This window comes from Aedes albopictus, chromosome 2 (assembly GCF_035046485.1).
Source record: "Aedes albopictus strain Foshan chromosome 2, AalbF5, whole genome shotgun sequence".
NCBI classification, from domain to species: Eukaryota; Metazoa; Arthropoda; class Insecta; order Diptera; family Culicidae; genus Aedes; species Aedes albopictus.
The window spans coordinates 286,302,813-286,357,598 of NC_085137.1; the positions used below are offsets into that span (position 1 = coordinate 286,302,813).

At 40.1% G+C, this 54,786-nt stretch overlaps 2 protein-coding genes across 2 annotated transcripts; one reads left to right on the forward strand and one right to left on the reverse strand.

Moving 5' to 3' along the window:
* Positions 1-948: 948 nt before the first annotated feature.
* On the reverse strand, positions 949-23,524 carry LOC109411157 (kinesin light chain-like). Its single transcript, XM_029872935.2, has 7 exons — positions 23,242-23,524; positions 11,945-12,155; positions 11,340-11,879; positions 10,887-11,138; positions 10,503-10,730; positions 10,232-10,435; positions 949-3,276 (listed from the first exon to the last, which is right to left on the reverse strand). Exons 2-7 carry the CDS (start codon positions 12,131-12,133, stop codon positions 3,163-3,165), a joined length of 1,527 nt encoding a protein of 508 aa, XP_029728795.2. The 5' UTR covers positions 12,134-12,155; positions 23,242-23,524; the 3' UTR covers positions 949-3,162.
* A 3,706-nt stretch (positions 23,525-27,230) lies between these two features.
* Positions 27,231-53,616, forward strand: LOC109408217 (uncharacterized). The gene is made up of 5 exons (XM_029872934.2): positions 27,231-27,671; positions 27,749-27,897; positions 28,347-28,672; positions 28,733-28,875; positions 52,042-53,616. The coding sequence occupies exons 1-5, from the start codon at positions 27,471-27,473 to the stop codon at positions 53,596-53,598; spliced, it is 2,376 nt and encodes a 791-aa protein (XP_029728794.2). The 5' UTR covers positions 27,231-27,470; the 3' UTR covers positions 53,599-53,616.
* The last annotated feature ends 1,170 nt before the right edge of the window (positions 53,617-54,786 follow it).

Sequence of the window (54,786 nt, forward strand, 5' to 3'; positions counted from 1 at the left end):
TTTTCCCCCACACTTTGAATGCAAACCACTTGGCGGTTAATGATCTAATGATCATACCATCCATCATCATTTCTTCCATTCACACCACCACCATTCGCCGCATGCTATGCGGTGCTTCATTCATCACCCACACCAGAATATTCGGTTTTCTTTCACTATCACTGTTCGCCCCGTTCGATGCTCGTTTTTTTTTCTTCTGCGGGTGCGTCCTCCCAGCATGATGAAAAAAATGGCTGCCGCGAGTCGTATGCACATTCTCAAAATTTTCATCCCCATCACCGTGCACTTTTCTGCCAGGGCATTTTTCCTCTTTCATTCATCACTAGTTTCCTCCACCAATTTCTGTGATCACATTAACCTTCCCATAATTTCACTGTTCACCATCCAAAATTCTTTTTCACTCCCATCGGCGTGGGTTGCAAATTTTTCATTTGTAGAGCACCCTTTCACTCGCGTCACGTTTCAAATTTATCAATGGCAGACTACGGCGCGATGTGTTTTCTAATTTTGAATGATATTTCTCATCGCGGATTTAATTTTCAATTCATTACCTGCTGTTAATACAAACTTTAACACTTAATTCACTTTGAAAAGAATTCAACGCGTTTCTCCGATTTATCTCGTCGCCACGTGTGATGTCGTCCGATCTAGTCAGGCCTGCACGATAGAATGACGAGTGGTGCCGGCTATTCGTGGTTGAATCGTTCGTTCGCTAGTGCAGCTAGTTCAACACATAGACCACATGGTTTCATTCACAATATAGATCACCACACAAGGAAAAAATAATAAAAGCAGAAAATTAAAACGAGCTCACCAACTTACCTCATTCGAGCGCTTGTGTAAATAAACACAGCCAACTAAGTCGTAGTTGTGCGCCTGCGCGTCATTCGGTTTCTCACACCAAGAACCAAAGGATTGTTGTGACATACAATTAAAATGAGCAGAATGTTCAGCGCATTAGATTTCAGCTTTTATTTATGTCTCTTTCGTAAGGCGGCCTGAATGTTCTTTTGTGTTCAATTTGGATGTTACTGTCCGAGCGTTGTTGGTTGATTACGTGTGTGTGTGTGTGTATTTCTTCTTCAAACAATTTAAAAGCAGAGAGAGATAGTTAAATAATAGTTTCTGGTTCTTCGTTAATATTGCACCAAAATGTGCCTCTAAATACTTCTTCGTAAATCTAATTTTGAGAATGTTTACTTCTTTTTTTTTGCTCAAATTTTCACAAACGCAGTGAAAGGCCCTAAGTAGATGTTAGTGTAAATGGTGTTTGAAATCAATAATTGAAAGTGCAGTTTTTGTCATGTCTTCAATGTACAATGATTCGTAAACATTTGCAAACACCTTTTATGCGAACTCGTACTTTTCCATCACATTATGGATCAGTTTTACATTCCCTGATTTGTGTATAGTATTCTAGTAGTAACAATTTTAGATACAATACCTTGTATTAGTGGGTAGATACAGCGCTTTGTCCCAGCATCAAAAAGCATTTTTTTATTGACAAAAACAACCAGTGTAATGAACGATGGGAGAATCGTTACACTTATTCTCTCATTCCGCGGCAAAGTATTTAATGTTTTAAGAGTTTCGATTGATGAATTTAGAACTTTGGTATAATTGGGAATTCCATCTTTCAGTTATACTTAATGCTTCATTCGATTGGGCATTCAAATAGTTTAAATTAAAGCTGCAAAAATTGGTAATGTTAACATGTTTGCGTATGTTATGACCAGGACTTGGACTTGGATCAAACATTGCAAACTGTTCCGATTTTATAAGGATTATGACCATATGTTGCGTTTTCTAAACACTAGCTGGAGTTGCGCCAAAACTCTCTGTCTACAAACATGTACGGTATCTACACCAACTCAGTGCAACCAAAAACGACAGTTGGCAGACGAAGGTGAGCTTACTAGAGCCTCTACTGAGGACAACACAGCTGGTATACAGTAATAGGAGCAATGCTGAAGCGAAATACATCAAGTCAAGCAGATTTAAACTCATATAAACTCAATAACAATTAATGATTTTCAGCGCTTTAGCATTGAAAAAATGTGAAACCCATGTCCTGAATGTTGTAAAACTGATTGAATGCGTGATTTTCTAGCATGAACATCAATATGATATTACCTCCGATTGTGAACAACTTTTGGTGTTCGTTCTTTTCTATGAAAGCAGTAAGACCTCACTTCTTAGCTGAATTCTCTTCCACCTTTCTTGTAATATCTGCAGCAGCTTGCATCAACTCAGCCAAATTAATGAAAAAGTCTGCAGTCCCTCTGACAATATTTAATCATCGGAAAGCATGAGTTGGTACTTGCAGCTATTTGTCTAAGACAGATTATAATCATTAGCATTATTAATTACAAATAAATTAATATAAATAATATTCCTATTGTGTATGTGTGACAATCACATTATTTCACTAAATAGGCCACCTTGCTAGAACTTTACCCACTTGCATTATAACATTAGGCAAGATGTGCATTTGTTGTTCCAATGTTGTCTTATCAAGTAAAAGTTTTAAGTAACTTTTCTCACAAACAAAATACCTAAAATACCTTGTTACCAAGTTTTTTTTTCATTATAAACCAAATATCTTGACCAATTTTGAATTTCCAAGATCAAAATAAATTAACCAATCAAAATATTATCGGTATTGCGTGTAGGGTCATAATATGATTAATATACCTACTTATTAAATGTTTAATGCTTACTAGGAAAGACAATATTGTGCACGTGAGTGATATCTATTATGTTAAGATGCGTTCTTTTCTTAACATCAATACCCATCAAAAGCCATATCCAAAATGAAACAAAGCTTAACCTTCAGTAGGAATACCACATCGAGTCATGAGATAAGTAGGGCAATCACAAACGCACGAATGCTTCAAAAGCTAGCATCATTGCTGTAATTGCCACAATGGAATGAAGTAAGTAGGACGAAACACTTTTTTATATTTTCAAAGCCATGGATAAAAATAAATCGAAAGATGTTGAACACAATATAAGCAAAACAAAAAAATCGACCTTAAAAACCTAGAGTCACAACTTTCATACAGCCTAAAACAAACGAACAAACAAAAAATGCCAATACTGACGTTTGTGAAAACTTGCGTGCTGGTAGTAGTAAAAGTAGTAGTACGTAAAACCATCAATCTACTTTTGAGATCGCTTTCCATAGCTATCACTGTCCTTCATCCTTTGACGTCGGTTTTCGTCGGACACACCGAGGATTTTCGCAACCTTTGACTGCTTCACTAGATCCAGCGCCTGGAAGAAATAGAAACAAATTCCAAAGTTATTGTTTTGACTAACATGTAAAAAAAACTTCAAATAAAATGTATCAATTAGGGCCTTATAGAAAACCATTTTATAAAAGCTAGCAGCACTGCAGAAAATCGAAAGACACTGCGCAGCTCCGAATAAAGCCGGAGCTATTCATGAATGTGTGTGCTAACACCACAACACATTTACTGCATGTTTGAGACTTGGATGCGAAAATCTCCACCGGATTCTCAAGCTCCCGAATATGATTCAGTTAGCGGTTGTCGTTGACCACGTGATCACTTGCTCCGGAATCAGCGACAAATCGTACGATTTTGAACGACTATTGCGAATATTTTGTATAGTTTTTCTTTCGTTGCGCAATTTGCGCGCCGGGCAGTTACGCGCAGCTCCACTCCAGTTGCGCGCAGCCAATCAGGAGCAAGGAAGCAGACGACGTCGTTGCGCGCCAAAGCTACTCGCAGCACGTTTCTATTGTCTGTGACCAAAACAAACATCGACGCTCGCCCACCGGCTGATTGTTGTTGTTGATAACTTGCGTGGAAAGGTAAGTTAACTCATTATGGTCCCTTTCAAGATTGTTTTAATGAAATGGAAATAAAACAATATTTTCTGGAATTGTTACTAATTCAATTGGTTGTGCCATTATTTGTTGCATTCAGTCTTGTACTGATCGAACGCGGTTGATACCGGTGTGGTATGTTTTAAGTAATGCAAATATGGATACTGCCCATGATATAAGATTCACCCACAGACAAACAGACGTAACACTTCGAACATTTTTCGATTCAAATCATAGTCACGGAAACATATTCGCCCAATGCTAAATGACTATGTTTGGCTGACCACCAACTAGGTGGCGGTAGTGAGCAAACGTCAAACTCGAACAAAAACGATGCGAGCGCTACGGTTGGGCAGTTGGCCAACTATCCAATTTCGAAAAAGACCGTTAAATCGGTGTACGATGGGAATTATCAGAGTGTTACGTCTGTTTGTCTGTGATTCACCCTTGCGCACAACTGACTGACAGATCGGTAAAAGTGTGAAACTAAAATTTTTCTTGCTAAGCGCAATATTAACCCTAAAAGGGATACCTGGGGTCCATTGGACCCCAGGCGCCTTTCACAGCTCGTCTTTGATGGAACACACTCAGCGAGGTGACGAAACTGAGGCCATGAAGGTATCCCTTTTAGGGTTAATATACCGAGAAAGCGTTTCCAAATGAAGTGCTTGATCAAGAGTTGTTCCAAATTAAATTAATTTTGCTAAATTAACGAAAAAGTTTTTAGTTGTTAATCAATAGTTTTTTATATTGTTTATCAATAGTTCCACTATTGAAACAAGTAGTTGGTAGTTGGGTTTATCTAATGAGATTACAATCATATTCTTAACACTATTGCATCATGTCCATCTCGTTCTGTTTCTATCCAACTCGTCGAATATCGATGGTGCTCTATAGAGCATCATGCTCTCTACACAATATTGCATGCAAGATCCAAGTTGAATGTCGCTTTTTAAGCTGTATGCTCCTTATGGTCGATTTCTTCACCTCGGCTTAACCGGTAAGCCAGGCTTACCCGTATATAGTTAAACCTGGTTTAACCCTTTAAGCGGGCTGTTTGCAGATCAGAAGAAATTTCCCAGCCTATCTTGATGCATGGGAAATTCCTTGCCTGAATTACTCAAGAAACCGGTTTTTCTTCGATCGCTGTACGCAGTTGCGAAGAAATGACAGTTTAAATGACAGTTATTGACGGTTTCCCCCCTTATCGAACGCGACGATTTAAATCCGCCGCGGATGAAACCGTCGCCACAGTCGTCGCAGCCAATCAGCAGGCGGGAGTCTGACGTTTCTCCGATCTCACTAACACAAACAGCAGCAGAGGTGGTTCTTGATTCGTTGCGATGATTCAGAAATGCCGACTGGAGGTGGCAGCGCGTTTTGTTATGAAAGCAACATACAATACCGTATACAATTTCTGCCAGGAATTGGTCAAAAAGTTTCTTGAGCGATTCCTGTTCTGTAATTCTGTAATCTCAACGCACCCTCTGGTCCCGATCTGGCCGATCTGCGCTTTAACTCCCGCTGAGCGATACGTCTACCGGACGGAGTACGACGATGTTACAAACTCTGGACTTAATAAAAAGTGAGTTTCTAATACCGTTGGTCTAGCCTTCTAGAACCTACAGCTACGGCACAAATGTACGATCCTTAACCCTTTCGGGACGGTTGGGTCATTTGCACCTCGCTGACGCGTTACAGCGGCGAGGTTGGTGAAAAAACTCGTCCAGAAGGGGTTAAGGGAGGGGGCGTTGTGTACTCCGTTGATAAAACGATTGATCAATTACGTACTGCTGTTTCTACATCAGTGGCGTTCTGCAATGTTATAATTATTCGAGAATCTCTATCATAACTTGTTCAGATAACCTAGTTATGACAAGTCGAACATTCGGCACTGAAAAGTCATAGATTGACAATCTATCAAAAGATGAGCTGGAACTAATAGAACTAATATCGTTTTCTAGTTTGAAGCTTTTGTGATCTTTAAGATCAGTTTACTAGTACTTATCATCTTATTCTGCTAAACCGAACGTTTGCGAACTTATTATTGTCAAAAACGAATTTAATTAAGTGTGACGTAGTTAATAATTGCCAGACTAGAAACAGTCGACAAGAAGTCATCCACTAATCAATTGTGTGAAACTATGAGGCGGACACGATATTTGAATTCTTGCAATTATTAACCCTAAAAGGGATACCTGGGGTCCATTGGACCCCAGGCGCCTTTCAGAGCTCGTCTTTGATGGAACACACTCAGCGAGGTGACGAAACTGAGGCCATGAAGGTATCCCTTTTAGGGTTAATATTACTACCGATGGAGGGAGGAAGTAAGAATTAAGGGAACTAGTTCGATTAGTTCGATCGTGGATGATCTCTGCGGCTGTAAAAGAATGCTGAATTATATTAGTTGGGTTGACCCATGCCTTCCCACGACTTGTATGATTTCCAATTGTCTGAGCACACGTTACTACTCTTGGTCTAAATTTAAATTCAATTGGTTTTAAAGCAGATTAATTGATATCTAAACTAGTTGAATTGTTCATCAATAGATTTGCACTAAGATTACCTTTCTTAACAATTTGAACATTTGAATATGAATATTACTATTAATACGTTTCATTCAATCATCTCCACCTTTTATTTAATGATAAAAAAATGTCTTGTTTTAGAGAAACAATGTGACTACGAAGCTGCCGTGGGAAAGAGAGGTTCATTAAAATGATTACTATACATACCAGAAAGATACTGGATAACCGTTGTTTGGGGGCGATTGCTTGGCGCTTGCCATCGCCATGACCTCCTTCATTTGCTCATTGAAATTTCGCAACCTCTGGATTTGCCTCCCCTAATAAACCAGCACCATACACGGACCGTAATGTAGACTGTTCAACAATACCGCATACTGTTTGAACTGTATCCCGAATGGGTGGTTAAGCACATCTTATGGTTATCGTTTATGCGGGTCTGCTGCGATGTCCCCCCCCCCCCCCCTGGTATGGGTTTCAGTCTCACATTTGCTTGCAGTTGTCGCTTTCGCCTTTGCGTGGAGTGTGACCGATCCACCTCCACTTTTGCTCTCGAATGACCCTATCGGCTTTTGTTGACATCGGCGATGGAGCTTCTTGATATTACGTACATATATCGGTTTCACGTTTGTGGTTACGATCGCTAAGCTTTTACACGCACAATGTTATGGAGCGAGGGTCTGATTAGTTTCTCTCTCTCTTGCAACCCCTGATGCGTGCTCCGTGTGCTCGTTATAGTGTTAAGTTTTGCTTAGTCTGTATTGCCGGTGTCCGTGTCATTTTAAGACTCCATTTTTCCTTCTTCCTTGTGTGGTAGCACCATTTTGTCTTGTTGTAGATTATTCTTTTGGCCAAGACTGGACTTGAATCCAACAGATGAAGTTCCTGCTTCGAAATGACGTCTGCAGGTAGCTATTTCTTCATAACTAACTCAGTTCTAAAATGGTAGAAGAGATAATAGCCCACCTAACTCCATAAATAGGCGGCCGCATAGTTTAGTATTATATTTGTAACAATCACTGTTAAAATAAAAATATAGTTTGAAAAACACAATACTTTCCCAATCTGCATGATCTTGTACTCACCGAATTTGTCACATCTGATCTGTATGTTTGTTCTTTCAAATTATACTTCGCGCTTAATCTCACTTTATTATTCAACAAACGCTGACTATCACGATAATCACAAAGATCGTGACCAGACCGGAGGAAGAACCAACCATGCCCACCAAGTTTCTTGAGCGATTCCTGTTGACCTCGAAACTGGGCTGAAGAAATCAGCCCTTAGACAAACATTATCCGATCTGATGCATCTTCGACAGAATGAATAATCGAAATTTATTACATCTGGTGATAATTGAACTAATCATCAATCCGAAATGTTTTTTTTCTCAAAAGTTTATACAGGAGTGCCACTCTTAGTTCAACAGAAAGCCCTGCCATCGGCGACTGTTGGATAGGGTTCTGTGATAGGGTGGTCAACGATCTGGTATCAATAGTTCGGCTCCAGAGGCACGTTCTCCTCTATTTGTGAAATTTGTGCCATGAGGTCAACGTTGCATGGAAATACGGAAAAATACTTCTCCGATCACCACGTGTATAAAATGTTTCACAGTAGCTTATGGAAAACTTTTCTCAATCACAGTAACCCGCCCATATGAGCCATACTTTCATTCGTGTCAAATTTTTCAAGCTGTTCACACGCATTTTTCGCCAAAGTGAGAAACCCCAAATTTCCGAGAACAATGAGCCCATCGGAGAACCAACAGACGGCAACGGTTTCGGACATAGAACAGCCCGTTAATCCCAACCAGGAAGTGATAACCTCGGCGGAGCAGCAAGCCGTGTCGGTTCCCGAGACAAGGGCAGACCTCGACCAAGACGTACCCATTTCAAACGACCAGCAAGTCCAAGCACCATCGGTTCCCGATGAAGACGTTGTTATTGTGGGACCGGCACCCGAAGGAACAGAACCACAGGAACGCGGAGCTGGGATACCTAATGATGCTACTTCCCGAAGACCACGACGACGTAGTAATCGGAGGCGGTCTCGATCGCGGACCCGCCGATCTCGGTCGCGGCGTCGGAGCCGAAGCGGTCGCTATTAAAATTTTTAGTGTGAGTAGTCCCAAAATCAACGAAAACCGTGAATAAACTTTGATATTTATTTTTGAGATGAACGTTTTTTTTTCATTTCCATTAAGGACAAGGTATTTGGAGTACATTGCTCAAAATTTCTAGAGCACCGTTTTTTAGAACCGTTGAACGGATTTGGATGAAAATGCATCACGCTAATTGTTCAGTGGTTGTCAATAGCGTGATGCATTTTAATCCAAATCCGTTCAACGGTTCTAAAAAACGGTGCTCTAGAAATTTTGAGCAATGTACTCCAAATACCTTGTCCTTAAAGGAATGCCCAAAAATTACGTTATACTATGAGGGGGAAGAAAAATTTTTGCGTGGCGTTATTTATGGACGTTTCTAAGTGATGCGTGCATTTTGCTTCCGGGAATAGGGTGTCTCAATATCAAGCCTACTTTCCTTTACTTCGCTGTCAGATTAGTGAACTCGTGCAGGAACCAATGCACGTGCTCACTCGTTTGATTTTTCAGCGGAGCCGTGTTGGTGTTATTTATCTAGGTGGCCATGGAACCGAGTTGATTTTTCGTGAACACGGTACCGCCCAAACGTGAACATAATGAACTCATGTACAAAATGAACTCGTTTCCATGGCCACCTAGATAACACTGCACTGTTCAAAAATGAAAACGAGTGAATACGTGCATGTGTTCACTCATTTAACTTTTTAGCATAACCGTGTTATCCAAGGTAAGTAAATTTACCTTGGTGTTATCTGTTTAGGTGGCCATTGAGTTTTGTATGGACACCCTGATAAAAAAAATATAGAGATACAACAGAATGTATTGTTACAACACGCTGAAATGAATGATATTTACCATTAATTCAATTGTTCAAAACGATAGAGTAACAACAGAACCTATGGTTTTCCACCCCATAACATGTATTGTAAGGCCGTTCGCAATGCTGTTTTATTTTGTATGGCGAGTTTTAAAAATTTTAAAACTCGCCATACAAAATAAAACAGCATTGCGAACGGTCTAAATGGCACTTTTACAACAGAAAATGGGGGCTGTTTGCAGATCAGAAGGAATTTCTCAGCCTATCTTGATGCATGGGAAATTCCTTGCCTGAATTGCTCAAGCAACCGTTTTTTCTTCGTTCGCAGTAGGCAGTTGCGAAGAAATGACAGTTCAAATGGCAGTCACCGTAGAAAGTTTCTGCCAGGAATCGGTCAAGAAGTTTCTGTACGAGTTATGTACGACTCGTGCTGATAAACCCTTCATTTTGCAACTTGTTGCATAAATAACTGTAGTCAAAAATCAAACGAGTGAACACGTGCATTCTGGCGTTCGATTTGAATAGGTCGAATAGGGTCGAATCTGCATAGGAATCATAGCAAACATACGACCTATTCAAATCGAACACCAGCATTGATCCATTGTTTAAGGACAAGCTCGTTAGAATTCCAAGATGGCCGCCACAATGGCCGACTTTTGTACCTACATACTCAAGATTTTGAGCGCATAAAATTCATAAAAACCGAAAGTTCCAATGCGTTGAACTTCTTATTTAATGCATGTGTGTTTAAGTGAGCAAGAACAAAATAAACAAAGACCAAATTTTGATTTTGAAATAAGAAATAAAAGTTACACTATTGTTGGTTGTTCACATCTTGAGGTTTGTGCGTTTGTGCAATGCTGAACTGGGATTTCAAGACGTTTGTCCTTAAATGTGTTCGTACTATTTGTACCTACACAACAACCAGAAATTACCTCTTTTTTGCTGCGAAGGGCACAATCCTCCAACGTGTCAGCGGCCTCGTACTTTCCCTGCCGTCTGTAAAGAGCACCCAGATTCTTCAGCGTCGTCGTAACGGTAGGCGAGTCCACCTTGGCTGCTTTGTGCCAACCTCCGTACTCTCCGTAGGGTGTGTTTTCCCGATTCTTCAATTTGTTCTCTTCTCTTTCTTCGGCAACCTACAGGTAAGGACAAATTAACTGTTACAACTGGCGATAAAAAGGACAAACAGTAGTTTAACATTACCTGCCAGATTGGTTTATTTTCACCATTAATTGCGCCAAATTCCCTCTCGTGAGCACGAGTTAAAACCTGCTTGTACAAAATTTCCGCTTCCTTGTATTTGCCTTGCTTCAAGAAGCAGCTTGCCAAGTTGTTCTTGGTCTTGGCGACGTTTGGATCATCAGGTCCAAGCTTCATTTCGTATATTTCCAAGGCTCTTTGGTAATACATCTCTACTTCTTCATATTTTGTCTAGAAAGAGTTGCGAAATACGGAGTAGACCAAGTTAAATTCTGAAGATAACGAACTTTTGAATTTATAATATACGCCGTGCTTTATGTTCTATTGTATTGGAATTGTTTGACTTACGCAATATACCACATCCTTAAGACACGGCATCAAACTTACCTGGTTCTGGCATAAAAGTGCTAAATTGTTCAGTTGTTTCGCAACGTCCGGGTGATTTTTGCCGAGCACATTCTCGCGAATTTCCAAAGCTCGCTTGCAAAGCGGTTCCGCGTCCTTGTATTTGCCACGTTTGCCATAAAGCACAGCGAGATTGTTGAGAGTTGCAGCCACCGCCGGGTGATTTTCGCCAAGTGTTTTTTCGCGAATTGCCAGTGCATCGTTAAGCAAATTTGCAGCCTCCTTATATTTATTCTGAAACGAAAAATAGTAAAAAAAAATCGTGAGACCTAGCAAACAATTCAAGACTAATTTTGGCAAGCTAAAACTTCCCAAAATCACGAATTAACGCTAAACAAATCGTTATTGTAATCTACTCAAATAGAATTGATCAATTGGTATTTTCAACTCAACAGGAAAAAACGGTTTCAATCGAGTTGAGATTCAAACACATACCTGATCTCTATAAACTAAAGCCAGGATGTTCAACATGGTAGCCACGTCCGGATGGTCGTGACCGCTGGTCCTTTCCAAGTCCTCCAAAGCTTGTTTGCAAAGTGGAACTGCTACCTCATAACGACCTTGAGAGGCATACTGGATAACAAGGTTGTGCAATGTTCTGAGCCGAGCTGGGATTTCGTAGCCCGCGTTGGCGTGGTTTGCAAATTGATTTGGTGGTGTCGGAGACATGTTGTGTCTCTCTTCGGATTCATCTTCCGGGAAAAGTTCCACCACCGGATCTGAGCGTGACTTCTCCTGTTGTTCTTCATTTTCCTGGTTATCGTCGTATTTCTTCACGGATGCCATGAACTCCAGGTGTTTCTTTTCCTCTTCAAGCTGCGCAACCGTTTGCTCTGACGATTGAAGCTTCTGCTGTGTGTTAGCTAGCTCATCTCGTAGCCAAGCATTTTCCTGGCATAACCGTCGGACTTGAGTGCGTAGCTTTTGCTTTTCAGCTTCAATGTTTTGTAGATGAGATGCAAGCACGACAATCACCTAAAACAGTTATAACGCTCTTATTAATTTAAAACTCAACTTGACATAAATCCCGTTTGAATTACCTGTGCTTCTCCTAAGCCCAATTCGATGTTTTCAATATTTTTCATAACAATTTCCGACTTATCTGGGTCTTTTTTGCTGCCTTCGGTAAGGTTGGAAATCAGGGTTAGATGTTCTACCCTTAGTGCTTCCAACCCTTGAAGAACAGTTTTAGTGTTCGAGACTATTTCCTCTTGGCTCATTTGCGTCATTTTGGTCAAAATTAGATGTCAACTGTAAAGAAATATGGATTAGTAATATTAATCATCTGCGGTAAAAATGTATTGCGTATATTCAATGAGCATTAACCCGTTTAACCTCAAATTGGTAAAAAAAATCAACAGCCTAGTTTTGAAAATATTAGGATTAAGGACTACTGGACGGAGTAATGCCGGTAGTTCTATGGGTCACTGCACCTTCAAGCCTCACTCATAAACTAAATATTTCAATGGAAGCTTGCATATTTAGTTGCTAAATGAATGTTGGTATCGGTTCAAAGTTTAAAGTTTCCAAGATGCTCTTGGGAGTTCTTGAGATATTTAACACGTCTGTACTATCGAAGTCTACATTAATGTGTGATATTTACAAAAGATTTCAAACACGAGATGTAATTCGTGTCCTCAGACATCATTACAGCCATCCTCAGGACATCTGTTGCCTTTTTACCCGTCTTCATAATTCTTGGATATCTCGATAGATTGTTCGAATCCAACCTTACAGAACATGGGTGATAGAATTAATCCTCACAGACTATATTTTCTATTGTTTTCATCGCTCTTTTCTGGCACTAATACTTGATAAAGTGGACAATGTGCCAAGTGTAGCAAATAACACATTCAAAAGTAACTTTATTTCCATAAAATACACATAACTATTTTTGAATGAGTGTAATTAGTTGTGTACCTTTTAATTCCGCCCTAATTGCTTATCCATTAACAGATACGCGTATTTTCACTACCACTTGTAATCTTTCTCAGTGTTAGTTATCCACTGACACTGACACTGAGGAAGATTACACGTGGTAGTCGAAATACGCGTATCTGTCAAAGGATAAGCAATTAGGGCGGAATTAAAAGGTACACAACTGATTACACTCATTCGAAGAGGTTATTCTGCTTAGAGGATTCGAAAAGTCGGTACAAGACACATAACTATATAACAAGACACGAAAGTTACAAAACTTATAATCTAATGTCAGTGGCTGTGCGTATAACGACCAAAAGCATATTAAAATGCTATCGTCGAGCAAGCAGATGGTCGAGAGCAAGAGAGACTATCCAGTAATTCTCAACATCAAGAGCGGTGATGGTGGACATTGTTGCTAATGTTGATGGTCCGGTGGTTAGGTTCAGGTTGACGAAGACCAGAAAACCGGAGCTTGATCTTGATTCCACCACTGTACGCTCGTAAATGTCGCTGAACACTGAGGCACTCCGCTAGCAATGATGGCTCTCCGTAGTTGCATGTCCGAAAGATTGTGAAATTATTGAGAACTTGAGCTACAGGTCCTAAGCCCTGGTAAAGGAGGAAGGTTGCGATGGCTGTTATTCATGGCCATCGTGTAAAGAAAAAATGGATAAAACCCAATGCCAAAATGTCATGCGACCCATGCCAAGGGCTGAATGGTTGAGGGGGTTCTAAACATGCTCAACCGCGAACCAAGGCGAACACCCCAGTAAGCAGCCCTTACTGCACTACGGCGAGGCACTGGTGCAGCGGACATTTATTTCCCTAGCTACTCTTGGGACCAAAAATGAGTACAAATTCTACAAACAACCTTCAAGGTAACGACTGCCTCTCTCAGTCGTGTGAGAGCGAAGTGGAGAATACTCTGAGTCAGATTGGCTGTACCGAAGACCAGCTACTCGGTAGTTCGCAGGAGAAGATGGAAATATCCTGCCCCTAAACGCCTACCTCCCGGAGCAGCACATGTTTCGACAAAGCTGATCCAGATCTACAACCCCCTCATCGACCAACTCCAACCTGCTGGACATGGAAGATAACGAAGATGATGGTATAAGGATCGTCATCAACCCCCAAGAATCTTTAGCAAGTAGCAAAGGATCCGAAGATAACAAGGGTTCTACGGAAGACAAGGGGGCTCCGAGCAAGAAAATCCCCACACTCACACGCTTGCAGAGGAAGCAGCTTAGAACTCTCCGGGAAAAGGGAAAAGACCGGAATGAGGCCTTATCCATAATCCTAAATAAGGAGAGCGAGCCCACTTCCTCTAAACGCTCGAGAAACGACCTAGACAAATCCGCCACAGAGGACCCCAAACAAAAAAGGGCGAAACACCATCTAGATCCGAGAGAGCGCGCCCAACAGTCCTCAAACCGCGCGCCTCAGAAAAACGTGTCTGGACAACAAAACCCACCCATGAAGAAAACAGCTGGTATCAGCTACAGTGATATGGCCAAAAGCGTGAAGGTCGGGATAATACCAAAAGACTTTCACACCGTCCAACTCACTACAGCCCAGCTAGACCTTCTACAAGAAGCACTCCTGCTCAGAGTAGTTCAACAGTGAAACGAGCCAATAAAACCCAAATTCAACAACCTCATCTTATATGATTACAGTAGACGTTCGCTCGGTGCAAACGCTTTAACTGCAATGCTTTTTAACTGCAAGTCCGCTAAGTGCAACAATTTTGCAGTTATCGCACCGCTATCCGTCAAACTGAAATGTCAACAGCGATGCGATATTTTTCGTATGCATATTAGTTGCATTCTGCAACAAGTGACAGTTCTTTGACGCCTGTCAGTTGTTGCAGTTATCGAATTTCATTCGGTAAGTGAAACGTAAACATGTTGCAGTTATCGAACGTCTACTGTACATCCCAAGTAACCACAAGCATTATATCATAACATTAATTCCATCGTATTATAGTTTAGCTAATGCAACATAACTTTTATTTTACATCTGTCAAGTAATGAAGCGTTTAATCTACATTATGAAAGCATTGAAGCATTACGAGATTTTGACAGTTCTGTATAGTTCTATAGAGCCGTTGTTAAAATCTTCATTGCATTACCATGTTAAAAGCTTTATAGCAATCAATAATGCAAGCATTTATTACTTTATATGTGCCTTTACTAAAGCTTCCATCGTTGTAAACAGAAAAATATCGCTCAGTTCGAAAAAAAAAACTGTAAAACACTTTTAGAAACATAACCATTCAAAACAAACCAAAATTTTCATTGATTGCTGCGGAGCACTTAGATTATCATGCTCTGATGTTGCTGTGTGAAAATTTATATTATGTATGGTTTTTTGGGTTTCTGGTTGGGACATGAAAATAATCAGATGCTGAGGGAACAAAAATTATGTGGGGTATCGATTTCCTTGTTTAACCCGATTTCATAAAAGGAAGAATTGAAGCGCTGTTTGTATTGTTTCTTATTTATTGTATTTTAGGTAGAAGTGAGCACATATGAAAACAAAAAAAAACAGAATCAACACAGACGAATTAATATTCGAGAGTAACATATTATGTTTCCAGTTCAAAACCGAATTAGCGACATTTTTTCTTTGACTTCCGCTGCTTTTGCCTTGCGTTAAACATAATGTCGGAAGTGGGGCGCTGTATAGAGCACCAGGTGTACAATACAGCGCCCCACTTCCGACATAGTGTTTAACGCATGGCAAAAGCAGCGGAAGTCAAAGAAAAAATGTCGCTAATTCGGTTTTGAACTGGAAACATAATAACTGATGGCATTCAGACCCCGGCACATTTTTTAGAGTTGCTGAAAACACAACTCAATAAGGCACTAGCTAAGTATACTTTACTTTATGTTGCACATTTTTCCAGGTGCAAAATACATGGTATCGTAGCACACAGCGTTAGCGCGTCCGAGTTTCATCGTGGTCAGTTTCAGCAGTCTAGGTTCAATTCCCGAAATACAATAAAAAAACATCAAAGTGAGAGTATCGGAAGATAAAAATAGATAGAAAAATGATAAACATACTTTTTTTCTTTTTTGACATGATGCATTAAGTGTGCATTCCATGCGATTTGATTGCATTAGCTATAAGGTACAAGCATTTTATATGCTTTAGCAATCACCACAGTAAATCTTGCTGTAAATCAACAATAGTAGCGCCACTTTCGACTTTAAACCTACTTTAATCGTGCCTATATGACAAAACAACTTTATATCGCATGTCATATAATACACTATAAAGCGAAAATAATGCTCTATATAAAGCGTCATGGTTACTTGGGTAGTATAATAAAAGCATAAAAGTCATCTAAAAATATGAAAAAATTATGGGTTGAACATTCAGAGAGCCATGGTAGCCTATGTAGATAATTTGTAATACGGAAATATTTGTAATATATAAAATTAAGAGAAATATTTTATTCATTGCATCATTTTCAGAAAAAAAACTTGAAAAATTTGAAAATCACTGTTTTTTTTTCAAATAAAAAAATCGAAATATTTTTTTTCTGAAGTCCACGTGGACATTAGGGGAGGGGGGTAGGGGTCAGTGAAAAGTCCACGCTTGTCCACGGGGAGGGGGAGGGGGAGGGGGTCAAAAATCGCGATTTTTCTGTCCACGTGGTATATGGACGGCCCCTTCCCGCGTGGCACTTTCAATGCCAACATCATGTAGATAACATATGCTCCCAATGGGATTTCGTGGAAACTTTTGGTGAAACTTGCCTTTTTTGCAAGAGGAAATCTTGTTTGGTGATGCAGCTGGAACTTGAGAGTTTTGTTTATGTTCTCGACGGCGGAACGGGGGGCTTTTCAATGGGTATTGTAGAAATCAATATGTAATTGAGTTTGTTTTTTTTTTTTTTTTGCTAGGTTTCTAGCTGCACTCTGAATAGAGTTGAAACCTCTACACTGTTAAAACCAGTCGTTTTGGTTTCGGGAGAAGTAGAAAAACACGTAGTGTATTGTTGCTGGTCAAATCATAACTCATTTATTCATACCGTGTCTTACAACAATTGTTCTTGGTATCTCAATTCGAGATCCCTTTAGGGTGACCATCTAATGACTAATAGAAAGTGGCATCTCGACCACAACAACTCCTCTTCCCTTAAGTGTTCAGTTCACTTATTTATGGCTACAATCCTATCAAAATCAGAACGCGTTTTTACGCATTGTATGCATTATTTGTTGCATATTTATTTGTAATTAAATCCTAACAAAAATTGTCATTCGCTTCATATTGGTTTCTTATTATTTCTTTTCCTCTAATGCTTTGTAAATATCACTCTTTCTTCCCCTCACAAAAAAAGGATATCTGGTACATAAAAAATCAGAAACAAACACATTTATCGATACGCTAAAAATCTACTCAAAAGCAAACCTTTTCTTTAACATTGTGATACAAAAATAAACGAAAGAATGCACAAAAGGCACAATGAAAAAATCTTTTAACAAAAACTGAATACAAAGTTGTTCTATCTACCCTAATCGGTACACAAACAAATGAAATCAATGGGCGATACACTGTACCCAACCGTACATTCATTCATTCTCACATAAATTATCAAAAAAAAACACATTTTCCTACCGAGTCACAGCCACAAGAAAAAAAAACAATAGATAGCGAGTTATGTAACACCAACTCCGAATATCAATTCTTCAGTAAAACGTGTAAAAACTCCATACAGCATCAAAACGAACGACATCTCATCGGGCATATTATTTCCACCTTGTTACCGATGCACTTGCATGCGTTTAATGCACATATCACTCCGGTGGCTCGAGTTCCTCTTCTCATCCTTATTGCTTCACCATCCACAAACAAATCTCGCTGTGTCTCACGCTGCTGACTGAGATATTTATTTATCTATCTCACTGTCGAAATTTGGATTGGCTGCCGGCGTACTTTCTGAGCTCTCGGGTAGCTAACAGCTCAACACAAATATATCACAGCTGGTGGTTGTTGGTGTTGTCTTCCCAGGGCTCAGTCCACCAGTCAAAAACCAATGGCGCAAATGAAAATTACCACAGTTGATCAAAGTGTACTCACAGGTACTCATCGCGCTGAAAGAGGAATGGTATTCCAAATCGTAGAATGTTCAAAATGGTGTGCGACAAAAATATCTCTGATTTCTTTATCAAGATATGAAGACATAAAAAACGTATAAAACGATAAGTACATGTCTCCCTCATGAAAATAACATGGTAAAAATGTATTCCTCACAACACACCAGAACAATTGAAACACAATAAAAAGCATTCTACGTAAATAAAAATCTACTTTTTTTTGCACTGCTTCACACAAGCTTCGACAAATATAAAAGAGGGTATTGTAAAAATAAAACAAAAATGTCGGCAGATTTGCTAACTGGACATAAAAAACACAATTACACCTCACGAAGCAAAAAAAAAATATTAACACAAGTGACCGAAAATGTTCAAAAACGCGCGCACATAAAAAAAAATCACAAAAAAACGCACGTATAAAAAATCATCCAAAATCACGCCAAAAGCACAAAATATGCAGGCGGTCGTGATGTGAAGCACTCCAACAAACAAAACAAAAAAAAAACACTTGCACGCTATACAAAAATATATCACAAATGCCGCTAAAATTCACACCAAAAGCAATAAAATCACTGGCGGCTGTGAAATGTGCGGCAAAATAGAAAAAAAATCACATTTTCTCCTCGTCGACACTGTTAAAACCAGTCGTTTTGGTTTCGGGAGAAGTAGAAAAACACGTAGTGTATTGTTGCTGGTCAAATCATAACTCATTTATTCATACCGTGTCTTACAACAATTGTTCTTGGTATCTCAATTCGAGATCCCTTTAGGGTGACCATCTAATGACTAATAGAAAGTGGCATCTCGACCACAACATACACTAGACCCGAAGATAGAAAAGAGTACGTAATCTTTCAGAAGCAGTTTGCCAGCCGTACGCGGAAAATGATATCCATTAAGACACTGTTGCAACTGACTCAGAAAGTTACGGTAGAAGATTGGAAAGTTTTCAATTGGTCAGTCAGTCAGGATTTGCCTATGTAGTGTTATGGTCACACGGTTTGTGCTTGTCTCCTTGGTTGATTTTGTGGTATTATTAAATATGTTTTTCTCCTCGTTAAGTCAGTTGTCGTATGTTGTTTTTTTTTCATCGAATCAATCGAACCCTGTATGTTAAAATATAGTCGATCCTGTGTCAAATTGTTTTCTTGATTTGGCTAATCGTTTTCTACTTGTGTTCATCTCTTGTGTCCTTAAATTGTCATCGGTCCAAAATCCACAGAAACATGTAACTGAACTTCTGAACATCTAAGAGATAATCAAAAATACGCCAAGTTGGTCAGTTGATTGCAATAAAATTTTAAAATAATAAAGATTTCATGTCAACTTTCACCCCGCTACAAATACTTTTAAAAATATTCAAATTCGTTCAAGTGTCCTATCGGTCCTACCTAGATGAACCATGTCATTTTCTCAAGCGTAGCCTAGAAATGCCAACCTAGTCATACACAAGTAACGTTCAGTTAATATAAAGCAGTCAGTTTTTGTCCAAAATGTCACGTCGAACGCATTGACGTCAACAATGCGTTTAAGTGTTCGCACGTTAGCTTTGAATCTATCAGCACAATTAAGTGCTGCAAATCTCCTTCCCACTATTGATTCTTCGGTCGATTTTTATTGCTTTATTTAAAGAAAATATGACCAACTAACATTGTAAAAATTCGAAAAAGCGACTATAACATTAATTAATTACTATGTAATAAAAATCAACCGAATCACGTGGGAAATAGAGCCCAAACAACATTTGGAAGTCAGATGGCTGTAAAAGGTTCCAAAACCTATCACAAATCCTATAATACTTTTATTAGGATTTGTAACGATCATCAAAACCTTTTCAAATCCAACCGACTTGGAACTATTGCTTGGGAATAGACTCTACTGAGCCCCGGCGGTTCCTCCTGTTTATCGAGCATGTCTGATGCATATGATCAGCCATACTCCATCTGCAGCAGCCGGTTCGTGATGAACCGTTGGAGGCGCATTAAAGTGTTAAAAAGGTGATATGTTTCACTAAAGAACACTACATTACAATAATCAAAATGAAACTCCTTCACTTTAATACCGTCAACCCCTGCGAACTTGGCCAGGGTATATGTAATTGAGTTTGTTTTAAAAATTAATATTTTAGTTTTAAATATTTTATCAGTTTACCGAATAAACATGAATATTTTTGTTTCAAACGAACGAAGTTTGTCTCCGTGATTTTAGGCCTCGTGGGGGACCACTTCCCAAGTAACAACATTTATTCTATGATGCTCTTGAAGTATTCTTCAACTTCAAATCAAGCTCTGCAAAACGACAACAACTCAACCATAAATCCGTCATAAGGCTAAAGTGGCCCATCCTAAGATGCTCTTGGAGAGTTGGTTTTAAGATTCTCTTAAAACTAGTTGTATTTCCCAAGATGTCCTCTAGGCGAAATTCTCTCTCCTTCTAGAACTCTTCAAGGGTACGATAAATTTGTCAGTTTTTGTTGCTTCTTCTTCTTTATGGCTCGTCGTCCGCACTGGGACTTGGCCTGCCTCGCTTCAACTTATGTCGTTTTCGTTTTTTCGGTGGTGCTACACCGGTGTAGTACTTTTGCACCGAAAATGTTCGTTTTTGATTTTCGTGCTACACCGGTGCAGCACTTTTTCTCCACCGCGCATGATAGACGAGTGCACCGATGAACTGAATTCATCGTGGTCCGACAATTTTGAAACTACAGCGGGGTCGCTTCCAATCAGAAGTGAAAGATTTCCAATCAGAATTGAACAACCCCGCTGTAGTGTCAAAATTTTCGGACCGCAATGAATTCAGTTCATCGGTGCACTCGTCTATAGTGTAGCACTCAAAAAATCGGGAGTGTAGCTGGTGCACACCGTGTCCACCAATCAGCGTTTGCAAAGTTGTCAATATTTTGGTGTTTATACACGCACACCAATGCAATTGCACCGAAAATGTTCGTTTATTCAGAAAAAAGTGTAGCACGAAACGGTGTAGCTACAAAAACGAAAACATTAGTGTTCTTTGAGCACTTCCACAATTATTAACCTTTCAGGACGCGCGCCATCAAGCAGCTGAAACTGCACCGCGCTCCCGCTGTATACGACATGCGAGGTTTTTTGGTAGTGTTGTACTTTTTACGGCTTTCGGTGCCGTAATTGTTTGGAGGACCTGCAAGCACTCGGAGTTTTCGAGCGACGGGTGCTAAGGACGATCTTCGGCGGTGTGCAGGAGAACGGTGTGTGGCGGAGAAGGATGAACCACGAGCTCGCTGCACGGTACGGCGAACCCAGCATCCAGAAGGTGACCAAAGCCGCAAAGATACGGTGGGCAGGGCATGTTGCAAGAATGTCGGATAACAACCCTACAAAGCTGGTGTTCGCTACTGACCCGGTTGGCACAAGAAGGCGTGGAGCGTAGAGAGCACGATGGGCGGACTAGGTGGAGCGTGACTTGGCGAGCATTTGGCGCGACGGGCGCGACCGAGGATGGAAATTGTTGATTATGTCTTGTTTTAACCCTTATGTGGCGGAAAGAGTACCCGGGTACCCAGCACCCATTTAAAATACACGGTGTAGAAAAAAGCAAAAAGCTTGTCGGACACATAACGGTTAAATGTGAAGTTGAGCAAATAAATGTATGTAACTTAAAATCGAAATAACATACTTTTGCAAAATTAGTGCTGTCTTGCGGCAGAAACTTTAACCCTCTAACTTCCCATGGTTGCTCCAGAGCACCATTGATTTTCGGCGAACTCGAGACAAGTGGAATTAGATGAATATGATGCAATAATTTTAAAAATATGGTTGTAGCCTCATAAGGTTGATTCAACTTCTAGCTACTTGTTTCAATAGTGGAACTATTGATAAACAATCAAAAACCTATTGATTTACAACCATTTTTTTTCATTGATTTCGAAAAATTTAGCCAATTTGCAACAACTTTTGTTCAAGCACTTTTTTTCGGAAACGCTTTTTAGCATAGATATAGTCGTTCAAACTCGTGGGAAAGAAAGGGTTAACCGAACGGCGATTTACTGGAAACCCTTGATCCACAAAATAACTTTGCCATAGACACCAACTATCTAAGTAATGGAACGTCCTTAAATTACGTCGCGCAAAAGTACCATTTTCAACCCCCTCTCCCATGTCACATTTTTGTATGAGACCATTGTAATTTTTGTCTGGGTCGTCACACTTTACTGAAAACCCCCCTTCCCCTTCAAAGCATGATGTAATTTATGACCAGCCTCTTACCGGATTTTTTCAGATAAATGAAATGGAAATCTAACACAAATAAAATTGTTTTTTTTTTAATTTCTTTTTATTTGTGAATTTTAACTTAGGCTAATTCTTCACACTCAAATAAAATTGCTTTCCCATATATCTCAGCACCTGGATTACTTATAGAGAGTAGGTGTCTTCGGAAAAGTTGTTTGATTGATCAAGGAACTCTTTGCAAGAGAGTGTTCCCATCCTTGCATATAACACTAACCTGATATACAGACTCTGTCCTATTTAGAACATTATGACAATAAGAATAAAAATGTATATTTCAAATCACATACAACGATTGTCGCTCAACATTACAATCAACATAAAACTTACTAGACCATAATATATTATGAAACTTGGCGAATGTGACCTAGGATAATGTGACGACCATGAAGCCAATGAAGCAGTGTCAAATTCATTGTAGTCTTCGGTTTGAGTGTATTCGAGCGTAGTAAAGCTAAAGCACTCCACTCCACCCACGCCGTCTTCGCCTTCATGCACTTTTCACAAACTAGCATTTTCGAATACAATTTTTACATATTTGTTTTGCAAGTAAATTTCATACCTGGTTAAAAAAAATCTAAGTGTGGTATAAGGTCATTTGCATATTGTCGCATATCATAACAAAACCATGTATCATAAAAAGCAGATACTTTTCACTGTTCGCTTATATTCATTCAATGGAGCGCAAAGCGCATAAAATATAGCAAGACATTGTTCAAATAGTGCTAATACGTCAATCATATGGATAAAGTACAATCATTATGCTGGTTGGATTATGTTTATGTAGCAAAGAAAAAATGAAATCCAGCATAGGCACTCCAACAGAGTTGACATCATTTCAATTTCCTGCATACCTTCTCTGCAGGAAGAAGATCCAAATTGAAAACCAATCTTGCATGGAATTGATTCATATTTCGAACCAATAGCTCAAATGTAGCAATATAATAGCGATGTTTGCGCAAATTTATTATCCTTATAAAATATCCTAGACTTTGTCAAAACTATTATTGTACGCATCTCGTTTTCAGTCATAGCATTTTCCATTTTTACCTTCGAGAAAGTTAGAGCTCCGCACACAACACACGAGCAGCAAAATCCGCAGGCTAAAGTAATCTGCAATTTCCGCCACCAAACACAACCAGAACCGGCGAACTTGACCACTGATCACTGCCGCGGTAGCAAGGGCACACTTTTATTCGTCTGAATCGTAAAAATTGTTCGGAAATATCGGTAAGATTACTGGAAATGTTTTCACTAAATTTTTTTTGGAGAGAAACTGCTTTGAGAAATCTATCGATAATAACACCACCAACACGAACGATGATGACAGCGGAGCAATGACAGCGATGATTTGCCACTGACAGGGTCGCGTGACATTTCGCACGCTGAGCGCTTTTCACACAAAGTGCGGTGCGGTGGCGATGTTTAAGGTGATACGGGAGGCATCCATCCTCTCGTCTATTGGCTTCTTTAGCGGTGTTGAGATAATTCCATATTCTGAATCTGCTTGCGAAACTCAGCCGAAATCCAAATTTTCATGAATTTTGGTAACCGGGAACCTATTTAAAAATCAATTTGAAGTTTGTATGGGAGCGATTTGTCGAATCACCCCTCGTCGCATTTTGTACTGGGTGGAGCTGTCAAACAGTAACCCAGCTGTCAAAAGGTGATTTAAAAAAATCTCTTTGAAATTGATTTTAGGTACCAAAATAAAGTTCTATAAATCTAAAAAAAAAATCATAGCGGCTCAGAAAAAAGTGCTCTTTCGTATAAAATCAAAAAATCGATACATTTTTTTTAATTTAAAAACCCAATTGGGTTTATTTATAAATTTCGTAGTTTGTTTAACACCTGAGTGCTGCGAATAGAAACGGTTTTATTTTTCAAGCTAGCCAACACACACCTACACACTCTCGGCACAGAGCTTGTAAACACGCACGAGCGTTCAATTTTCTTGCAATTCTTTCTCTCAGCTCGGTTGTCAAACACGCCGTCGCGACGCTGTTCGGAAATGGTAAACATGATCAATTGGGTTTTTAAATTAAGAAAAATGTATCGATTTTTTTATTATATACGAAAGAGCACCTTTTACTGAGCCACCATGATTTTTTTTCAGATTTTTAGAACTTTATTTTGGTACCTAAAATCAACTTCGAAGAGATTTTTTGAAATCACCTTTTGACAGCTGGGTAACTGTTTGACAGCTCCACCCAGTACAAAATGCGACGAGGAGTGATTCAACAAATCGCTCCCATACAAACTTCAAATTGATTTTTAAATAGGTTCCCGGGCACCAAAATTCATGAAAATTTGGGTTTCGGCTCAGTTTTGCATGCAGATTCAGAATATGGAATTATCTCAACACCGCTAAAGAAGCCAATTCACCATTATTCCTATTTTGTTCCGGTATTCAAAGTTTATTATTTTTCATTCGCGATGGAAATTTTGATTGATAGTTGTTACAAAATTAGCTAAAATAGGCTCAAAACCTGGCTGAAAACAATGTTTATCCTTCTCCTCGCTGTTCAACGGCTTGACAGCGGCAAATGGAGATATCGTGACAACAGTTTTGATTATATCCGCAGCACCTAGATAACAATACTCTTTAATCAATCACACAGGTTCAACAAGGTTTAACATAACCTCCATCTTCAATGTTTGGCTCCCGATGAGAAAGCATATTGAGTCAGTCCGCGACACTCAGGTTTCAACCACAATCTAAATTGAGTTCGCTTATACTGCGAATGATTTGACGGTTTGACGTTTAATTGTTTACACAATAGTCTATTTTACGAAACGACAACAGTGTTGATATTGATGTTAACACTCACGGGCTTACGCGCAACCTCCTGTCAAATTTTCATTCATGAAATGAGCCATCAGCTGATCCGAAACGTCTCGTAAAATGGCTCTATCCGCTGATCCACCCGAATAAAAAATACAGTAGAAAAACCGAACGTTGTATTGTAACAGTACTATTTAAAACCATATTTTTACAATAGAAACCACTGTAAAAATAAAAATATAAAAACAATAAAATGTAATGTAGAACACCATACAGTAAATTGTAAATAAGATTTTTACAATATACTATACGGGTTGTTAAGTATCGTAACAATATAAAAAAATTATTTTTCTCCATATATATTTTTTTTGCAAAACCATACATTATATTGTAAATGAATTGTTATAAATACTGATACGTGGGTTTTAATAAACCGTACATTGTATGGTACACATATGGTTTCAAACAACAAAATGTACCGTAAATATATTGTTTTTAATTGTAGTTTCACCACTGGTTATACATTTAATTAAATGGTTTTGGAATGGTTCTCTTTTGTTATGTTGTATTGGTTTACATTACATAAACCATGTAATGTTATATTATCTTGTCATTTTCCTCCTGTTAATGGCATCTTAGGCTTACTAGCATTATGAGAATGCGCTTTGGGAATTCTCCAGAGCGTTTTGGATAACCTTTCATATATTGGATCGCCCACGTCTAAGTCTGAGTCGAGGTCTGAGTAGTCTCTGATTGCATTAACAGTTGAAGCTTAGGCTCCCATGCCCCACCAGCCAGATAACCGGGTTTCGCAAACTAAGCATTATTTGTGGCAACACTTTGAGTGGCATGATGGAACCATAGACTAACGAGCGCGCTGAGCATTATTAGACCACTAATGTAGTTGCATGAAGTGGGTGACGAGGTACATAAGTATCATTACAGCGTGCTTAACCGTTTTGCAATATTGAGGCTCCAGTTTGACTAAAGTTTGAAATACACGTACATATGTATTTAACAACTCATTAGAAAACTGTCAAGTTCGATTCAAATATAAGTTAGGTTAAGAAGCGAACCCACAGACGAACCTATATTAGAATTTCTTTCAGTATTCAGTCCAGTCCATATGTTAAAGATGGCTCTACGTCAAAGATAAAGTTCGTCAATCGTATTCCTCTCATCGCACTCTACATACCTAGCCCGCCATATCTCTTGGATCTGCGATTCTTAAGACATCTGGTTTACTACTTATTTAAACATTTTATTGACTTTAAATTGATGTTTCAACTTATTCACTTTTTTCTTTCCTTTCCTTTGCATCATAAAAGTCACAAAGATCAACAAAACAAAGCACAGAAAAAATCTAAAACTGAATAAATAATTAAAAATGCACGGAAAAATAATGTTTCGGAAAAGTGAATGGTTCAAACGTAAGAAAAACAGTATAATATAGTGTTACATAAAAATCGAATGTAAATGTATAGTAGCTACAATGTGCGAAGCTTTCAGTGAACCATTTCATTACAATATACATTATTGTAGCTGGTACACTGTATGGTGCAGGAATGGTTTTCACCAAACACCCTATTGACCAATCCAAATTCCTGTGTGGTAGTGGTTTGTGTTCAGATTTCCCGTGTTAATCTATCTGTAAGAATTTTGTAAACATCTTTTGTTCTCACGTATATGGATAGGCTTGCATTAGGTTTCGTGAGACATTTTTTGGACAACTCAATGGTTAGTTTTTATCCGGGCAGTTCCAACACAGAGTAAAAATGAAAAACGGCATTAGCTTATGTAATTCGGTTTTTGATCAACTTTAACAAGTGTGTATCGTACATAATCGCCCAATAGGGTACTGCATGAAATTCTCTCCTTCTCTTTCACTCTTACAGAAATGTTGTAAACAACAAGGCCACGAAACGTCAAAATCCCATACAAAATCAAAGCAATGCGGTGCCCTATCACGCTCGCGTCAGAATACCCATTTTTTCATTGCTATCTCTGTCGCTCTTCAAGAGGCTCCATTTAAAAATACCCATTTATAAGTTGAGCCGCCCAACTTCAAAATGGGTATTTTTAAATGGAGCCTCTTGAAGAGCGACAGAGATAGCAATGAAAAATGGGTATTCTGTCAGGAGCGTGTATACTATGAACAAAAAAATCGTGACAAGTCAAGCGTTAGCGTTAGGAATGGAAAAATGTAAACAAAACCAGAAAATGAGCCTCTCTCTTGTACCAATGGAAAGTACTCGCTAAAATTGTCAATCATTTCCCGCATCGAAATGCAAAAAATATACGTCTCTCTGTTTTCCTGCTGCAAAAACCTCAACAACATCAGCAGTGCTGTCATCTCCCGTTATGATTGTTTATGTTTCGTACTCGTGGAAGCTGCTTGTGAGGAATTTCGTGGTCGGTCGTCGAAAAAAATCTTTTATTCTTGATTCTGTTGTGCTCTGTGCCTTTAGTATAAAGTAGGATAATTTTGTGCAAAATGACGAGTAACAACAAACCGAAAAAGGTTGATTTCAAAAAGACGAAAAGGAAACCGCTGCTTGATGCTCCACCCAAGCAAAACGGTTGGAAAACCGTGGCAGTGTCGTTTACCGGCTTGACCGTTCTTGGAGTCGTGGCTGCGATCACCTACCAGGGCTATCTGGAAACCAGAGTTTCGACACCGTTCAGCCAAAATAAGGCAAGTAACATAGAGATAGCATTGTTATAAATATAGTTAATATCCATTTATTTATGTGACTTTCGTGTACTTTCCAGCTCGTGTCGAATGACGTCGATAGCAACATGCTATGGGGATCGTACCGTCCGGGTGTCTATTTCGGATTGAAATCAAGAGAAGAACACCCACTTGTAACCGGTTTGATGTGGTACCTCCCAAGTCAGCTCAGATCCCTGTCGGATATCAGGTTAGTATGCAGAAATGCGTCTATATCGTGCGAGTATCAGATTTCGTTCGTCTCGGCAAGCATATACCTACTTTACTTATTCCAAAATAAAAGAAAAAAATCGACTACTGAACAATTTGATATAATTAGGATATCAGTTCCCCTACATATATGAAATAAGGACATCCTACTCAAAACAACCCACTATATCAACTCTATTTTTTTATTGTAATTGTATTTATTGATCGAGCGTAAACCAGTTTATAATTATCTGGTCATGATTGTCATCTAGCTACGTTTGTCTCGAATTTGTCTGAAAAATCTGACATGTGTGAGGAAATTGCAGAACCCTCTTTCCCAAAAATCTGTACGGACTGACTGAAAACTATCTAACTGAAACATCAACATGCACATGTACAACTTGACAAAAATCAACCCAAATGTGTCCTTGTTTCGCTATCAATTTCCAGACATTCCTGTGAAATCGGTGATAATTTGAGAAAGTACGGCTGGACGCACCACGATGGACGGAACTTTGGCATTCAGGAAATCGTGGACGGATCTATTTCGCTTCAAACTTCGTTCGTGAAGTCCACCCCCTCCAGTTGGACCGCCAAGGTGGACGTAAAGCAGAGAAAATCCACGCAAATCAAAACCAGTGTTTCCCTGATATGGTACGTGGCCTTCGAATCCGTTGATGACGGGTTTTTAAATGTGTCGACGGCTGGAGACCACCCGCAAATAGATGCCATGTCGTTTTCCTTGGGCGGAATGGAAATCAAGTTTTTGAACAATAGTAAGTTTACTTAATTGGTATTAAATTGTGTTATGCCATATTCTTATATTTTTTTTACAGATGTTAGTGTATCTACTGACGTTTCTACAACGTGCACATTCTCCAACAGTATCGATAAGGTCAAAGAGGCCATCGTCGAAACGTTTGCCTATAAGAAAGACGGCGAAAGTGTGAAATACTATTTAAACAGCAAAGGTGAACAGGTAAGAAAATCTTGCATGGTATGTTTTCACTTGTGAAAAGTGCTTATTTTACTGTTCAATTCAAACGTTTATAGTGCTTAAGGTGTAGTAGATCCTCATGAGATGCAGATTATAGGGCCCATATAGCCACAGTTGTAAAGGCTTGGGTATTCAGCATGATCATGCTAAGGTTGGACGGATTCGATTCCCAGTCGGATCATGAACTTTTCGTAATGGAAATTTCTTTGACTACCTTTGGCATAAAGTATCTTCGTGCCTGCCACACATGCAGCCATTCCGTAAAAAACAACAGACTCGAAAATAAAAGATTATTAGTTCTAGATTAAAAAAAAATCTCAAAAAAAATAGTACCTATTCTTTAATATGCAAAAATGGTCAAAATTTCAGTTATGACCAGTTGGACCACAATGTTGATACTCGCCTAACTTTACCAAACACCGTACCTGATACCGTGACCGCGCCTAATTCCAATCAGCTCCTAATTCCATTCACACGAATCAAAACACGGAGTATTTGCCGAAATTGTCGCAAATCTTTAGCAAATTGATTTTTGTAATTTTCAATAAGTATGTCCACGCCAGAATATAATCAAAAAGTTAAAGGGTTTCTTGTGTATTGATGTGAAAATACATTAAATGCCATTAATTATCCAATCGGCCGCCATTCTACTTTTTTTCTTTTGCGGACCTGTGAATTGCATCAATTTATACATTTAATGTATTTTCATTGAAATATTAACAAAATCAATCAAAATAGCACCAAAGGAGAACAATAAAGGACATATTTTTATAAATTTAACATCAAATCAACTTTTCGAAGAAGACTCCTGATGCTAGAAATGAAAAAGGCACATGACCGGAATTAGGATACTACAGGTTGTACTTGCTCCTAATTTCAATCACCATATAAATCCAAAGGAAACTATGAAAAAATTTGCAGTACAATCGATACAACCAACTCCAGCATCAGTCAAGGCTCCCAGAGTCTGAATCATATCATTTATTGGTAACCCCAGCTAGCAAGCATAAATTGTGGTGTCGTAGGTTTAAAATTTATAGATGACGTCAAACCCGACATAAACCTATCATTGACCTGTTTTTATTTTGGTCTCCAAACCCAACATAGACCCAACAGTTATGCGATGTGGGCCCAACATTGGTCCAACATTCGATAAAATTTGACCCGACTTTGACGCGACATTCGACACTGTTTCAGTCTGGTGGAATTTTGTAGTTTTCCCAGAAAGCTCTCAAAAACGCAACAACATTAAAACAATCCAATGTTATTACTTCAAATTATTATAGAACTAACATGTTTTGATAAGTAAATAAATGTATTTCGACATATAAAATATAAATATAACTATAACAACCTATGATAATATGATTATTTTGTCAACTTGATAATTACTTGGAGTGACCGGAATTAGGAACACAAGTGAACGGAATTAGGATCATACTGATTGGAATAAGGAACAACAACTTGTTCTAAATAGCGGCCATTTTCAAAAAAAAGTGGAGTGCTTGCAACCTTGATTATATTTTTCTAGCAGTATAGAGACATAATGTAACAGCGTTGCACAATTACAGTCACTAAATGGAGACCATGTATTTTCTACAGCTATTAGACTTAGTTCATCGCCTTAAGTGAACGGAATTAGGTACAGTCACGGTACACTGCCTGTTTCCTATTCATATGGGACAGTTATGTGATCATAGGCAGTACATGTGTGTACTGTAGGCAGTACATGCGCATGTATCAGAAGGCCGGCTCCAAAGGCGCATTATCCTCCACTTGGGACATTTGTCCTATCGCCATACATATAAGCCTAATTCATCATTTACATGAGGGAGAATGAAACAAGGGATGGGAATTTGGAAAGGGAAAGATGATGATGAAATAGGAAGGGGAGCCCTAGAAAAGGGAATGAATCCATAAGAGCAACGAGAGCTCATAGCCCATACCACAACGGGTTTAATCAGTGCCCTGAAAAAGACACTGTAAAACGCATAAGCGTAAAGAGAGCCTATAGCTATTGCTCATTGAAAGTAGCTTGTGACGTCAAGCGACTTTCATTAGGACATTGAAAAGCACGTAATCGAAAACATCCTCAATATTCAAGAAATCACCCAAGCAAAAACTACGTTTGAGCGAATGCTTTCTTGAAAACGTATACAACTTTTGTGTGAAAGATTCACGGTGGACATCCCAAATTGTGAGGCATGTGAGTTCACATGAACAGGCATTAGTATTGGACAAACATCAAAATCTCGCTCTAGTCGACTTTTTTAATTCCATTTAGGTCCCATATGAACTGTGCAAAATTTCAGCGCAATCGGTGAAACTATAATTTAGCGCAAGCGGTTCAAAGTTTTCATAGGATTTACTATGGGAAAAGTTACACTTTTAGATAAAAAATCCCAGAGATTCCCTTTTGTCTCCTTAATTCAAATCGATCAACGCTTCTTGTAGAAAAATCATTAAATTTTATGAAACTTTCGTTCGAAGACCGCAAAACGATTGGATGCTTGTGGGAAAAGTTATTGATTTATTACCGATTAGTGAACCAACGAACGGCTTTTTATTTTGTTTTATTAGCAGCACTGCAGCTGCTGCCTTGGCTGCGGCTGTTTCTGGGGGTGGTGATGCCTCCCGCCACCCCATGCAACAACGGATGCTATGGGAACAGCGAACTTCCTCTTCGATTTTCACCGTTCGTGGATTTTGTTAGATAGGGTATCGCGCCACTTGGGCGGTGGCTTCTATATTCATCTGTTTTCCACTATAACTCAGTCAATTTTGAACCAATTGACTTGAAATATTGTACACGGGTAGATACTATACCTATCTCACCACATTCCAAAAGTTAGTTGTGTCAATTGGTTCAAATTTGACTGAGTTATAGTGGAAAACAGACGAATATAGAAGCCACCGCCCAAGTGGCGCGATTCCCTACGGTGTTTGGTAAAGTTAGGCTTGAATTTTTTAACTAAAACTGAACTATTTTCTACAAAACATATAAAAAAAATAGAAATGTTCTTCAAACCGTTTTTAAGCTGCATGAACGCTAAAAATTCATTGCATTTGGTTCATTGAATCCGAAGATATAAAAGTTCAAAGTTGGCTATCAAATAATTATGCTTTTTTCAAGAATCTTTGTCTAGAATAGCTCGATCGTTCCCAAAATTGGAGCAGTGATACACAACTAGTTGATCAACTTACAGTAAAAATTTGAGATTTTTCGATGTATAAGTCTATCAAAAAATCTCAAAAAGTTACAGAAATTTTACCAATTTTTGAAAAGTGAAAATAGGACAGATCGGTGAAGTACTAGATTTGTAGTAATGAGCTGAATTTTAGTATGGTGAGAAGGTCAATTCTCCGTTTCTTTTTGGGGCTGTTAGGGCTCGTTTGGAAGTTAACCATCAATGTTAACTTCTTTTCCCGATCAGCCTAGAAAGCTGTGTATTGTCGGTAGGGGTTGTCTCAATTGGGTTTTTAAATTAAGAAAAATGTATCGATTTTTTGATTTTATACGAAAGAGCACCTTTTTCTGAGCCACTATGATTTTTTTCAGATTTTTAGAACTTTATTTTGATACCTAAAATCAATTTCAAAGAGATTTTTTGAAATCACCTTTTGACAGCTGGGTAACTGTTTGACAGCTCCACCCAGTAGGGTAGGGCGGGGCAAGATGAGCACCCTAAGGATCACGTTTAGTTTATTGAAAGTTAACACAATTTTTCAAAGTACCTCTCAATAGTTCTTTTCTATATCATGTTTTCTATCACCCATAAAAATGGGAGGCTTCAAAATTCACAATAAGGATGATTTATTTGACTAAACAAAAAAGATGTTTTATGGTCAGTTCGAACATGCTACGGGGCAAGACGAGCACCCCTACGGGGCAAGAAGAGCACTTCATTAAAATCCCAATATTTTAACAATAAATTGGCCATACAGTGATTGATATAGTGAACCTTGTTTATAGCTATAGTCTCACGTTCTAAAATTATTATTTTTTTAGATTATTGAAAAAAAATGCGGTTTTATAATATTTTATACAAAATGACCCGAAAAACAATAAACGATTATTAAGTTGCTTATTTTTAGAAATTTACGCAACCAAATAGTTGCAGAGGTTACGGAAACCTATATTCGGCACTATTGAGTGGATTCCAATAATTTCAAAATATTTTCTATATTGCCCTCAGGGGTGCTCATCTTGCCCCACTATAGGTAAATAACTAAAATTGAATGAATTTTAATGTTAGTTTTTAGAAAAAAATTCTAATATGAATTAAAATGCTTTGCAGTAAGCTAGTTATGTTGGCAGATAACAAGAATTATGGTAAAAATTTGATTCTGACACAAAAACCTTATTTTATTCTGATGATTTCTTATAAGAAAATGCTAAAAATCCATGCTATTGACTAATTTGACGATATTTTTCAATTCGTTCATTTTGAAGTACCTTATATGAGGTTTACAAACAGGATAAACATTATTCTAACGGATTATGAACTTGTTTGGGCAAAATTCATCATAAAAGTAGTAAAACAGAGGGGTGCTCATCTTGCCCCGGGTGGCCATCTTGCCCCGTCCTACCCTACAAAATACGACGAGGGGTGATTCGACAAATCGCTCCCATACAAACTTCAAATTGATTTTTAAATAGGTTCCCGGGCACCAAAATTCATGAAAATTTGGATTTCGGCTCAGTTTCGCATGCAGATTCAGAATATGGAATTATCTCAACACCGCTAAAGAAGCCAATTGGCTAAGAATTACACTACGGACCGCCTGATCCAGTGGTAAGAGTCCACTAAACGGTAGGGGTCACCCGTTCATGGTGTTATGCGGCTTTATGCTTACCGTGCCAAGGAATGAATGGTTAGGGGGGTCTAATAAAAACCTAACCACAAACGGAGCCTGTGGAGAATTAGGGCGTCCTCCACAGTATTACGCCCTTACTGCACTAACCGGAGCAATAGTGCAGTGGACCTTGCGTTTCTCCGAGATAATCAGTTGCTCTTCTTAAGTCTCAAATTTGAGGCTAAATAAGGACAGGATTATTCAAATGGTGTAAACTAGCTTACATTACTACCTTTATGGTTTCGCGTTTTCGCCATTGGCGTTTTTCAATTGACACCGATTTGGTTTGTCTTTGATGTTTCCTTTTTGTGCTGTGATTGTGAAGAGTGTAATCCTGTCTAGTTTGGGTAGTGGCTACGGCTAGGAAACCTCAGATCAATTTTCAGCGTAAGAAGCGTGCGTAGCCCAAGTGGCTCTACTTCGAAAAGTTCATTTTCTTAGGATAACTTCTGTATAGGTTACCTTGTGAACCCAGTTTGCTTGTTTCATTATAAATGAAGTGTCGTGCCTCGAGCATGCTATATCTTAGAATAACGTTAACAGTATGTTTCAACATTTCCTTATAGATGCCTTCAAGCAAGCTCTTGTGTTCAGCATCTTTTCGCTGGTCTTCTTCTTCTTTATGGCTCTACGTCCCAACTGGGACTTGGCCTGCCTCGCTTCAACTTAGTGTTCTTTGAGCACTTCCACAGTTATTAATTGAAGGGCTTTCTTTGCCTGCCATTGCATGAAATTGTATATTGTGAGGCAAGTACAATGAAACACTATGCCCAGGGAGTTGAGAAAATTTTCCCGACCGGAACGGGAATCGAACCCGCCGTCTCCGGATTGGCGATCCATAGCCTTAACCACTAGGCTAACTGGAGACCCCTTTTCGCTGGTATTTGGCAGTATTGCTACGATGATTACATCATCTGAAGTAGCTCAAACATTTTTTTTTTATCCATTTCGTTTATTTCAAGGCTCACCCGCCGGTTTCAGCTTTGCAGAGCCGATATTCTTATATTTATTTTGGATTATAAATAGTAAAAACTACTCCCTTCCGATTTTTATTTTTTAACAAAACATTCTTATCCTTCGACAAAGTGTCGACTGATGCAACTTCGTGGCCCGTGTTTGGGGACCCCTGTTCAGCGCAAGCTTTTTTGGTAACGTTTTCTTTTTGTTTAGAGGATCGCCGACTAAAACTGAACTATTTTCTACAAAACATATAAAAAAAATAGAAATGTTCTTCAAACCGTTTTTAAGCTGCATGAACGCTAAAAATTCATTGCATTTGGTTCATTGAATCCGAAGATATAAAAGTTCAAAGTTGGCTATCAAATAATTATGCTTTTTTCAAGAATCTTTGTCTAGAATAGCTCGATCGTTCCCAAAATTGGAGCAGTGATACACAACTAGTTGATCAACTTACAGTAAAAATTTGAGATTTTTTGATGTATAAGTCCAAAAAATTTTACCAATTTTTGAAAAGTGAAAATAGGACAGATCGGTGAAGTACTAGATTTGTAGTAATGAGCTGAATTTTAGTATGGTGAGAAGGTCAATTCTCCGTTTCTGCAATGAAATGGTATAAAAAGCGTGGGTATTATGATTCCTTGCCTAATTTGATGCTGTTTGAGCATCATCAAATTAGGCAAGAAATCATAATACCCACGCTTTTTGCACCATTTCATTGCAGAAACGGAGAATTGACCTTCTCACCATACTAAAATTTAGCTCATTACTACAAATCTAGTACTACACCGAACGTGCCCCATTGTGCCTATCCCGATCATTTTGTCTATCCCCTGTATTCTTTAAAACCAAAGATAAACCAAATTATTCTGCATTACTATCTCAAACAAACAATTAACCTTCTATAAGACTAAAGAGGTTCGTCCTAATATAGGCTTAGAGAACTGATTTTAAGATTCTGTTAAAACTTGTTGTACTTCCCAAGATGTCATCTAGGCGAATTGCTCTCTACTTGTAGAACTCTTCAAGCGTACGATAAATCGATAATGAATTTGTCAGTTTTTGTTGCTGCTGTATTTTTTATGCTGAAAGATATGTTAAATTTAATCGAAAAAAACAATGAAAATTGTGCATCACGCGATAACAGTTGGTCTTGCTTCAGAATGGTTATTTGAAGATAACTACAAGAGCCTTTTAAAACTGCCAATAAGTACAACAGTTCTTGTTGTGCATATGGTTTTATAGACATAATCTGAAATATTCTTGGGGAGCATCCATTGAGTACGTCACGCTAAAATTAGGAATTTTTGACCTCCCCTCCCCCCTTCGTACGGGTTTTTTCCTATACTTAATACATTGTTCGTCCCACTTTAACTAACACCCCCCCCCTCTCCCCTAGGACCGTGACGTACTTAATGGATGGCCCCTTGGAGGTGTTTCTAAAACCATATATTGAAGAAGAATAGTTGTGCTCAGTTCATTTCATTTATTTAGTTCATCACATCAAATTCATAATACTGAATCAACAATTTGCCGCCATAATACTCGATTTGCAGCTGCAGCTCTCCATCCTCGGTCACGCCCAACACTCGCCAGATCACGCTCCACCTGGTCCGCCCATCGTGCTCTCTGCGCTCCACGCCTTATTGTACCAACCGGATGGTTAGCAAACACCAACTTTGCAGGGTTGTTGGTTTGGCCACTTTCTGGATACTGTGTTCGCCGTAAAATGCAGCGCGCTCGTGGTTCATTCTTCTCCGCCACACACCGTTCTCCTGCACACCGCCGAAGATCGTCCTTAGCACCCGTCGCTCGAAAACTCCGAGTGCTTGCAGGTCCTTCTCGAGCATCGTCCATGTCTCGTGTCCGTAGAGAACCACCGGTCTTATTAACGTCTTGTACATGGTACATTTGGTGCGGGGGTGAATCTTTTTTGACCGCAGTTTCTTCTGGAGCCCATAGTAGGCACGACTTCCACTGATGATGCCCCTTCGTATTTCACGGCTCACGTTATTGTCAGCCGTTAGCAAGGAACCGAGGTAGACGAATTCTTCTACCACCTCGAAAGTATCCCCGTCTATCGTAACATTGCTGCCAAGGCTTGTCCTGTCTCGCTCAGTCCCACCTACCAGCATGTACTTTGTCTTAGCCGCATTCACCACCAGTCCGACCTTTGCTGCTTCACGTTTCAGGCGGGTGTACTGTTCTGCCACCGTTGCAAATGTTCTGGCAATAATATCCATGTCAACCGCAAAACAGACAAATTGGCTGGATTTCGTGAAGATCGTACCCCGGCTGTTGAGCCCGGCTCGTCGCATAACACCTTCCAGGGCGATGTTGAAGAGTAGGCAGGAAAGTCCATCACCTTGTCGTAGTCCCCGTCGAGATTCAAATGAACTGGATAGCTCACCCGAAATCCTTACGCTGTTCTGCACACCGTCCATCGTTGCTCTTATCAGTCTAGTCAGCTTCCTGGGAAAGCTGTTCTCATCCATAATTTTCCATAGCTCTGTGCGGTCGATACTGTCGTATGCCGCTTTGAAGTCGATGAACAGGTGATGCGTTGGGACCTGGTATTCACGGCATTTCTGGAGGATTTGCCGTACGGTGAAGATCTGGTCCGTTGTCGACCGGCCGTCGATGAAACCGGCTTGGTAACTTCCCACGAACTCATTTACTTTAGGTGAAAGACGACGGAAGATGATCTGGGATAGCACTTTGTAGGCGGCATTCAAAACGGTGATCGCTCGAAAGTTCTCACACATTAACTTGTCGCCTTTCTTGTGGATGGGACAGATTATCCCTTCCTTCCACTCCTCCGGTAGCTGTTCAGTTTCCCAGATCTTGACTACTAACTGGTGCAGACAGGTGGCCAACTTTTCCGGGCCCATCTTGATGAGTTCTGCTGCGATACCGTCTTTACCAGCCGCTTTGTTGTTTTTGAGCTGGTGGATGGCATCCTTAACTTCCCTCAGCGTGGGAGTTGGTTCGTTCCCGTCCTCTGCTGCACCAACATAGTCATTTCCTCCGCTGCCTTGGTCCTCCGTGCCTACATTCTCTTCGCCATTCAGGTGCTCGTCGAAGTGCTGCTTCCACCTTTCGATCACCTCACGTTTGTCCGTCAGGAGGCTCCCTTCCTTATCCCTGCATATTTCGGCTTGCGGCACGTAGCCTTTGCGGGATGCGTTGAGCTTCTGGTAGAACTTGCGTGTTTCCTGTGAACGGCACAGCAGCTCCATTTCCTCGCACTCCGCTTCTTCCAGGCGGCGCTTTTTCTCCCGGAAGAGACGGGTCTGCTGCTTCCGCTTCTGTCTGTATCGCTCCACATTCTGTCGGGTTCCATGCTGCAGCATTACCGCCCGCGCTGCATCCTTCTCCTCCAGAACCGCTCTGCACTCCTCGTCGAACCAATCGTTTCGTCGACTCCGTTCTACGTACCCGATAGTGCTCTCGGCTGCGTTGTTGATGGCTGCTTTTACTGTACTCCAGCAGTCCTCTAGAGGAGCCACATCGAGCACACCCTCGTCCGGCAACGCTGCCTCGAGATTCTGCGCGTATGCGGTGGCGACATCCGGTTGCTTCAGTCGCTCTAGATCGTACCGGGGCGGCCGCCGGTAATGTACATTGTTAATAACGGAGAGTTTTGGGCGCAGTTTAACCATCACCAGGTAGTGATCGGAGTCGATATTAGCGCCACGATAGGTCCTGACGTCGATAATGTCGGAGAAGTGCCGTCCATCAATCAGAACGTGGTCGATTTGCGATTCCGTTTGTTGTGGTGATCTCCAGGTGTAACGATACGGGAGGCTGTGCTGGAAGAAGGTGCTACGAATGGCCATGTTCTTGGAGGCGGCGAAATCGATGAGGCGTAGGCCATTTTCGTTCGTCAGCTGGTGGGCGCTGAACTTTCCAATCGTCGGTCTGAATTCCTCCTCCTGGCCTACCTGAGCGTTTAGATCCCCTATGATGATCTTGACGTCGTGGTTTGGGCAGCGGTCGTACTCGCGTTCGAGCTGCGCGTAAAATGCGTCTTTGTCATCATCAGTGCTTCCGGAATGAGGGCTGTGCACGTTTATTATGCTAATGTTGAAGAATCGGCCCTTGATTCTCAACCTGCACATTCTTTCGTCGATCGGCCACCAACCGATCACGCGCCTCTGCATGTCGCCCATCACTATAAAAGCTGTTCCCAGCTCACGTGTGTTGCCGCAACTCTGGTAGATGGTATGATTACCTCTAAACGTTCGCATCATAGATCCTGTCCAACACACCTCCTGCAGCGCTACGATTCCGAACCCGCGGTCCTTCAGTATATCGGCGAGTATGCGGGTGCTCCCGATGAAGTTGAGAGATCTGCAGTTCCACGTACCGAGCTTCCAATCGCAAGTCCCTTTTCGTCGCTGTGGTCGTCGCCATTGGTATCGGTTCGCATTCTTCTCTTGTTGATTTTCCGGTGCTAGTCTTTTTTACGGCTGGCTCGCAGGGCCTGACACCAACCCACTAACCCAGGAAGCTGGGCTTACCTTCCCGGAAGCTACGGGTTCTGCATTGGCATTTCCTCCAACTACAGTGCTAAATAGCTAGGCTCGAGCGCCAGTCTTCGCCGGGGGTGGTGTTTTTAATGGGCGCCCAGGAGATAATATTTTACCTGAGCTTCCACCCCCTAGTTGTGCTCAGCTGAAACTCTGATAAGATCAAGTAGAATATGTAATGTTTTGATATAAAACTACCATAAAAACAAATAAAACCAAATAGAATCAAGATTGTTATTTGGGTATTAAAATAAGGGGGAAAACGCCAATTCGCTCCAATAACTCTGTTGAGCTGTATTGGCAAAATATATGAACGTATGGTAAACCATAGACTGATTACGTTTTTGGAGCAAAATAGTCTTCTCCATCCTGATCAACACGCGTTTCTTCATTCCCAGTTGTGCATTTGGACGAGTCGGACGTGTGCTCCGTATCTCACCACGCGATAGACCTCGTATAAGTGGAGTTTTTTCCCCCGCAAGTGCGGAAGGTTTTTTATATCGTACGTTTTCCTGCTTGTGCGAAGTGTAGTGTCGCAAGGTGGTATCCAGCGCAACCCGGGAAGCGAGGTGCTTGCATCATCGTACATCAAAGAAGAAGCATCGCATCCAAGAAAGTCATCTTTATCGCCATCATCAGCCCCTCCGTCATCGAAGAGGACGGCGGCGACGGGTGCGAAGGCAGACGCGACGGACAGCTTTACCATCGACCTGCCTGTGATAAATATCTACCTGCTTCGGTCAGATAAGTATCACTCTTTCGATACACTCTTTTGTCCGCCCAATTTGTTTTGATCGCTTTTGTCTATTGTATCCCCAGTCCACATTCGACCACGTGTTTTTTTGACATCCATAACAGTGGTTCCCAAACTACTGTATACGGGTAAGGGTGTACAAACTGTAAATAACGGACCATTTTTTTTTTTGTTTTTTTTATTAGCTATTTTTTCTTTTTTTTTTCAATACCGTTTTTTTTGCATCCTACAGGGTGCGCTAAAATAAACATAAGAATTGAATTCGTATATTATTAGTACAAGTTTTTTTTTTTTTTTTTGCTTTATTTTTTTTTCTATATATTATTAACATTGTTTGGTTTACAAACCAAACAGTTATCGTCCTAAGGAAGAAAGTGCACTGTAAATACTTTAAGGTTTTTCTCTTCCTCTTTTGCACTTTTGAGTTATATTCCATAAATTTGTTTCCACATGGACGATTCGATTGGAGGCGAAACGCCTCCTAATGATATCATTGCTCGTACGCGGTTTTATCAGCCATCTTCGCCTGGACCTTGGGTTGTCTATTTCCGGCGCAAATGCAAACCATTGAATATGCTTTCGATTTCTCGAGAGCTGACGCGTAAGTATCCTGGGACCGTTATTCACCAAGTGAAAGCATCCAAGCTGCGTGTTACCGCACCTAGCTACAAAGCAGCAAATGAAATTGCTCAACACGAAGCGTTTACTGTTGAATACGCCGTCTATGTGCCAGCACGAGAAGTGGAGGTGGAGGGGAAGATCCTCGACGAAATGCTGACATGTGAGGACATCAAGACCGGCTTTGGTCGATTCAAAAATAGGTCAATTCCTGATGTGGCTATCCTAGACTGTAAACGCTTATCTAAGGTTTCCATGGAAGGAAATAAAAAGGTGTACTCGCCTTCAGCGTTTTTTCGAGTGACTTTTCCAGGTTCCGTCCTCCCGGAATTTGTTGTAATTGATGGTGGTTTTTACCCAGTGCATCTTTTTAGGCCGAAGGTTTTTAATTGTACCAAATGCAAGCAGTTTGGTCACAGTGATAGCTTTTGCGACAACAAGCCCCGTTGTGGCAAATGCAACCAAGCTCATTTGGAGGACTCTTGCACACAGGAAGCGGAAAAATGTAGCTACTGTGGCGGAGATCCACACGACTTGCAAGTTTGCCCGGCTTACAAAAGACGCATTCGAAATGAGAGTCGCTCAATCATAAAGCGCTCCAAACAGACATATGCGGAGATGGTGAAATCTTTTAAAACACCAGATTCCGTGTCTGAATCAGCTGTCCCAGTTGAAAATCCCTATCAGGAGTTGTCTTCCGATGATCAGGACGATGGCGAAACTGATGAGGGTAGATCTCTTTCGGAGGTACACGCACCTGGAAAAAGGAAGTCATCATCTTCCCCGGGATTGCGCCGAAAGGTCTTTTTAAAGTCTTCCCTCAAAAGTTTGCCTAATGTTAAAGGAGACGGGGTAAACTTAAAAACTCCGAAGAATCAGGTTCCTTCAGCTTCAGATCCATGTTGTAGCAAGAACCTGTCACCCCCGTCTCCGCCTGTTAAATACACTTCAAAGAGAAATAATCGACAAGGTAGCAAGAAAAAAGCTACCAAAGTTCCTCGCAGTTCAAACAAGCCTCCTAGACCCAAGCGAGGACTGTTTACTTTTAGGGTTCTCGTGGATCGCTTATATGATGCCCTCAGCCTTCCAGAAACATTTAGAGGCATTATTGATATGTTTATACCTACAGTAGAAGAATATCTTCGGAATCTGACACAATCATGGCCCCTCCTTGCTGCGATCATATCTTTCGATGGATAATTCATCAAGTGAGGTACAAGATATGATCACTGTGCTACAGTGGAACTGTCATAGTCTAAAACCTAAATTAGACCTGTTTAAGTTTTTGATTCACAACTCTGATTGTGATATATTTTCCCTTTGTGAAACATGGCTTTCTTCTGAAGATGAACTCAACTTCCACGATTTTAACATTATACGCCAGGATAGAGATGACCATTATGGGGGAGTTCTTTTGGGGATCAAAAAGACTTACTCATTTTATAGAATTCCAATCGCGACTCATCCTGGCGTAGAAATCGTCGCTTGCCAAATAAACGTAAAGGGTAAAGAACTTTGCGTAGCTTCCGTTTACATTCCTCCAAGAATTTCAATTAACCGCCGTCATCTTTGGAATGCGGTTTCTGCACTATCACATCCAGTTTTAATTCTGGGTGATATGAACGCGCATGGTACAGGGTGGGGCGAACCATATGACGATAATAGAGCGGCCGTTTTCTATGATTTGTGCGACGATTTCAATTTGAACATTTTAAATACAGGTGAAGTGACACGTATTGCATCTGACGGCAAAGAAAGTCGTCTCGACCTATCACTGGGGTCAAGTTCACTATCATTCGATTGCTTGTGGAAGGTAATCGAGGATCCTCATGGTAGTGATCACTTACCCATTATAACCACCATAAAGAATAATAGTGAAAGGTCAGACCATCCAATTCAGGTTCCTTTTGACCTCACAAGGAATATCGATTGGCAAAAGTATGCAGAAGCGGTATCTTTTGGCATCGAATCATTCAATCCCCTCCCACCTTTGGATGAGTATCGATTCCTGTCTGAACTGATATATAAGAGTGCATTAGAATCACAAAAACGACGTGTTCCAAGTGCAACCTTCAAAAGAAGACCAGCCACACTAGGCTGGGATGATGATTGCACCCAGTTGTATCTTAAAAAATCTGATGCTTTCAAAACTTTTCGTAGGCACGGTACCTCAGATCTTTATCAAGAGTACGCAAAGCTCGAAAGACAGTTGAGAAACTTGCTGAAAGCGAAGAAGCGTAGTTATTGGCGACACTTCATTGAGGGTCTCTCAAGAGAAACTTCAATGACAACGCTTTGGAGAGTGGCTCGCAACATGCGAAACCGCTCTTCTTCTAATGAGAGTGACGAATACTCCAACCGTTGGATATTCAGCTTCGCGAAAAAGGTCTGCCCAGACTCAGTCCCAGCACAACCGATTTCTTGGGAAACATCCCCAAGAGACGGTTCTCTGGACAGACCCTTCACTATGCTGGAACTTTCTATGGCTCTTCTTTCATCAAACAATTCCGCTCCGGGACGCGATATGATCAAGTTCAATCTTCTAAAGAATCTCCCAGATATCGCGAAAAGACGATTACTGGGCCTGTTCAACTCATTCATGGAGAACAACATCGTTCCGCATGAATGGAGACAGGTCAAAGTAATAGCTATTCAAAAGCCTGGTAAACCAGCGTCTGATCATAATTCATACCGCCCAATTGCTATGTTATCATGTTTAAGGAAATTGTTGGAAAAAATGATCCTATCACGACTCGATCATTGGGTCGAATCGAATAACTTGCTTTCAAATACACAGTTCGGGTTTCGCAAGGGCAAAGGAACAAACGATTGTCTAGCGTTGCTTTCAACAGATATTCAACTGGCCTTTGCGGAAAAGGAGCAACTGGCTTCAGTTTTCTTGGATATTAAGGGCGCCTTTGATTCAGTTTCCATAGGAATATTGTCAGAAAAACTGCACAATAGTGGACTTCCAGGAATTTTAAATAATTTCTTGTATAATTTGTTGTCGGAAAAACATATGAGTTTCAATCTCGGACAACTGACAACTTCCAGAATTAGTTACATGGGCCTACCCCAAGGCTCATGTTTAAGTCCCTTGCTTTATAATTTTTACGTGAAAGACATTGATAGTTGCTTGGAAGGACAATGCACGCTAAGACAACTTGCAGATGATGCTGTGGTTTCTCTAAAAGGCCCACATGCAGAAATGTTGCAAAGACCATTGCAAAATTCTCTAAATAATCTGTCAATCTGGGCAAGAGATTTAGGGATCGAGTTTGCTCCGCAAAAAACTCAATTGGTTGTGTTTTCTAGAAAGCGGAACCCAGCCCAACTGAAACTCAATCTTTTGGGAATAGAAATCGACCAGTCTTTGACTTCGAAATACCTTGGGGTCTGGTTTGATTCAAAAGGCACTTGGGGTACCCAAATCAAGTATTTGGTGCAAAAATGTCAACAAAGGATCAATTTTCTACGCACAATTACCGGAACATGGTGGGGTGCTCACCCGGAAGACCTTATAAAACTTTACAAAACGACTATTCTCTCTGTTATTGAGTATGGCTCTTTCTGCTTCCACTCAGCAGCAAACTGCCACCTAATAAAGTTGGAACGAATTCAATACCGTTGTTTGCGTATTGCTCTCGGCTGTATGCACTCAACGCATAATGCGAGCCTAGAGGTCCTGGCAGGGGTGAAACCTCTCCAGAACCGATTCTGGGAGCTCTCGCTAAGGTTACTTATCAAGTGTGGAGTGAGCAACACACTTGTCATTGAAAACTTCGAAGAAATGCTCAGTCTGAACACTCAATCAAAATTCATGAGAATCTATCTGTTCTACATGTCATCTGACATAAGCCTACCAAGTTATAATCCTCCCCGTGTACACTTCACTAATGACAGTTCCTCTGTTAAATACGATCTGTCCATGAAACAAGCTATTCATGGAATACCAGATCAACTTCGATGTATATCTATTCCTCGCATTTTTAACGAAAAGTACCAACATGTCAATTCCTGTAAGAGATTCTTCACTGATGGGTCTCGCATAAATGGATCCACTGGTTTCGGTGTCTTCAATGAAAATTTTACCGCCTTCCGCAAACTTCAGGAACCTTGTTCGGTTTATGTTGCTGAGCTGGCAGCAATCAACTTCGCTTTGGGGATGATTTCCAACATGCCCGTAGACCATTTCTTCATCTTCTCGGATAGCCTTAGTTCGATTGAGGCACTCCGGTCGATGAAACCTGTAAAACATTCATCTTACTTTCTTACAAAAATAAGGGAGCAGATATGTGCACTGGTCGAAAGATCATACAAGATTACCTTTGTATGGGTCCCCTCACATTGCTCAATTTATGGCAATGAGAAGGCGGACTCTCTCGCAAAGGTGGGCGCACAGGAAGGTGAGATCTATGATAGAAGAATTTCACATGATGAATTTTTCCATTTTGTTCGCCAGAGTTCTCTTCAAAGTTGGCAAAATGATTGGCGAGATGGCCAGCTGGGACGGTGGTTACATTCCATTATTCCTAATGTTTCTTTGCGAGTGTGGTGGTATGGCCTGGATGTAAGTCGCAATTTCATTCGCGTGATGTCAAGACTTATGTCCAACCATTACTCGCTAGACGCGCATTTACACAGGATTAACCTCGCGTTGAGCAATGTTTGTACTAAGTGCGGTTCCGGTTATGATGACATCGACCACGTAGTTTGGCAATGCCCGGATAATGACGCCTCCAGAGCGCTACTATTGGATACCCTTGAGGCCCGAGGTAGACAACCCTTTGTTCTTGTGAGAGATGTGTTGGGGACCCGCGATGTCACATACATGGGATGTATTTTCGACTTTCTTCGCTCTGCTGGTATAAAAGTTTAATTTGCTTGTGTTTTCTTCTCCAGTTTTTTTCTCTGTTTTGTCCTCTTTGTGTTACCAAGCTGCTCCTGGCCATCCGGAAGACCAAGTCCCACAACAAGTTGGTTCCAACACCACAAGGCACCGAATACGCTAGCAAGATGCGATTCACCCCCGGATGAGCAGCAGTGAAACCTTTGGCCCAATCCTTACCCTGTCCATCCCTCAAAATGTGACCTTCTAACCTCGAGCTGCCACGAGTACCCTGGCTTCCACCCATTACTAACAGATATCATTAAAAAGTTATTACTCTGTATAATGTATACTATTAAGTACAAAGAAAGATCCTCGGCTCCGTAAAGCGTTATACGCGATTGAGCCCCAAATAAATGAACTAGATAAAAAAAACACGCGTTTCTGGTGGGCTGCGGAACAGCCACATATTTTGCGAAGCTCAATGAAATTTTGCTGCAAGCAACCAGTAAACACAAACACTGTGAATTGGCATTGCTAGATCTACGCTGTAACGTGATGAGAAAATCGGCGAATGATAAAATACGCGACACGAAATAACGTGGAAAGATTTGAATTTATTCAGATAATGAGTGCACAATATAGAGGCGACCGCTCGATGTACGGCTCAAACCAACACTAATTGTTCATCAAAAATGATCGTACGGAAAGCAACAGTGCCTGTTGGCATTGTCCGTTACAGCTCCCCCTCCCTAGGACGATCATTTATCACCGGAACTGTTGATTCTATCTCCAGCGATGTTTTGTCTCTTGAAGCTTTACATTTGTTCGATACGTAATCCTCTTCAACTAAGAAATTGTAAACGACTTCAATTTTGTTGAGATGACAGAGCTTCTCTCTAATAGAAGTAGAGTAATGCTGAGATAGTAGACGAATAATTTCATCTTCAGTTGGCGGTAGCGACATGTATCGGGCTTTGTTGAGCATCCTTGCAAAATAAGCTCTCATTTTCGATCCTCTACCACTTTGGTCATATACTCCTTCTTGCAGCAGTTTCCTAAACTCTCGTTGTTGCCGACAACCCCAAAACTGTTGCACAAAAAGCATCTTGATGAGAAAATCGGCGAATGATAAAATACGCGACACGAAATAACGTGGAAAGATTTGAATTTATTCAGATAATGAGTGCACAATATAGAGGCGACCGCTCGATGTACGGCTCAAACCAACACTAATTGTTCATCAAAAATGATCGTACGGAAAGCAACAGTGCCTGCTGGCATTGTCCGTTACAACGCTAATCTACGTAAAGCCTGCGATAGGACTTTGCGTCCTCAAATCTTGAAAAGAATGAAACAGCCCGAATAAAAATTTGCATTAGCCTGACATTTAATTTTGATGTGTACATCAACATCAAGTTTTAATGTACTTCTGTCGATGAACATTAGAATACATCACGATTTAGATGTGTTTATGCAAGGTAACATAATGTATACATCAGGAAATCAAATGTTTTATGATGTCAAGAATATTATCCAGAACATCAAAACCTGACGTTTTCAGATGTTTTTTGATGTACAAAAACGTAAGATTCAAACGTTTTTCTGATGTATGTTGATGTATAAAACAATAGATTCAGACGTTCCCTGATGTATATTGATGTATGAAAACGTTACATTCCAACGTTTTTCTGATGTTTTGCAATGTACAAAACGTCAAATCTAGACGTTTTTATATGTTTTTTTTTTTTTGACGCACAGAAACATGCGATTCGCATGTATTTTTGATGTTCTCAGATGTTTTGAATGTTTTCTGATGTTGAACGTTAGAATTAGATTGCGATTTAGATGTGTTTATGCAAGGTAACATAATGTATACATCAGGAAACCAATCGTTTTTTGATGTCAAGAATATTACCCTGAACATCAGAACCTGATGTTTTCATATGTTTTTGGATGTGAAAAAACATTAGATTTAAATGTTTTCTGATGTATGCTGATGTATGTAAATGTTAGATTCGAACGTTATTCTAATGTTTTTCGATGTAAAAAACGTAACATCTAGTCGTTTTCAAATGTTTGTTCATGTACAGAAACATTATATTCTGACGTTTTTCTAATGTCCTCACATGTTACCTTTAATTTTGAGGTGTTGTCTTTACCGTTTGCTAAAGGGGCACATTAGGCCCAAAGAGGGTCACCACCATGTGGTCTGGTAACCCTCTTCAAAAATGCATATCAGAATTTTTGATATGCGCAATACACGAGCCGACACCTCCCTTTAGATAATTGGAGAACCAAGTTCGTTATCGATTGATATCTTCGTGATTTAACGTTAGAATCTGATGTCACCCCGTTTATTTCGATGTTTTTACGTACCTCAATTTGCTTAAGCATGACGTTGGCGTATAATGTAAGATTAGAAGATAACGTTTTTGAATGCATTTTGATGTTTATGCACATAACGACATGACATGACATGACGTTTGCTGTTAATGTAACATTAGAAGTAAACGTTTTTGGGTGTTTCCTAATTTTTATGAATACGTCGTTCAACATCAGTACGAAATTAGGGTTAGAATTTAACATTAGAACCCAACGTTTTCAGATGCATCTGCATTTGTAAACGTCTAGAGGTAACGTTTTTTACATCGTAAAACATTAGAATATCGTTTGCATCTAATGTTTACATACATCAACATACATCAGAAAACGTTTAAGTCTTATGTTTTTGCACATTAAAAAACTTCTGTAAACATTTAAATCTAATGTTTTTGCACATCAAGAAATGTCTGAAAACATCAGGTTGTGATGTTCTGGGTATTGTTCATGACATCAAAAACATTTGATTTTCTGATGTATGCCACCTTGCATAAACACATCTAAATCGCAATGTAATCCTGATGTAGGAGACATCAGGGAACGTCTAAATCTAATGTCCTTGATTTTTAAAGAGTAAAGCGTTCAACATCAGTACGACATTAGCTCATAATGTAACATTAGAATCTAACGTTTTTAGATGTATCTTGATGTTTATGAGAACATCGGTTTACCTTACATGACGTTACTTTTAAATGTAACATTAGAGCCTAATGTCTTTGAATGTTTCTTGATGTTTATACTTGCATCATTATACATCAGCATGACGTTACAATTTGATGTAACATCAGAACTTAATGTTTTCGGATGTATCTTGATGCTCATGAGTACGTCTTTTTACATCAGCATGACGTTACATTTTGATGTAACATCAGATCCTAACGTTTTTTTATGTATCTTGATACTCATATACACATCGTTTTACATCAGTATGACATTAGATGCTAATGTTACATTAGAGTCAGATGCATTGTCATGTTTTCATATGTCAAGCTGAAGTCAGAGTACATTAAAGCTACAACATAAAACGACAGTACTAAGTGTATTGATGTTGTTTGCTAATGCTTAGTTACATCTCAATTTGTATTCGGGAGCTTAATATGGGAGTAAATATGCGCAAATGTATCGAAGGTTTCCTGACAGATCGTACATTTCAAGTAAGTTATTCTCCCGAAAGAGGCGGATCCTCAAGATGAGCTTCGTCGAGCTCGCTCTCGTATGGCAACGTTGACAGGAGATTCTGTGCGTATGCTGAAGCGACATCCAGTTGCTTCTGTCGCTCAAGGTTGTACCGTGGTGGTCGCCGATATCGAACATTTGTAATTACAGGGCTGCTCCGCAGCCACAGTGGCTCCTAATTACACCCGGAAACAAGCTCAGTAGCATGAGACCCCTCGAGCTGGGTCTCAGGACCGGCATGCTACTCGGTAATCAGAGGGCTTCGCGGACAACGTATGAAAAACCAAGGAAATTTCACATGTCTAAACATTTATAAAACTTTCTGTGGCATGTGGGTGTGAATATAACAATTCTAGTGTGACGTGTGTGGTCACCGACGGCTGTGGACCACACGGCTGCTCCTGCACTGCCGTGTGGCCGGAATTTTGCCGCCGCTGCAGCTTGGGATCGGTGAATGGCGGTATTTGTCGGGTTTAGGCTGGTACTCTACCGGCGCAGCGGGACCAGCGGGCGGTGCTGGTTGATGTCGGGCGATCAGGCGTCTTCCCTCATAAAAAAATTTCCCTCACAAACACGGCCGGCCTTGGCACGGCTACCTTGGACGGCCGAGAGGGGATCTCCTAGTTGACGTTCAAGGGGTGATACACAAATTATGTCACGCAAAAATCGACCCTTTTCAATCCCCCTCCTTCCTATCTCACACATTTTGTATGGGGTCTCACCATTATTTGTATGGGTCGACACGCTTTCCAAACCCCCCGCCCTGAAAGCGTTACGTAATTTGTGCATGACTCCCAAGGCCCGTGGCCTAAGGAGATCGTCCTAAACGGACGATGGTGAATCCTTAGCTTTTAGGCTCGGAAGACATCTTGACTTCCGAGCCGTCGTATGATACGTTTCTTTTAAACGGATACGAGGTCCTGAAGGCAGCTCCCTTATCCAGCCCCTATTCAATGGGGGGGGGTTGGTTAAAAACTTGCGACACTGCACTTTTACAAGTCTGTGCACACGGACGCCTTAACAATTTCTTCCAAAACTGAAGATGGCCGTGCCCATGACGATCCCACTCCCTCTCTTTCTTCTCAGCAAACACCATTTTTGTGCGAGTGCTGCTGAGTTTTTTTTTTGTAACTTATTTGTAGCGGCACAGTTTCTCGCTAGGGTGAACCTTCTGTTTTAATCATCTAAAAACGTGAATTTTCTACAAATACAAATACTCATACAAACAAAAATCTAAAAATTGGAACCAATCGGTTACACATTATTAACGACGGGAAATTTTGGCCGCATGTGGCAATTGTGTCGTACTGTCACTGACAGTACAGTCTGTCAGAGAATTGAAACTTCTTCTTCTTCTTATTTATGGCTCTACGTCCCCACTGGGACTTGGCCTGACCCACTTCAACTTAGTGTTCTTTGAGTAGGGGAGACTTGATCCCTTTTTCTTAATTTACCTGAAATTTTAAGAAAAAAACAAAAAACTAGATCCGATTTCTGTACAAAATAGCAGGTAAACATCTATTGCAAGTTAATACACATCAGAAGGCCTTTAAATTATTGTTAAAGTTTTCAAAACTGTGTTTTTATTTAGGCATGTCTTTGATGTATTTTTCAAAAATGGGTGACACTTGATCCCCCTGTGAGCACATGGTTTGTTTAAAGGAAAAATAATTCCAGAGTCTTCCTATTCATTTTCTTTTCGAGTTTTCTTGTAAATTTGGTGAATATGGAGTGTTTGAAATTGTATGATTCCCTTAAATTTTTAAGGATAGTATGCCGTATTTTCCGTATTTTCAAAATGGGGAGACTTGATCCCCCTTTTCTTGGTTTGTACTAAAGTTATAATTATCTGACACATTTTATCGTTGAATAGACTAGAATTCCAAGTAACTAGAGGCTTCCGAATAGAATTTTATTTTTCAGATGTATAATGTGTGTGTAATCCTCGAGGGATCAAATCTCCCCATGTCACTGTTGTGTATACTAAGCTGAATTAATTAAAATTTGTTAACAACAGCCTTTTTTGGATAAATAAGTTTGAAAGTATTTTATTTAAACTATGTGCTGTGAAATTTTGACACGATTTGGTTCAATTTTTACAAAGTTATTGAGATTTTTCGGAATCGCCTAAAAGATTTCTGATGGATTGAAAACAAACCATCAGCCGTTAAAAAATAATGCAATGTACAATCGAAATCACTTGTAGCCAAAACATAGTTCAGGAGTAGTTTTGGAAAAATTATGCTAGAAGGAAAATGTTTTTGATTCCGAGCAAATATGGGGGAAACAAGTCTCCCTAGGGATCAAGTCTCCTCAGTCTCCCCTACTTCCACAGTTATTAATTGAAGGGCTTTCTTTGCCTGTCATTGCATGAATTTGTATATTGTGAGGCAAGTACAATGATATACTATGCCCAGGGAGTCGAGAAAATTTTTCCCGACCGGAACGGGAATCGAACCCAACATCTCCGGATTGGCGATCCCAAGCCTTAACCACTAGGCTAACTGAAGACCCCATTCAAATAAAAGTGAAAGTGAAATACAACTACAGGTCGGACTCGATTATCCGGAGTCGGAATCTGATGATTCTTAAACATATATCTGGGAAACGGAATGATCTACAAAGCTGAAATTTTGACATTTTGTCAAGCCAACTTTGATAAGTACTCAGTCAAAATTTCAGCTTCTTATAGAATTCCGTTTGCGAGATATAATGTTTGGAAGCGCCAAAACCCGACTCCGGATAATCGAGTCCGACCTGTACCAGGATTCTGTTTTGATGGGGATTGCACTCGCTATCAATATTGGCGTTCTACGCAAAATTGTCCCATGTACTTAGTGATTCCACCATTGGAACTCTTATGCGTAGGGCGCCAGTATAGTGCGTCGATGTGTTTCGAAAAAAATATCCGAGTTTTATCGAAGTACGACAAAAAAAATACTGGCAATCTACCATGCATTATCGAAGTTCGCATAACTTCGACCTTCTCCTTCAAACACTGTTAATCACGTCATTCCAAATTCTAACTTTTTTCCTTCACACAGGCTCCGTGCAACTTGGCCGCCATCATGGTAACATTCGAAGCCCCCGGATCATTCCTCATCATCATGGACAATGCTAGCAAGTCATCCGTTAGTTTCGAATCGTCTCCACAGCAGCATTTCCAGAAAAACCTCAACGGTCATAAGGACAAATTCACCGCAAAGTTCAATTCCATCTTCAACTTGGAAGCCAAAGGATTCACGCCCGGAGAAGTCACCTTTGCAAAATCGATCATGAGCAACTTGATAGGCGGAATAGGGTACTTCTACGGAGCGTCCAAGGTACAGAGCGAGTATAACGAACATCCTATTAACTATTGGAAGGCTCCACTTTACACGGCCGTTCCCTCACGGTCGTTCTTCCCCAGGGGGTTCTTGTGGGACGAAGGGTTTCATGGTTTGTTGGTATCCACATGGGACATTGATATAGCGTTGGATATAATGACACATTGGTTTGATCTCATGAACATTGACGGGTGGATTCCTCGGGAACAAATTCTTGGTAGCGAAGCATTGGCCAAAGTCCCAGCCGAATTTGTGGTACAGCGTAGCATTAATGCGAATCCGCCTACCTTTTTCCTGACGCTTAGACATTTGCTGAACAACTACGAAGATCAGCTTAGAACGCCTATGCGCCAAGAAATTCTGAAGAAACTGTTTCCACGATTGCAGACATGGTTTGGGTGGTTCAACAAAACGCAAACAGGTGAAGTAGGAGGCAGCTATCGCTGGAAGGGACGGTCGATAACGCCACAAGAAATCAATCCGAAGACATTAACCTCAGGTTTAGACGATTACCCAAGGGCATCACATCCTGACAACCACGAGAGACACGTTGATTTACTTTGTTGGATGCAATTGGCATCTCATGTGATGAGTGATTTGGCCAAATTCTTAGGTAGGGATGATACGAAATACTTCGATACATACAAGTACTTATCCAGCATTGAGCGTTTGAATGCGCTTCATTTGTCACCCAAAACGAACACGTATGCCGACTTTGGGCTACACACAGATAAAGTAAGGCTCAAATTAGTCGAAACTCAAACTGAAAGCAAGTGGATACGTGACGTCATGCAAAATCCAAAGTATCAACTAGTAGACAACGTTTTCGGTTACATTAGTCTATTCCCCTTTTTATTGAAATTACTGCCAGCCGATTCCTTGCCTCTCAAAACAACTTTAGATAATCTAAGGGATCCCGAACTTGTGTGGACCGAATACGGGATAAGATCGTTGTCGAAGAAGTCTATTCTCTACATGAAGCACAACACAGAGCATGACCCACCCTACTGGAGAGGCCAGATATGGATAAATATCAACTACTTGATATTGAGTGCTCTCAACCATTACAAAAACGAATCTGGACCTCGCAAAGCATTAGCGCAGGAAATTTACACCGAATTGCGGAAGAACATTATCGCCAACATGTACAGCCAGTACCAAAGAACGGGATATGTGTGGGAAAACTACAAGGACGACACTGGGGAGGGTAAGGGTTGCTATCCTTTTACCGGGTGGAGTGCACTCGTTGTGATGATTATGGCTGAAATATATTAGAACTGTTGTTTGAAATTACTTAACGTGTTGTTTGTTATCCTAAATTCCCTTTTCATAATTGCTAAACTAATGATTAATTTTGTGTTGAAGTTTCAGAAATTATAAACACATTTTGTTTATTGTGTTTGTTTATTTTTAAATGATTTCTATCTATTTTTTATCAATTTCTTTCACATTGGGTATCGCTTAAAATCGGGTATTGGCACGCATACCACAGACAAACAGACGTAATACTTCGAACGTTTTTCGATTCAAAACATAGTCACGCATACATATTCGCCCAATGCTAAAATGGCTGAGTTTGGCCAACCATCAACTAGGTGGCGGTAGTGGGCAAACGTCAAACTCGAATAACAACGATACGAGCGCCACGGGTGGTCAGTTGGCCAACTATAAAATTTTCAAATAGACCGTTACATGGGTGTACGATGGGAATCATCAGACTGTTACGTCTGTTTGTCTGTGCGCATACTGTTCTAAAAAATTTGATGTAACTTTCAAATTTTGTCAAACTTAGTTATGGTGAACTGATCATTCTACAATACTATAATAAGATAGTGCGATTTCAAAACATCGTAAAAACATAGGGACAACCAAAACTTAACTCGTAAACTCTCTATGTCAGTTAATGAAATATTCTTAATTTTTTTTAATTACACTTTTTGTCCCGCCATTCTTTGTCTCTTTGATATTCTTTGAATCGAGTGGAGGGGGATAAAACTAATAAAACATTGAATCTGATAATTTTTTAAAAGGTCATCGGATTTGTTGAGAATTTTCAGCAAGGCCCGCTATTTTGACCCGCCCCCAAAATGCAAAATCCAACCATCCATCCAAACATTTTTCAAAGGGAAGGAACAAAAAGTCAAAATTGTAACAGCCTAGTATACGTCTCCATAAGAATTACATAATATACTGGCGTTATTTTCATCATGGCTTCAGCATTCAGCGTTTTTCAAAACATCCAGAAAGAATATGTTGGATGAATGTACCACTCGTGCTGCAAATACCTTCATTTTGAAGCTCGTTTCAGAAATAACTATTTTGACCAGCAATGTCATTATTAAAATATGGTTAACTAGGGGAACTTACGTATTTTCGGCCGTTTTGTTCTCTTCGTCAAGGGTTTTTTTAAACCTATTGATCTCAAAATTGGCCTCAAATCTTTCCCAACCAAGCTGAATTATA

What these genes read in the sequence shown, in the direction of transcription:
- LOC109408217 (XM_029872934.2), top strand. Translation starts at nt 27,471, where the DNA reads ATGACGAGTAACAACAAACCGAAAAAGGTTGATTTCAAAAAGACGAAA. An exon ending in CACCGTTCAGCCAAAATAAG is followed by an intron (nt 27,672 to 27,748) that starts GCAAGTAACATA and finishes TGTACTTTCCAG; the next exon opens with CTCGTGTCGAATGACGTCGA. An exon ending in AATCAAGTTTTTGAACAATA is followed by an intron (nt 28,673 to 28,732) that starts GTAAGTTTACTT and finishes TTTTTTTTACAG; the next exon opens with ATGTTAGTGTATCTACTGAC.
- LOC109411157 (XM_029872935.2), bottom strand. Translation starts at nt 12,133, where the DNA reads ATGACGCAAATGAGCCAAGAGGAAATAGTCTCGAACACTAAAACTGTT. An exon ending in CTTTAGTTTATAGAGATCAG is followed by an intron (nt 11,139 to 11,339) that starts GTATGTGTTTGA and finishes TTTTCGTTTCAG; the next exon opens with AATAAATATAAGGAGGCTGC. An exon ending in CACTTTTATGCCAGAACCAG is followed by an intron (nt 10,731 to 10,886) that starts GTAAGTTTGATG and finishes AACTCTTTCTAG; the next exon opens with ACAAAATATGAAGAAGTAGA.